This window comes from Triturus cristatus, chromosome 3_2 (assembly GCF_964204655.1).
Source record: "Triturus cristatus chromosome 3_2, aTriCri1.1, whole genome shotgun sequence".
Classification (NCBI taxonomy): Eukaryota; Metazoa; Chordata; class Amphibia; order Caudata; family Salamandridae; genus Triturus; species Triturus cristatus.
In genome coordinates this window covers 1,065,904,404-1,065,976,492 of record NC_140584.1, presented here as the reverse complement: position 1 = coordinate 1,065,976,492, position 72,089 = coordinate 1,065,904,404, and the positions used below count along the sequence as shown (strand labels likewise).

General features: G+C 43.5%; 1 long non-coding RNA gene and 6 other non-coding genes across 8 annotated transcripts; all 7 read left to right on the top strand.

Annotated features, from left to right (window-relative positions):
- The first annotated feature begins 40,769 nt into the window (after positions 1-40,769).
- Positions 40,770-57,451, top strand: LOC146859125 (uncharacterized). Of its 2 annotated transcripts, none has more exons than XR_014980065.1 (12): positions 40,770-41,036; positions 43,178-43,227; positions 43,509-43,553; positions 44,449-44,520; positions 44,877-44,915; positions 45,501-45,545; positions 46,603-46,660; positions 46,892-46,944; positions 53,102-53,183; positions 53,818-53,970; positions 55,340-55,412; positions 57,379-57,451. It is a non-coding gene; the product is annotated as an uncharacterized LOC146859125 (long non-coding RNA). The 2 variants fall into 2 exon arrangements; XR_014980064.1 differs by lacking the exon at positions 40,770-41,036 and adding an exon at positions 41,301-41,346.
- LOC146859131 (small nucleolar RNA SNORA1) lies at positions 42,887-43,017 on the top strand. Its single transcript, XR_014980375.1, has one exon. It is a non-coding gene; the product is annotated as a small nucleolar RNA SNORA1 (small nucleolar RNA).
- LOC146859130 (small nucleolar RNA SNORA40) lies at positions 43,281-43,408 on the top strand. The gene has a single exon (XR_014980401.1). It is a non-coding gene; the product is annotated as a small nucleolar RNA SNORA40 (small nucleolar RNA).
- On the top strand, positions 44,048-44,181 carry LOC146859129 (small nucleolar RNA SNORA18). Its single transcript, XR_014980378.1, has one exon. It is a non-coding gene; the product is annotated as a small nucleolar RNA SNORA18 (small nucleolar RNA).
- Positions 44,565-44,704, top strand: LOC146859128 (small nucleolar RNA SNORA8). The gene has a single exon (XR_014980379.1). It is a non-coding gene; the product is annotated as a small nucleolar RNA SNORA8 (small nucleolar RNA).
- LOC146859127 (small nucleolar RNA Z40) lies at positions 45,351-45,422 on the top strand. Its single transcript, XR_014980368.1, has one exon. It is a non-coding gene; the product is annotated as a small nucleolar RNA Z40 (small nucleolar RNA).
- LOC146859126 (small nucleolar RNA SNORA8) lies at positions 46,691-46,829 on the top strand. The gene has a single exon (XR_014980380.1). It is a non-coding gene; the product is annotated as a small nucleolar RNA SNORA8 (small nucleolar RNA).
- Positions 57,452-72,089: the final 14,638 nt, after the last annotated feature.

Sequence of the window (72,089 nt, the reverse complement as noted above, 5' to 3'; positions counted from 1 at the left end):
TCAAATCCTTCAGCGGGGCAGGTCAGCATTCTGTACCTGAAGAGTTCTTCAAGATGTCAGATAGGTGATGCAGCGCAAGGGGCAAACTTTACATATTCTCCCTATGTCACAGATTCGTAATCACAACAACTCATCCATACACTCATTCATTGGTGGGGCCCATAACACCAACAGGCACTCGTCTCATTCAAATCCGTACACAGGAGAAAAAGCGCTGGACATGTGGGTACCTTATTACCTATCAGGATTAATTTCCTTTACATTATATACATTTTATACACATACACCTATAGAATCCTGACCTTAACATCAAGGCACTTCACCACTCGGTCGATGGACCAATTAGTTGGACTGGTTGATGGTGAATTAGAACCAGCTAAAACACTGTTAAAGTCTAGGAAACATTTGATTATTTTCTGTAATCAATTAAAGAACCACAAACTCATTTCTTATTAATTCAATTTTTGTTTATCTAATAATAATTTTCTCTGCATTAGCATTTATGCACTATAGGTCATAGTATAAATTCAGTTTATTTCAAGGAGAAATTGAACATTTGGTAAATAAGCATAGATTTAGAAAGTGCATTTAATAATTACCAATTAGCAAATGTTGGCGATCCTCTGAGCAAACAGAGAATTATCCGCATTCACTGGTACAATCTCCTGGATAAACTGTCCGACCCACAGAAAAGATGAAACCATCAGACGAAATAACTTCCCAAAATCAAAGAAACCCAAGGCAAACCATGTAAATCTTCACCAGCTCAATGCAGACCCAACGCCATGATAGATCAGCCCGATGACCACCCCCCTTTGGCGGATGAGGGCATTTTATACCCTTTTTCCCTCTTGCTTCATGCTAACGTGCAACAAATTTAGAGGTAGATAAATGTTCTGATTGGACAGTCTGGGGTTATCTACAAGTTTTCTAAAAGTTTCCCAGGGTAAACTGGTTCTCCATGAGACCTGGCATAGGAAGGCGCAAATTGTATAATATCCCTTTTCTTCCCAGGCGAAAGTTGCGAATGTAATGGTGAAAAGAAGAGAAGGCATTTCAGTACAGGTTCTTTATTGTCCCCTTTGCTGTTTCTCACAGCAAAGTCAGTTGGCAGCCAAACACGTTCATCCTTGACAAGGAACACGGTGTCACAGATCTGAGGTAATTTGGAGATCTCCAGAGCCATCCGATTCTGCGCAGAAGTCATCGGGCTCACATGGTGGCGTTCACGGGGGAGACTCCATCTTAGGTACTGCGGCCTAGTAGGCCCGAATGCCAACTTAAGCAAAAACAGACATAACAATAATTAAAATATAGAAATGGAGATTCTAATGTTTAAACCCATACTAACCCCAATATATATTAGTATTTCCCTAGCTGTAGCAACATTTAAAGCGAAAATACTCACCATTTGGTAATCCTGGAAGCACAAACAATTACAAAAGCAACATATATCATGCAATTTCTATTTCACCACAATCTAAAGTTAGTTTGCGTACCATAGTTAATTAACTAATTGTTCTGCCATGCAATTAGCATTTTAGTGCCACGTATATCTCGTGTTTATCAAGGTGTAAATGTTGGTTAGTAAATTTCACTTCAAACCAATTAGTACAAGTTAGATTTAGAATGATTACGTAATTAATTTCATGGAAATTAGAGGAGGTATACAAAAGTTTGTTTTACCTGCTCCATCATAGGCACTAGTCTATGTCGTGCTGAAGCTGTTCGTTTGGGCAGGGAAAATTCCAAATTTGTGCCCAGGGAGGTCCTCTCGCGGATTGGATACTTTTTGACACCTCTGCTCAGTCAAGAATTCTATCTTTAACACTTAGTCTCTTTTTCTGGAGCTCGGTATCCTCCTATGGGGCGAGGCAGCAGACTTGCTCTGACAGTGGGTTTCATGAAGCTAGATACCTTCTCACCGAGGACCCACTGAATTGGACTTGTTCCTGTAGAGAAAGTCTGTTTTGGAGAAACCTGATTTCTTAGCTCAAGGAGGTTGTGCAATGGTTGAATATACTAAGGTGGTTTTTCCTGGTTTTCTGGAGGTCCAAAAAAGTTCTAAGTCACAGGTTTTCAGGGGTGGTAGGAGTACAGTTAGACACAACCAAGGGTCAAGACTCACTCAAGAAGAGGCCATCCTCAGGGTCCATTTAAGGTCCAGTTTTTAATGGTAATTGGGCACGTCAGTGAAAAGGCCTCTTGCAGCTTTTTGTATCCCTAGAGCCAGACAGGTGGTCAACTAACTGACCCTTGGAGTCCACTTCTTTGTCCTCTGTGCAAGAAGGAGCAGGTCCAGTGATACAGGTCACAAACAGCAGGTCCAGTCCTCTTCTGTTAGTACACAGGTCCAGAATGTGTTCTGAGGTGGGTGCCTGAGAGTCCCACATTTATGATTAGTACTACCTGGTTGGAGGGGATGACTACTAGTCCTTCCCTAACCAATGGGATAAACGTTCCCGGGGGATACCTCTACGCACGTTTGCAACACGTCATGTTTGCCCTACTGCAAGCAATCCCACAGTGCGTCTCACTCTCAAAATCCAAGATGGAGAAACCTGTATCTCCTTACTTAAGACCAGAGGGGTGACCAGGGTAATGAGCAGTACTCTCCTTTGTGGTCACTCTTACCCAGGTCTGGGGGTCGTTTTGCCCACATTGGATTTGGTGCCTGCATGTCTGGGAGGAAAAAACTGGGGTATTTTCAGGTGTCATATTACATTTGCATGTGATAGGTAGGGGTGGCCCTTTTGATGTAAATGAAGTTCTTGGGCTCAAATCAACTGCTCTTCATGCCAGAGGAAAAAAATTTATATAAATATCAATACATACATGCATACAAGGGGGCCTGGCGAGACCACCATGAAGAAAAGTACAACAATTGTGGAAGCTGGGTCTAGTGATGTTTCACCACTATTATAAACTTGTCTTTACTAGCAGTTTCAGCAGAGACACAAGAAGAAAGGCAGGACTTGCAAGTTTGAAAGGAAGGAATTTACCTGACTAGGCACAAAGACAGCACTGTTATGCCCTATTATAAAAGCCAGAAAAGGTGCACAATACGATTATAAATTAACCTTGCAGATTAAATAGTTCAAATACATTAAATGAAAGATATATGTGATTGTGAGTAAAATTAAATATGTATACGATTGTGAGTAATAAATATAGTACAACATCTTCCAATAGTCCCATCATTCAACATTTTGATGGATCTGTGCTTTAGGCTGTTATACAAAGCCAGCGTAACAAAGCCCCCCTTTTATGTATTCAGTAAACCTGTGTTTGTTTTGCTTGCTCCCCTATCAATCTTCATGGACCACCCAAGTATTTTCATGGCCCTCCCAGATTAGGAATCCTGGACCCGGGCCTAGTACTGTCTATGTATCATAAAAGTCAAGCGGTACTGCAGCCTGGCCGGGAAGGAAGAGATAGAGCAGGGTTACCAGATTGGTGGAGACCCTGATCTTTCTCTTCTTCCTATTTTAGTCCCGGATGTGTTTTTTTTAGGTCGAGCCTAGTGGCAGCACGCATGTACTGCTCGCTCTGCGAGGCATGCTGTATTAGGGTATGCACTGGAAGCCCCGCCCACTCTCCTCCCATATTTGTCATTGGCTTGTGCCATTGTCCTTTACAAATACTGGCTTCTGATTCGTAAATAGGCTGGTTAGTCCTGCTATGGCACCGCCTTGTCTTCATTTGTAACCTCCCATGGCGACTGGCCCTTTTACTTCGGTTGTTACATGATAGGTCTTATTTTAGTAATTACCCACTTTTTTCTTTAATGCGTTTCTCCTCCACCAGGCACCGTATGCTTTCTAGCAACATTCAGGGTGTCATGCGCTTTACAGACCGTCACGCGCAGTGCCGGACGTTCCAGGGCGGGTGCTTTGAACGTAGCTCTAGTGAGCCGTTTGTGCAATTGAATAGAGTTTGGTGCTCAAAACTAATGAGTTTCAGCGCCTTGTCTGGGAAAGAAGCACTATAAGTGTTGTCACAGTAATGCAGGAGACATCTGCCTGGCACGCACTCCTTCACCCCCTTTGGTAAGAGGTGCACACCCTTGTAACTTCAGGTGATGCCAATTGTCCCTGGAGCAGAACTCTGTCCAAAGTAGGTGGTATGCTCAGGGCCGGCTCTAGGTCGGTGCGACTGGTGCCATCGCACCAGGTGCTGGCTTCCTGGGGGCGCCGTGTTAGCAATTTTATCATGCTTCTAAAGCACCTGCTACCACGTTCCTTTCCTCCTGCAATTACAGGGCCTCACAAAAATGTCAAGATAACTCCTGTGATTAATGTTCTTCCAGGCCAGAGATCAAAGTTTTGTGTAGTTGAGGTTTTTGACTTATGTGAAGGTAGCACATAGGGTTAATATGCCTACTGCAAAGAACGTGTGCAAAGCACATGGACCACGTAGATTATAGAGTGCATTTAATGCGCCTAGATCAGCAGGTTACTGCTTTTAAAAGAGCCACCCTTTTGTTACTTGCAATTTATAACTTTAAAGTCCTAATATAGAATAGTGAGATATTACCTTTCATCATAGAACTGCATACACTCTGCAAAGTATAGAACATTGATTAATGTTGCAAAAAGGGTTAATTTGGGTAGAAATGGATTCTTATTATTAAAGAAAACTCCCAACTATGCTGTTTCTTTTTCGACGCTGAGTTTGTGCTTCTCCACACCAAGCACTCCTAAACTATACTGCCTTACCAGTATGGATGACATCTGATTCCTACACTTTTAGTCCTTTGGCTTATGTAACATTTCCTATACACTGATTTACACAAGTATAATTGATTGTTTGTGTAATGTTTGTGTGATGCATACTTTACTGGTATGAGTGGCGCTATATAACAAATTCAATGCATTTGAGAGAGAGTGGTATGGAGACTTGGTCACTGTTAAAGGGTGCTAGTGAGAGACTCTGTGGTGGAGGTGGTCATTGGGGGCGCCAAGTAACATTGTCGCACTGGGCGCCTTCAGCCCTAAAGCTGGCCCTGTTTATAAGTCACAATCCTAATATAGAACATTGAGCTATTAACTGTCATCAAAGAACTGCTGCAAACTGCAAGGTATATGTTAGAACTATATGGATTTTGACTAGTCTTTCATCATCCTAATCATGTGAAAAGGGTTCATTTGGGTAGAAAACAATTCATATTATTAAAGAGAACCCCCAGCAATGATGTTACGTTTTAAGTTCTGCATGTGCTTTTACAGAATATGGACTCAAACTATGATGCCTACCAGTATCGATGACATGTCACTCCTACACTACACCTTGTAGTCAAGTCTGATGTAACATTTCCTATACACTGATTTACACATGCCTGATTGAGTGTGTCTGTGCAATGTGTGTGTGATGTAAAGTGTTCAGACACCTTACACTGGTATGAATTGTGCTATTAAACTAAATGAATCCGAGACACAGTAGTTATGGAGACTTGAGAGGCACTGGTAAAGGGTGCTAGTGAGGGAATCCGTGGCAGAGGTGGTCATTGGAGGGGGGGCGCCAACAGACATTGTCGCACAGGGCGCCACCAGCGCCCTGGGTATGCTGTTAGAGCTCCCGCATTCTACGTAGACGTGCATCTTGTACATGACGGGGCGTGGATCACCATGTTTTAATATTCACTGAACATCGAAGTGTCAATGAGGATTCAGGAGACAAATGGTTATTTTCCACAATTAAGTAATCACCTTTCAGCAACACAAAAAAAACACACAACTATGATTTTATTCCAATATTTATTTCATTCCTTTCCTTTTCATCGCTATAGCGTGTGTAATTAAGGCATCAAAGACAGAAAATAGCTAATTATAGGCAGTCATCCATTTGATTTCAATTTGTAAGACGCAGACCTCTGAACCAAAGTGCTATTTTAGCAGCAGCACCTGCTTTGGCGCTTCTGCTTCTTATAAATAGATAGAAACACATTCGACAGAGTACATGAAATGGTGTTGAACTTCCTTCTATACTCATTCGAAGCCGAATATTGGGGCACTCTCATAGGAAAACAAAATTGCGGTTTTTAACACAAAAAGCGTCTGAACAGCACTTTGAAGCAGTTATACATTTCACAAGCACAGTAGGGTGTTTGCTGCCAGAGAATGCTTTTCATGCTCCATCGTGTCACCCAGTCCCCCTGGAACAAGCGCTTCATTACACAGGTGCACGTCTCATCCCCGGACCTGACATATGAGCCCTCCAAAACTATTAATCGTGTTGATTCCTACAGATAAATCATCGCCCCTCCCTTGGGAATGTAGTCCACACCCCCAATATGAGAAATTCCAATATATCATTAATTACAACCCTTCCTTGTCACTAAAAGCCAATGCCTGTAGGTAATTCTTGACTCCCGCCGCCTTATGGAATATTATATTGCCCGTACCTTAAAGATTGCCATTTCGTCTGCCGGACGTCCCCTCCACTAAGCAAACCTCCATTTGGAGCAGGGGGTCAGATACACCACACATTATCAGTAAAAACAAACATTGGCAAAGCCAATAAGTCTGACGTTGGTTTCCATCTTTTCAATTTGCCAATGTTTGTGAATGGTCTTTATAAAGCTGTACAAGAGGTCTACTTTTGGTGTGTGAGGCACCTAATGGGCAATAGCAGAGCAACATCATCCACAGAGAGGTAAACCAATGCCTAAAATGACTTACCATGTGCTCTATGGTACAGTAGGCGGGACTTAATGTGCATGACACATTGACAGATCAAAGAATGAAGAGAGCTGAAAGCCACTTAAGATAGAAACATTATATATTTAAAAAAAACAGTGCCTCTGAAGACCGGTAGTGGTGAAGTCGAGTCTGTCACAGACATACAACAGATTTTACAATGGCATCAATCAATTTTGAACCCCTTATCAGGAGCTTCCTTAATGTACATTTTACCCAACACTAACAGTACACATTTGACACAACCCCTGGCAGATTCACAGAAACAACATGGCTCCATGTCATGTAAATAGCTAAACACATCCCATCTCATCAGCACTGTTATATACATTTATATTCATACTCAATTTACACCGACAGTATACGTTAGACACAGCCCCCGCACCATCACAGGCACAAGATGCCTTCTTGCCATGTAGTGGGCAAAACATATGCCATCTCAATAGCACAACCTTATCAACATATATTCATACACCGATCCACAGCAACAGTACAGATTTTATGCAAATACCCACACAATCACATGTATAGCCCAGTCCCAGGAACAATGGCGTACATAACCCGGCTCCAAGCATTAATAAAAGGCATTGTCATTTACAATGCCAATAGGTCAAAGTTTTGAAAATGCGAGACCTATTGCATTGCAAAAGCTCGTTCAAATCTTGTAGTGGATTATGGACACACGCAAACAAACTATGAAACCTTTTCCGAAGTTCCAGCTCTATACGTAATTGTAGCGGTCTAGTTGTTCACGTCACGTTGACGTGACGCAGGCGGCCCCGTTGGCGCCGGGATGCGCGCGCAGATCAGCGCGCCGGGGAGATGAGGAGAGAGTGCCGGCCGACGCTCCTCGGTACATGCTCATTAGAATGCTAAATAAATATAGCGGTAACCCAACAACGTGCCTCGTGTGATTACTGAGCAACATTACAGTGGCGACGAGGTCGGGACAGAGACCTGACCGACGCGGGAGCACAGGAGAGGGCAACACTCCACGTGGCCCCCACGAGGCGAAGGAAGACACGCAAGCAGGTCACCAGGCCCAAAACGGAACACCAGACAGGCCTGCCTGGAGCGGGGGGAGTCACGGAAAACGTCCTAGTCAACCACGTCGGACGATCCGAGGTACGGAGCAACCGAGGAGCGTGGCAGTGCCACAGTACAGCACACGAGCTGCATATAGGCCACAGGGACGACGCTACCCACAAACGGCCAAGAGCACACACGCCACCTTCACACAAATCCACGCACAGGGAGCGCTACGCTGGCTACCAAAGAGGAGGAGGTGGGGTCTAGTAACAAAAGCCCCCAGAGAATCAAGCACACAGGGAACAACAACAACACCCCAGGCAGCCCCCCGAGCAAAGCCACCGACGGAACGAGCGCCAAGGAAGTGAAGATGAGTACCCCGGCAGGGTATGCGATTGCACCCGTGCAATTCCTAACGAAACCCGGAGACCCACTGATGAAATGGGAGGACTGGAAGGAATATATAGACAATTTCATAGGGGTCCTGGAGGACGAAAATGAAGAGCAGTTCACTCCTCAGAGAAAAAAACGCATCCTGCTACTAAATCTGGGCCCAGAAGGTCTGAGAATATACAAGAGTCTAGTACCAACGAAGAGAGAAGACACAGACGACGATGTGTATGCGCATGCAGTGGAGGCCCTAGATGAACGATACCGCCCCACCATCTGTGTTTCAGTGGATAGATATAACTTCCAGCAAAGGAAACAAAAGGTGGGGGAATCCATCGAAGAGTATGTAGCAGCGTTGAGGAAGCTAGCAGCCCCGTGTAAGTACGCACTGTGGGAAGATGAATTCATAAAAGACCAGGTGATCATGCACACCACCAGCGCAAACGTGCAAGACAAGCTGTGGGCGAGTGGGGACACCACACTCAAGGAAGTAATGGTCATAGTGAAGAGGGCAGAACTCTCGAAGAGGTGCGCCGATGCTACCAAAAAAGAGGCGGTCACCCCAACCATGGTGAACAGGATACAGGAGGGAGATCACCGCAAGGACCAGAAACACAAACAACCCATGGCCAAAGGGACCAGCAGATGGCAAGGGAAACAAGCGGACAGTGAGAACAAGAAAACGTGCTACAGGTGCGGAAGTTGGTCCCACGAAGCCCACGACAGACGTTGCCCGGCATTCCGAGCCAAATGCCTGCACTGCGGTATCATGGGTCACTACGAGAAGGTGTGTCGGAAGAAACAACAGAAAGGAGTGGTGAAATATGTTGACCAAAGCGCAGAAGACCTGGAGGAAGCCACAGAGGAAGAAGTGATCACCGTCTTATGTATATACGATCAGGTATTGAGCGTAGACGCCAAGAGATCAACCAAACCAGTCCTAGAGATGTCCATGGGCGGCATCACCATTTCAGTAGTGGCAGACACCGGATCCCCATTTACCATTATACAGAGAGCAGTGTGGGAAGAACAGTTCCAATCCAAGTTGGGCCCTGAACTGGAGAAACTAGACATACGACCGGTTACCTATAATGGGGATCGCATTCCCATGCTGGGCTTCCGACGTCTACTGTTCGAGTTCAGAGGCCGATCAGCGCGGTGCAAACTTTATGTGGCCGAGAAAGGACCCTCCGTCCTAGGATGGTTAGACCAAGGCGACCTAGGCATAAAACTCGACCCAGGAGGGAAGGAACAAATTCTACTCACAGAACAGGAGGAATGGCCGGACATGAACAGATGGAAGAAGAACTACCCTAAAGTGTTTGGGGGCACTGTAGGGAAAATGGAGAAATTTCAACATAAAATAGTGCTCAAGGACGGAGCCACACCAGTGGCACATAAAGTGAGGAATGTGCCCATTGCAGTAAGGGAAGCCGTCCAGACAGAACTCCAAGATCTGGAGAAGAAGGGCATCATAGAACCCATTACCTGCGCCGAATGGCTGGCGCCCTTGGTGGTCGTGATGAAACCCAACGGGAAGGTCAGGCTCTGTGTGGACCTGAGAGAACTCAATAAAAACATAGTGGTGGAGAAATTTCCCCTTCCCAAGATAGAGGAGATGTTGGCAAGAACCAGAGGAGTTCAGTGGTACTCCACCATTGACCTTACATCAGCTTACCACCAGGTAGCTCTACACCCGGACAGCAAAAGCCTGACATCGTTCATCACCCCGTTTGGGTGCTACAGATTTTGTCGCATGCCGTTCGGGCTAGCCTCGGCGGCAGCCGTCTTTCAGAAGATGATGCACCAATTGTTCAGAGACTGCAAAGACGTACAGTACTTCCAGGACGATATCCTAGTGATGGGGAGAGATAGGAGAGATCATGACCGGAAACTAGAAAAAGTACTACAAACACTGGAAGCCAAAGGCCTCACGGCAGAATGGTCGAAATGTCGGTTGGGACTGCAATCGGTAACCTATTTAGGCCATGAAATTGGGCGACAGGGGATCACACCCAAGACGGGGAACGTGAAAGCCATCACGGAAGCACCGCCCCCCAAGAACAAGGAGGAAGTCAGATCGTTCCTGGGGATGGCGGAGTACTATAGCAAATTCGTGGTACATTTCGCATCCAAGACCTACAACATGAGGAGGCTGACAAGAGAGAGCACGGTGTTCCAGTGGACACCGGAAGCCCAAGCGGAATTTGAAGTCATCAAAAAGGGAATCCTAGAAGCCATACCGCTCAAGGGGTACGACCCACAAGGCGCCACCATACTCATCACCGACGCCAGCGACAAGGGGTTAGGCGCTGTACTCATGCAAGACCGAGGAAGAGGGGACATGGAGACAATAAGCTTCGCCTCCAGAGCACTGACGGAGACGGAAGGCAAGTACAGCGTCATCGAGAAGGAGATGTTGGCGGTTGTGTGGGCCATGACGAGGTTCCGGCAGTTCCTATGGGGTACCCGATTCCTGCTCAAGACGGACCACAAGCCGTTAGTGAAGGTACTAACTTCGAGCGGGCACGCCAGCGCCACACCCCGGATATCGAAGATGTCCTTAAAACTGTTGGAATTCAGATATGATGTGGAGTACATCCCTGGAAACAAGAACCGAGTGGCGGACTACTTGAGTCGAGCGGCGGCCATGGAGCCGGGAGAAGAAGACCCAGCGGACAAAGGAGAGATGGTAGCTCTCATAGAGGACCAAGAGAAGATAATCAGCATACAAGAGTGGACGGAAGCCTATGAAGAAGACTCTGACCTTATGGAAGTAAAGGCGCACATCACACAAGGGTGGCCTGATAAGAAAAAGGTGAAAACCAACCTCAAACCATTTTATGAAGTGAAAGAAGAACTGACAGTAGGAGACAAGGGCATATTCATCTACCGGGGAGACAGAGTAATTCCCCCCACGAATCTCATCAACAAGCTGCTGGACTTATTACACGAAGGCCACCTTGGCATAGGGAAACTCAAGGCCAGATCGAAACAGAACTACTGGTGGCCAGGTATGGACGTAAGAGCAGAGAGGTATGTCAGAGAGTGTCCCCAATGTCAAGGGGCTGACAAAACATTGAGACCACTACGTCCAGCCCTTGGGAAATTCGACACTCCCTCAAACCCGTGGGAAGAGTTGTCAATAGACATTCTGGGACCGGTGCTGGATGACCAGAGCATACAGAAGTACGTGTGTGTCCTCATCGACCGTTATTCCAAATGGCCAGAAATAAAGGTGAGCGAATCCATGGACACGGAGAACATCCTGGAGTTTCTATCGGAAACATTCACCCGAGAAGGTATTCCCAAGTCCATCTTAAGTGACAATGGACCACAGTTCACGTCGGAAAGATGGAAACAATTCATGGGAAGAAATGGCATCTCCGTAAAGCACACGGCCATATACCATCCGGCAGGCAACGGTCTGGTGGAACGATTTAACAGAGTGGTGATGGGGGCCATACAAGCGGCCATCACCTGTAATAAAGACTGGAAGAAAGCGTTGGAGAACATGGTATGGGCCTACAGAATAACGCCCACAAGCACGGGGTATAGCCCGTTTCAAATATTGAGAGGACGTGAACCCTTCACGCACGACAACAGAATCTGGAAGGAGAAGGTGGTGACCAGCGAATGGTCTCCGGCGGTAGTAAGAGCAAATCTGGAGAGAGCACAAGCCACCTACACCGACAACTACAACAAGAGGAGGAATGTGAAGGACACTCACTTAGAGAGAGGAGAATGGGTGAGAGTAAAGCTGGCGACCCTACAAAGAAAGGGAGACAGCAAGTACAGCAAGCCGATGCAGGTTAAGGAAGTTTATGATCGAGCGGCCCTGCTCAGTGATGGGAACGTGTGGTCGCAGGACCGCATGGCCCGGTGCAACAAGATATTGAGATGGGAACAGTGGGATCCGGAAGGTGAAGTCACGGAAGACGGGGAGGAAGAGAACAAGGAAGGCGGAAGTGAACTAATGGAAGAAGCAGGTGCAGGAGAGGAGCAAGAAGGTGTGTTAAGGGGTGAGGCCCCAGTGGCAGAGATGGACAGGCCGAGAGGCAATATGAACAGCGAAGGAGCGATGAGTGGAGGAACAGAAATCGAGGAAACGCAGAGCCAAGGGGCTCGAGGGAACATTGGTAAGGTGACCAGGAGTGGAAGACAAGTTGTAAGGCCTTCCAGGTTCCAAGACTTCGAACTAACCTGCGAACTGTAAGTGACTGATTTTTGGTTTGGTAAAAGGGGGAGATATGTAGCGGTCTAGTTGTTCACGTCACGTTGACGTGACGCAGGCGGCCCCGTTGGCGCCGGGATGCGCGCGCAGATTAGCGCGCCGGGGAGATGAGGAGAGAGTGCCGGCCGACGCTCCTCGGTACATGCTCATTAGAATGCTAAATAAATATAGCGGTAACCCAACAACGTGCCTCGTGTGATTACTGAGCAACATTACAGTAATCGAGATAACTTTCATTAAGTAATCAAAGCAGTGAATGCTGAAATCATTTAATTGTGCTAACAATATTGTGTCAGGATCATAAAACTGCACAGCGAGACTTTATGTACATTATTTAAAAAAAAAAAAAAAAGTACATTTCGAACTCATTGCTAAGTGTTTTGATATTTGGGGGGGGGGGGGGGGGGGAGAGAGAGAGAGAGAGAGAGAGAGAGAGAGAGAGAGAGAGAGAGAGAGAGAGAGAGAGAGAGAGAGAGAGAGAGAGAGAGAGAGAGAGAGAGAGAGAGAGAGAGAGAGTGTGTGTGTGTGTGTGTGTGTGTGTGTGTGTGTGTGTGTGTGTGTGTGTGTGTGTGTGTGTGTGTGTGTGTGTGTGTGTGTGTGTGTGTGTGTGTGTGTGTGTGTGTGTGTGTGTGTGTGTGTGTGTGTGTGTGTGTGTGTGTGTGTGTGTGTGTGTGTGTGTGTGTGTGTGTGTGTGTGTGTGTGTGTGTGTGTGTGTGTGTGTGTGTGTGTGTGTGTGTGTGTGTGTGTGTGTGTGTGTGTGTGTGTGTGTGTGTGTGTGTGTGTGTGTGTGGGTTTGTGTTACTATCCTTGTGGGGACTTGGGTGTGATAACACACTCACGCTGTGGGGACTTGATTGCACTGTGGGGACCTGAACCCAAGTCCCCACAAGGCAATGTCCTCTAAATGATAAAAAAATGGCTTCAGGAACATCTGTGTCAATTTTTACAACTTTTTAAAAAATTGCCTTGTGGGGACCTGTGTTTCATAAAGTGTGTTTATATTTTTGCTCAGCTCTGCCCCTGTAGACAGGAGGCGGTACTGCAGTCTTAAACACACTTTGCATTTAAACACACTTTGTTCACCAGGAACACAAGTTAGCAGCAGAAAGCACAGATATTTCAAAGGAAAAGCTGCAAAACCCTGTGTTAAAAAATATTTTAACTGCAAAGTAACATTTTCCCCATTTAATAAAGAGAAACTTTATTTACATGAAAATTTTAAATTCAGAATATTTGAGTTTAAAAATTGTTAGTGGTTTTATAAACATTGCTAAAAGCAATTTGGGGATGCTTTGAATCCCAGATTACATCACTATTGCCGTTTGATCCTTATCTGCAATTAAAGAATGATGGTGCATTAAAACATGATACAATATAAACTGATCTGATAGTTTTTTACAAATTTGATTACATATTAATATGCACTTTGGAATACGTTCTTAAGATGATAGCACAATGCAACTCTAGGCACTCACTCATCTAGCTAACAGCTATGCTCTCTTAAACGCCGAACTGCAGTAATGTCATGCCCACAGCATGGGTAAGTTTAATTTTAACAGAAAAAGCATGTTCTTAGAATATTGACATTCGTAGATAATATTTTCAAATATTGCCGTAAGATGACATCACATGTAAATCCTTTGTATTGCTTAATTTCCAAACTGTTCCCAATGCTTTACAAATTAAAGCAGCTTCATTCCCATAGATGGGTGAAGAACAGTCATATAACAAGCATTGGCAAAGCCAACTGGTGTCACCTATGAGACAGCTACTGGCTTTGACAGAGTTTTTTTGCCCTGTTGTACAGCAGCGTTCCTGCTCTGCCGCATGGATGAAATTGAAATTAAAGTTTTAAAAAGCAATATGATGCAGCCAAAACAGACCACATCATGACACTTATTTTTATTGCTGGCAGGAGGGTGAGGGCGTGTGAGGGATCAACACTATCAATGGAGGGGGTGGGTAAAAGAAAAATCACTGACGCTGCCACTGCCACTACTGATCACAGTATATGAAGAAGTTGTCAGAGCCTCCTTGGACTTATTCAATTATAAAATGCAGACTTTGATATATATCAACCTTAGTGAAGTAGGTGCAGAGGCACAGGGTCCTGGTTCACCTTAATTAGTGGCTATGTTTTAAAAGACGAAAAAGGGGAGGTGAATGGGCGACCAAATCCCTATATTGCATTAGGGCTCACAGTGCCCTTACTACTGCATTGGCACCCACACGTATTACAGTTTGGACTTAGTGCTTCAGCTAAGGTGCAAAGTTCTGCTGTAAAAATTGGCCACCTCATGTTGGTGTCCACTTCAATTTGCCCATCCTGTGTATTTAAATATAGTTTGCCTTCCAAGATCCTACCAGTTTAACTACAACATACTGCAGTAGCATAGGCTGTGCTCAACCACCTGCCTTATGAGTAAGAAGGTCTTCCAGCCGGAAGTGTGGAAAGGATGTGGCGTTATGCTAGAGCTACAAACTTGGAACTCAATTCTTGATGTTGGCTTGACATTGTGTGATTCTGGTCAAATTACTTAATCTCCCCGTGCCTAAAGAAATTGTACGCAACTTAACTGGTGCACATGTAAAGTGCTTCAAAGTGGAGTGACCCAAGCACATCACTAGTAGGAATGAGGCATTTACAGAAGTATGTGAGAAGTGGCTTCTGTTGCTTCACCATGAGAACTTTTGTGTGGGTCAAGTCTACTAATGCTACCACAGCCATAGGCAGGGATGAGATAGACTACTGCTCAGGTCTCGAGATCTGCCATGAGGTAGCTGCAGCCTGTCCAACATCAGTACTAGACCTCCTTCAATTGGGAAAGTTAATATCTGCCTTGAGGAGAAACTCAGTCAGGGCTTCAGGGCAATGACCCTCGCACATAACAAATTTCCCATTAACAAGCGAATAGGCCGGTACACCTGAACATCCTCAAGTTGATTCCACTCCCATAGTGGGAGATGGGCCCTGCTGGTAAGAGCACACCTTTGAAAGAGAAGCAGAAAGGGCTGTGCCTGACCTAAGACCTTGAAAGCAACTAGGCAGAGAATGAAGCATCTAAAAGGCCTCACCGATCAAAAACATTTACTCACGGCATAACAAACATCAATATCAAAATGTCCAGAGCACATATTTGCTGTACACAGCTGAAATATTTTAGCTACTACTCAAAGCCCCTACTATGACTATACACTTATTCTGTATAAAAACGACTCAATCCTGGAGAGCCTCATACTCCACCCAAGAGAAGAAGGGCTTTCACCTCAGACAGAGTGCATAAAGAATGGACCAGTATATCACACTTAGGGGTTGAAAAATGTCTTGTTTAGAAGTGAAATATTCCTTTGGACTAATATGTTGTTTATGATCATATTGGTCAGCAGTTGGGAGCAGAGATTGTGGGATTCGCTTAAGTGCAGACTATTAAGAGTGTTTATAAGTTTTGAAGGCCTACCTTTAGCAAGGAATCTACGATACGTGTATTGGAATTGAAGCATGAATGTTGCTGTAATTAGACTGTCATTTAAGGAGGGCAGTACTTTTTAAAATAAGGCACTACACTTAATATTTTGGGTAAGCTTAGAAAATTATTGGTATACATCTAAGAAGAAAGAGCCATAGCATAAAACAGTAGATGTGTGTCTGTTTTGGAATGTAATTGCACTGCATTACCTACAGCTCATACCCTAGCATGGAAATAGTCTAAGTTAGTGGCTAAGCTGTAGACAGTATATTATATAAATACAGCCATGATTTACTCACATTTTGATCATGTACTCGTGTGGCAATGAAGGGAATTCAACTTTGCCACACAAAATGCTTTTTGTGTCAAACGTTGATGTGAGTGCAGCACCAAATTCTCTGCTCTGTGGTGCACAACCCACTATCAGGGTGGCAACAGTTCAAAGACAACTATAATCCACACAAAGCCAGATCTACTTAACTAATGTGTCCTGCCTTTGCATGAAGCTATACCACCAAATGAAACCAGGAGCAAACAATGGGTATATGGAAAAGCCTAGGATATTTCCTGATGTAATTTCTTCAAAAATATCCACTGGACACAGCTTACCCTTAGCCTCTTGACATTGTCTTGAAGTTTGTACTGGAGAGCTTCATCGTATATACATTTCACAAAAGACACTACTAGCTTGGCTTAGCACTGCCGTGCAATGCTTAGAATCACACAAAAAGGCATCATTGGCATGCAACTCTTTGAAAATATGGTGCTGTACTATTTTTACTATTTGTCCAAGGGAGTGCAATGGAATATTCCAAATGTTTATATAGCACTGCCCCATGTTTAGTTTATTTAGATCACAGGGTGGCACCACAGCTCCATGTTTCTGAACAAGAGAGTAGCCAGAAAATGAACATACTCCCCGATTTTGAACTCAAGCTCTGACGGCACCAAGTAAGCGAGCCCAACCCGCCCTAGAAGAGCTCCCTTGTCTCTTCCATCCAGGCATCATTTCACCCTATCGGTTGATATCCACTTTTTCACCTTTACATTGTATCAGTCATTTATTCTTTCATCCGTCATTCATTCTTCACCATTACATCCATAAAGCCATACATCTATCCAGCCTGCCATCCATCCATCCATCCACTTTGTCATTCATCCACTCTGCCATGCATCCATCCATCCTTCCACCCACTCTGTCATCCCTCTCTCCATTCTGCCATTCATCCGTCATCCACATTGCCATCCATCTGTTATCCAATCTAGCATCCATCCATTCACTCTTCCATTTATCCTCTCTGACACCCACCCATCCACTCTACCATCTATCTACTCACTCAGCCATCCATCATCATCCATCCATCCACTGTGTCATTTATCTACCCACTCAGCCTTCCATCTAGCCATCCATCCATCCACTCTGCCATCCATCCACTTTGCCATCCATTCAGCAATCCATCTACTCTGTCATCCATTTACTCATTCATCCAGTCTGCCATACATTAACTCATTTCATCCACTCATCCATCACTTTAATCTGCCATCCTTCCACCCGCCCATCCACATAGCCATTCATTCATTTATACATACATACAGCAATACCTTTACTCTTCCATCATTTCACCTGTCCATTCACCTATCTATCCAGCTTTACTCTGCCTTCTATCCATGTCTTACCTCTGCCACCCTTTCACATGTTCATCCACCTATTCATTCCCTCTGTCATCCATCTAGCCATTTACTATCCATTCATTTCATGCATCCTTTCACCCACTCATCCATCCACCCACCCACCTACTCATACACCCATCTTTCTTTCTTTCACCCATCCTTCCTTTAAATATTCCTTCTTTCTTTCCTTTTTCTCTTTACCCATCTTTTGTTCTTCCTTTCTCCTGTTTGCTTTTCTATTGAGGCAGTATTCCTTTATTGCATTAATTACGACATTTTGTCCGCCCAGGTGAAGACAGAATAGGAACACAAAGAACTATAGCCCCCCTGTAGCTGCTGAAGCAACACGACACCCCTGTTTCTGAGCTGTGCTAGCTCCAGTTTATTCACTAACTTGTACTTCAAGTTATTTCATGCCCACATAGGCATTCTGGGTTAATTCAAAACAGGTACACTGCTCCCTTCAGCATGGCATGCCTTCCAGACTCTTTAAGCATGTAACTTGAGTAAGAAGAGTCTTAGTCTGCCCACTGAACTGTGATCATCCACAACAGGTGTTTTTGTAGATTTGCAGCCAGCCAGGGAAGACTTCTCAAGAGTGGCTGAACATCCCAATAACTACACAGTATCTCTGTTGGGACTTGAACATGTTAGTAACAACACATTATTTATGAGGAGATTTTAACATTAAATTCACACACTATCTTTGTGGGGACTTGAATAAGATTAATTTCACACACATTCTGTGTGAGCTCTTGAACAGTCCTATCATCACACACTATTTGTGTGGGCACTTGAACATCATAATCTTCACACACAATTGTTGAGGAGACTCGAACATGACTGCCTTCACACTCAATCTCTTTGAGATCTTAAACATTCCTATAATCACACTATCTCGGTGGGTACCTGAACATCATTTACTTCACAAACAATCTTTTTAAGACTTGAACATTCCTATAATCTTCATTATGAGGTAGTTCGGAAAGCATCTGACCGGCAGTCGGATTCCCCTAGACCGTGTTGGAACCCATCCGCCCGACTCAGTAAGAAACAATTCCGACTGACCGATTATGATGCTCACGGTCGGAAGGTGAATTCCGAATCGGAACTGATTCGTACAGCTCAACAGCCAGCATTTCTGCCTGACTGATTACGATGTCTGATTCCAACATCCTTTCTGACTTGGTCTGTCTGACACGAAAATGCTGTTGGAAACTGACTATGGGGCCCCTAGAAGGCCCCCCTTCATCCTGAGTCTTCTGGTTTGGGCTCAGGGGAATATCCAGGGGACCCCCCCTATGTAACCATGCACAGTGTGGCAGGCACCATGGGGAGCCAACAACAGGGAGCAAGGTTTTCCGCAGCCACCCATTTTTTTCCAATAGGAGCCTGTGTTGTCGGTCGGAACAGAGGCTCCTATTGAAGTCAATGGGAGTCCTTCCGAACGGTGTTTGGAAGCATCGTTATTGGTCGGGCAAGAACCACCGGCCACAAGTCAGTCAGAACCGAATCCGACAAGGAGTCGGGCGGTGTAGTTTCTGACCAACATCGTAATGAGGCCCTAAGTATGTGCAGGGTTGAACATGCCTATAATGCATGTTTGAACGTGAACAATTGTACGTTCACATGCTATCTGTGTATGGACATGATGATTATCTTTAAACACTTTCACTGTAGGGACTTGAAGACTACAATAGTTGCACACTATCTCTGTGGGGACTTGAACATAATAATTAACACACACTATCTTTGTGGCTGCTTGAACACCCCAGCAACCACCTACTATGTCTGTGGGGAGATTTGACTATTATATTCACACACTATCTTTGTGGGGACTTGAACATGATTAACTTCACACACAATCTGTGGGAGGTCTTGAACATTCCCATAATCACAAATTTCCTGATTCACAGGTAAACTTACACTTCTGTGTATGTGGAGTCTCTGCCACGGGTTTAGAGGCTCTGCAGCCATAAAGATACTACTCGTAAAATGCCTTTGTGAATTGCAAAAATTTGTAAGCTTAAACAAAAGTTTAATTTTACCTTTATGAATCAGGACCACAGTATCTCCGTGACACTAGAACAGCATTTTTGTGAAGACTTTAGCATGATCATCAACCACTATATTTGTGGTGACTTGATTACCTTCACACACAATGGCTGTGAGGTCTTGAACTTTCCTGTAATCGTTTCATTTCTTTGGGGACTTAAACATCATTATCTACACACAGTGTCTTTGTGGAGCCTTGAACATCATCTTCATGCTCTATCTTTGTGGGAACATGATCAATCATTATCTTCTCACACCATCTAATTGAGGTCTTGATCATACCTAAAAACCCACACAATCTTTGGAAAACTTGAACATCCCTATAATCACACACTATTTATATGCAGATTTAAACATACCTATAATCAGATAGTATTCCTTTTTAAATGTGAACATCATTACCTTCTCAGACTATCTGTGAGGAGACTTAAAGATCATTTTTAAACTCTACCACTATACGGACTTAGGGTCTGATTTAGATTTCGGCAGACGGGTTACTCCATCACCAACAGTGATGGATATCCCATCCACTAAAATATAAATCTCATAATATCCTATGGGATTTATATTTTGGCGGACGCGATACCTGTCACTGTTGTGACAGAGTAACCCTTCCACCGAAATCTAAATCAGGCCCTTAAACACTTTTATCTTTGCACACTATCTTTGTGGGGACTTGAACATCCTAATAAACACACACACTATCTTTGTGGTAGCTTGAACATCCCATTAACCATACACTATCACTGCTGTGACTTGAACATCCCTGTAACCACACGCTATCTTTGTGGGGACTTGAAAATCCTAATAAACACACACTATCTTTGAGGCAGCTTGAACATCTCAGTAACCACACACTATCACTGTGGGGACTTGAGCATCCCTGTAACTACACACTATCTTTGTGGGGACTTGAAAATCCTAATAAACATACACTCTCTTTGTGGGAGCTTAAACATCCCAGTAACCACACACTATCACCGTTGGGACTTGAGCATCCCTGTAACTACACACTATCTTTGTGGGGACTTGAAAATCCTAATAAACATACACTCTCTTTGTGGGAGCTTAAACATCCCAGTAACCACACACTATCACCGTTGGGACTTGAGCATCCCTGTAACTACACACTATCTTTGTGGGGACTTGAACAAGATTAATTTCACACACAATCTGTGTGAGTTCTAGAACAGTCCTACAATCATGCACTGTGTGGGGACCTGAACATCATTTACTACACACGCAATCTTTTTGAAACTTGAACATCACTATAATAACGCTATGTATGTGCAGGGTTGACCATGCCTATAATCCCTGATTGAATGTGAACAATCTTACTTTTATATACTATCTGTGTAAGGACATGAATATTATTTAAACACTATCACTGTTGGGACTTGAACACTACTATAGTTGCACACTATCTCTAGGGGTACTTGAACATCATAATAAACACACACTATCTTTGTGGCAGCTTGAACATCCTAATAACCACATGCTGTCTCTGTGGGGACTCAAACTCATCACTAACCACACACTATTTGTAGGGATATTTGACCAATATATTCACACACTATGTTTGTGGGGACTTGAATATGATCAACTTCACACACTATCTGTGAAAGGTCTTGAAAATTACCATTATCACACGGGGCCTGATTCACAAAGGTGAACTTAAATATTTGTGTATGTTTATGACATTTTGCAATTCACAAATCAATTTTACGAGCGATATTTTTACGACTCTATATCTTTTTATGTGTGGAGTCTTTGCCCCGATTGCAGAGACGCATCAGTCATAAAGATACTACTCATAAAATGCCTTTGCGAATTGCAAAAAATTCATTTTACCTTTGTGAATCAGGACCACAGTATCTCTGTGATATTAGAACAGCATTTTAATCACACACTAGCTTTGTGGAGACTTGAACATGATCATCAACCACCATCTTTGTGGTGACTTGAACATGATCACCTTCACATACAATCGTTGTGAGGTCTTGAACTTTCCTGAAATCGCTTAATTTCTTTGGGGACTTAAACATCATTATCTACACACACTATACTTGTGAAGAGTTGAACATCATCTTTATGCTCTATCTTTGTGGAAACTTGATCATCATTACCTTCTCACACCATCTCTGCAAGGCCTTTATTGCACCTAAAAACATACACAATCTTGGGAAAACTTGAACATACCTATAATCACACACTATGTATATGCAGATTGGAACATGTCTATAATCATATACTATCTCTGTTTAAATGTGAACATCATTATCTTCACACACTATCTGTGTGGGGACTTAAAGATTATCTTTAAACACTACAATTGCAGGGACTTAGGGCCTGATCTAGATTTCGGTAGATGGGTTATTCTGTCAAAACAGTGACAAGTATCCTGTCCACCAAAATATAAATCCCATACTATCCTATGGGATTTATATTTAGGCAGGTGGGATCTTTGTCACTGATGTTGACAGAGTAATTCTTCTGCCAAAATCTAGATCGGGCCCTTGAACATTATTATCTTTGCACACTATCTTTGTGGGGACTTGAACAGCCTGATAAACACACTCTATCTTTGTGGCAGCTTGAACGTCTCAGTAACCACACACTATCACTGCGGGGACTTGAGCATCCCTGTAACTACACACTATGTTTGTGAGGACTTGAAAATCCTAATAAACATACACTCTATTTGTGGCAGCTTAAACATCCCAGTAACCACACACTATCACTGTTGGGACTTGAGCATCCCTATAACCACACACTATCTTTGTGGGGACTTGAACATGTTGATAGTCACACAATTTTTATGGGGAGATTTCAAAATCATATTCACACACTATCTTTGTGGGGACTTGAACAAGATTAATTTCACACACAATCTGTGTGAATTCTAGAACAGTCCTATAATCATGCACTATCTGTGTGGGGACCTGAACATCATTTTCTTCACACGCAATCTTTTTGAAACTTGAACATCACTATAATAACGCTATGTATGTGCAGGGTTAAACATGTCTGTAATGCCTGTTTGGATGTGAACAATCCTACCTTTACATGCTATCTGTGTAAGAACATGAAGATTATTTAAACACTGTCACTGTTGGGACTTGAACACTACTACATCTTAAAACCTGGCTTTTAAAAAAACGAATCCTTCTCTGCAGTATGTGGTCCGCAATCTGCCATAGACACCTACGGGTAGTAGTTAGCAATATAAATGGTTATAACATAACATAGTTGCATACTATCTCTGGGGGTATTTGAACATCATAATAAACACACACTATCTTTGTGGCAGCTTGAACATCCTAATGACCACATGCTGTCTCAGTTGCGACTCAAACTGATCACTAACCACACACTATCTGTGGGGAGATTTGACTATTATATCCACACACTGTCTTTGTGGGGAATTGAATATGATTAACTTCACACATATTCTGTGGAAGGTCTTGAACATTCCCATAATCACACAGGGCCTGATTCACAAAGGTAAACTTAAACATTTGTGTAAGTTTATGACATTTTGCAATTAACAAAGCAATTTTATGAGCGTTATTTGTAAGACTCCCTACCTTTTTATGAGTGGAGTCTCTGCCCCAAGTGCAGAGACTCCCCAGTCATAAAGATACTACTCTTAAAATTCCACGGGAAATTCGAAAAATCGTAAACAAGTGTAAGTTTACCTTTGTGAATCAGGACCACAGTATGTCTCTGATACTAAAACAGCATTACAGTCACACACTCTTTAAGGAGACTTGTACATTATTATCAACCACTATCTTGAAATGGAAAGGCACTATTCTACTGCAGCTTTGAAAGCTGATCATGCTGTAAAACAATTGTGTAGCCACACTCCAGTCGCACCCTACATGAGATTACACCTGTTCTGACCATTGCACTTGCTTTCAGAAGCTCAGACAAATTATATCATTTGAAATTTGCCAGACCATGTTTGGCTATGGAAACCCTTATTGCAACTTAGATTTGCAAACCATCTCTTTTTTTATTTTAAACAGTACCATATTATGTGATCTCTCTGTAAACACAAAAATCACTGAACTCTGTAGTGCCTGCCCCGCCTGTAACAGGCAACACTGCTGGAAAAATGCTGCCTTGGGCTGACGCTGTTCTAGTAGTTTGTTAGCTGGGCTGTGGTGTTATAAGTATACAATTTCAGTGATGGAATCATCCACGCCTTCCCTTTACAACAATATTTTAACTCTGCACCTATATACTTATTTCTTCAAAATTACCATTTTACTTGAAGCTGTTTATTTAATGTTAATTGGCGAGAAAGCAACGTCTGATGCGAACCTGTTCACTACCTCGACTGCACAGTGCGAGCACCACATAAATGCAAGAAGCCATGCAGCGCCTCGAAGTCCACCTTTTAATTTCATTAGTAGAATAGAAGCAGTGATTAATCCAGTGGACTACAGAGTGGGCAATAATCGGCACACTGAAGCCCAACAAGAGCCCAGAGTACAGAGAGTGATTGCACTTACTCACTACTTCCTGTCCTATGTTTTCCATCACACTCCAAGTGCACGCACACAGGGACATCTTAAAGATTTCGGAGGCCCGGAGCAAAATGTAATTTGGGGGCCCCTGTTAGGAACAGCTTTGGGATCATGATCTAATTTCAGCTCTTTTCTGCTCTCGTTGACCAGGTCACTCAACGTGCACAGGCTCACTGGTCCATATTCCATGTGTGTTTACATTTGATACTCAAGGATGCTGACCTGTTTTCAATATTAGAATGTACAGCGCCAGCTCACTAATATTATTGCAAATAGTCTTTGTAACTCCCAGTTTTGGCTACCTTGATGTTTTTGCATATGAAATATCAGATATCACTTAAAAATAACCTACGATGACACGAATGGTTAACTGTGTGCATGCTGGAAATCCTGCCATTCCCTTAGAAAGAACTTTAGTAAGAAACAAACATTATTTGAGAGTTATGACTAAACAAAGTAAATAACATCACTCTTGTAACCCCAGTACAAAGTGTTTTTAAATCGGTTTTTTATCTTGATATACTTTTATTCTGTTTTACTAAGTGTTGTGCACAACCATTGGTCCTCACCCATCTCAGAGCTGACATTTGCAATCATGTATTTTTGAGATATTATCCTGACAAATACATTCATGCATTGTAATACTTTGCAAACATATATTCATTTGACAGCAACAATTTGATAACTAACCATCTCCCTAAAAGTTAATAGCATAAATAGCTAACAAAACAAAAATCCTTTTGGCAGTCCTTTATAGTTTGGCGGAGCAAGAGTGCAGCTATAAATTAGCAACACTTCTCCACTGCCAAACAAGTAGTGCGATCGCTGGGTTTCTGTCAGTTGAGCTTCAACCAACTCCAGTGGAAACCATTGCCCCAGTGGTCTCTCCACCAGACAACCACCAGCTAAAACTGGCACTTGCCCTAGGTTGTAGTTACCATAACTGAAATTGTCTTTCTGGAGCTGCCATGTGAAGCATGCCAGTCCTAGGAAGGAACATTTTTAAACAGCCCTGATGCACAAGAAGAAAACATCCTGTGACCTTTGTTTGTTGCTTGAAGTGTTTTATATTGCTGCAAGGAAAAGAGAATAATGCCATTAGGGCCACTACAACATAGAGGCCTGATCAGCATTAAGGGTAATGAAAGTTTAACCGTGGCCACATTTTCATTACAGTGATCAACACTGAATAGTAAATCATAGCAGCCAATTAATGTAAACTGTGCAGACTATTTCTCTCCTCTCACTGATAAGCTCTACTGTCCAGGACAGGATAAGAACACTTCTGGTCACTCATGCACAGCACCAAAATGCTTTCCACATAGCTCTCACTGCAAAACACCATCATTTAAGCTAAGCCTGTAGCATGCTAACCTTCTGATAATGCACTTCTGTACTCCTCAATGGGGTTTGAAGCATTATATGAAAACTATTACAATCATCCAGTTTAATGGTACTACATTCACCCACCCCAGAACGATGGAAGGCTGAAACATATTTAACTCAGATTCAAACTTGTGAGCATGCAGCTCACACAGACATCATACCACCTGGCAATCCACTAGACAGAAACTAGATGTACTTTGGATGAATATCTGTACAAAAAGTGATATTATTCACTAAGTGTTAAAGGTGTATTTTAAAATGCAATTATTACTTATCAACATTGCCTGCTCTTGTGTTCAATGCAAACTGAGCAGTTGTCCTTCTAGCATTAACATCCAATCCCATATTGAACACTCACTTTCAACATAAGAAAACACATTGATATATCCAAAAGTAAAATGTACTTTCTATAAGGGATTTGTTGTGGTTTATTGAAACTAATGGACTGTTGCTTAGCGTTAATACTGAGGCTTGCCCTTTTTAGTTATTAATTTCTCTAGCCCTGTCAAACGTTTCTAACCACATTTGAGAAATGGCTTGTCACCCGAACCTCTGACAAGAAGCTCATTTCTGATCTTTACAAGCACCTCCTGGCTACTACTACACTCGCATATAATGCAGGTCGGGCACACAGGGAACGGGAGCTAGGCCGGTCCCTCACCCATAAGGAATGGGACAATATCTACTACAGGGCTCGACACTCAGCATACCACACAGGCCTCACTGAGACATTGACTAAGGTAGTTACCTACTGGTATTACACGCTGGAGCGCCTCCATCACTTTGACTCCCGTCAGAGCGCTCTGTGTTGGAGGGGTTGTGGGGAGGTGGGTACCCTAGAACACCTTTTGTGGAGCTGTGGCCGCATTCAGCCATATTGGTCCCCAATCCTTGACGAAATAGACACTCACTTGGATACACAGCTCCCACGCTTCCTAGCCTACATCCTCTTGGGCCTTCCTAATCCGTTGATGTATCCCGTAAAATCCCAAGAGGTTGCCTGATCGCAGTCGCCCTCGGAGCGGCCATTCAGAATATACTGGCGCTCCCCCCTGCCTCCACCTCACTCTGGATGGCTGCAGAGACTCTGGCTGGTACTGGGGATGGAGAAGCTCACTCTCACTCTGGCAGGCAGAGGGTCCAAGTTCCCGGAGTTGTGGGGTCCCTTTCTCACTCTGCTCATAACTGAATTCAGGGAACTGACTTGCCCCCGCTACTTAAGACTTCTACGCCTTGCTGACACACAAATCCCACAGAAGGGCTCCTCACGTAGAGTTACCAGGCTAAGATGATTCTCTGCACGTTTCATAATCCCTTCCCTTCCTTTCCCGTGGGGCTTTAGTTGGTGGACGAGAGTCGGGGGAGGAGGGTGGATATGTTGGGGGTTTTCTTTGGTGCGCTGCCTTTTGTTGTTCTTTTTATATGTTCCCTTTTGTAGACCCGCTCCATGCCTTTTACCTGGGTAATGCTACTAGTCGCGACACTTGTGTCTGTAATACATTGTATCTGGGAGCTGGGGGTCTGGTTCCTTCTTCCTTTATTTGTCTTGAAAATCAATAAAAGATTTAAACCATAAAAGCTGCGGGGACCAAGAGACGAAGGCAAAACCCGCAGTCCACTAGTGCCTGAACAGCCATGTTAGGTACCCTGGAGAGCATCGGGCCATTGAAAAGAGGCAAAAGAGGCTGTGCTTTGAGGCGGCACAGCTTGAGCAGCCTTAAGCCCTAGAAAGCAAAGTATGGAAGAAAAGCAAGGTGAGTCTAATTGGCCCATTAAAACACATACCCAGGCCGCCACTTAACTTAAGGGTTGTGATCAGAAGTTTTGTAAGCAGGCTGATGGGAAGAGCAAATCCTATCTGGTCACATGACTACCTTCTCCTGCCACTAAATGTTTGGGCCTTGGAGGTCTGCAACCAGCACCCTTCTACAGTGCCATAGACATATAGCGTCCATTGATTACTTATATGTACAACTACCATATCTGAATACAGTATCTTTGTTTATCAAATACTCTCCAGAACACCTGCACAATCTGATGAATTACGACTTCACCAGCCCTGAAATTCCTATACTCTTCCTAAAAAATCAAGGGATCCAAAACTCTCATCATTTCTCTACCAATTGTCAGTGTAACACAAAATGTGCGCAAAACGTATATAATGTAAGGTATTGCCTTATTAATGCTAGGCATGCCACCAGACATTCCGAGAACTTCACAGACCTGAGTATCAGCCTGGCTTCAGACTATCCCATTGTCACTCAAACCTTAGTCACAGCCTTCTCTCTCCTGACATTTTACCACATTAGCCCACAGATTACTCCCTCAAACTCACCAACAGACCTAAAGGTAGAGTGCATGTCTCACTCATTATCCATAAGAGTAATGTTCACATTCTGAAGCTTACCATCTGTGACAGAAACTCTTTTGAATCCTTGGAAAGACTCTCCTAACCTTTCCATCAAAATCTGTACTTGCTCTCACCCACCTAGTCCTGCACAAATCTTCTTTGAAGACTTCTCTTTTCTCTTAATCAACTTATTCCTCATATCCAATCACCTCCTATTCATAGGGGATTTAACTTCAGGCCAAGGACCAAACTATCCCACCCTTCAAAGAGTTACTTGGCAAATGCCATAGCAGCAGCCTAGAAATAGCAATCACTGTATTCCTTTAAATCAAAAGCCATTGTTTGACACTATAGTTCACCATGCACATTATATCACCCCTGCCATTTGGTATGACCATCACACCATCTTTGATAACCACATTCTTCAATATAGTTCTCTCTGTAACCAGTGCAATCATTAATAAACACTACACCTCCTACTTCTGCTCCAAGAAAAAAATCAAGTCCTATTCATTCAAATACTTTCTGGGGATACATTTCTTGCTAGTGATCACCGCTAATTCCCCTCAATGTATCATGAACCGGATACACTCCACAATTTCCCTTACTGCTGATTCATGTTACCACACCTAAAATTATCTAAAAGAAATATACACAATATGTGGTACTCAAAAGTGCTGAAACTGCTTAAAAAGAAAATCCATCAACTGGAATCTGTCTGTTTTCCTGCACTTCCGTCAAACATGCCAGAACCACTTATCTTCAAAACCAAACAAGGCTTTTATTCAGAGCAAATTTAAAATGCATTGAACTGCCCCTGAGATTTCTTCAAGATGTTTAAGAACGTTTCCTTACCTTCAAATCCAAAAATGGTTCATCTGCCTCTAACAGTTCAGAATGCAAAAGTATGCCCCAGCCAGACCATTGCATTTCATCAACTTCAACTTCCTCCAAACTCCCAAATCCAATTGCAGTTCACATGAGACAGATACTTCTCAGTTGTAAGGCCCCTCCTGTGGAATAGCCTTCTCATTCATGCATGGCAATCAGCCAATGACACTCAATGGACCTGCCTGACAAGTCAGTATGTGAGCCTGTTTTATGGCAAGGTGGGCTGGTTTTATTGTTAATTTCCCTGATATTACTGCAAGATTGGCTGCAGCGAACACAAATGCATGCAGTCTCCCATATCTTGCAAAGTATCCATATAGCGTGATTTTGCAAGTTCAACACTGGTCTGATTTGCAAGAGTGGGGGTCACTTTTCAGCTGACTGGTTTGGTAGTAGGGGACACTTATTTTGGTGCACAGACCAATTTTTCGTTCCCGTCGAAACCTGGCTCAGGACCACAACTACTACAAACCCTGCATTGTGTAAACCATTTCCCACCAATCAAACTCTAACAAAGCCACAGCCCTCCATTCGACTTAGAACCACCATTCCCAGCAAACGCCATCTTTTGACCTGCTTCTAGTAAATTGGACAAAGCCAAGCATTGCTTTAAATCACTCCCTGGGTTGCCCTCTACCTCGGATCATGGTGGACCCTAGTTCCAAATCCTCTTCTTCCATCTGAACAGCACCATGCACCTGCAGGGTAATGCTGCCTCTTGTCAATCTACAGTTTGAACATATCTCTGGGCATCAAAACCTAACCCCCCAGCTTCCAACATTAATACCCTTCTTTCAAACTTCACTACATTCCGAGAAAACTATGCAGTCTTTCATGGACACATGAATGCACATAAGTATATAACTAAATTATAAGCAGCCTTGTACTCCACGTAACTCGACGTCAACCAACATTAATTGACTAGAAAAAAATGGAAGAAAAGCTTACCTACCAATTAACTCGCTCTACTAAAATCTACACATTCGCATCAATACCATCAAAGATGCAGCAAACAAAAGTGGAATGCCCTTCAAGACAATTAATCATTTCACCAAACCCTTACCAGACAGATAAATACCATGTTCAACAGAGAAGTGCAATGCTATCATCCTCTTCTTCATGGAAAAAGGTATAAAGAATTGCCAGCACGTGGACTATACTTCAAATTAATGGCTTGGAAAGGGGGAACAACCTTTACAACGCAACTTTTACAACGCACCACACTTACAACGCATTTTTTACAACGCAAAATCCATTACAACGCATTCCATTACAACGCATGACACTACAACGCATTTTAAAAAACTACCTTTACAACGCATTCCATTACAACGCATACTACCTTTACAACGCATACCATTACAACGCATAATATTACACTACACTATCCAACACTTACTCTACTGTTGTACCCCCTGGAGTTAGAATAGTAATTTTTACCCCTATACTATCCAACACTTACCCTACTGTTGCACCCCCTGGAGTTAGAATAGTAATTTTTACCCCTATACTATCCAACACTTACCCTACTGTTGCACCCCCTGGAGTTAGAATAGTAATTTTTACCCCTATACTATCCAACACTTACCCTACTGTTGCACCCCCTGGAGTTAGAATAGTAATTTTTACCCCTATACTATCCAACACTTGCCCTACTGTTGCACCCCCTGGAGTTAGAATAGTAATCTTTACCCCTATACTATCCAACACTTACTCTACTGTTGCACCCCCTGGAGTTAGAATAGTAATTTTTACCCCTATACTATCCAACACTTACCCTACTGTTGCACCCTCTGGAGTTAGAATAGTAATTTTTACCCCTATACTATCCAACACTTACCCTACTGTTGCACCCCCTGGAGTTAGAATAGTAATTTTTACCCCTATACTATCCAACACTTTCCCTACTGTTGCACCCCCTGGAGTTAGAATAGTAATTTTTACCCCTATACTATCCAACACTTACCCTACTGTTGCACCCCCTGGAGTTAGAATAGTAATTTTTACCCCTATACTATCCAACACTTACCCTACTGTTGCACCCCCTGGAGTTAGAATAGTAATTTTTACCCCTATACTATCCAACACTTACCCTACTGTTGCACCCCCTGGAGTTAGAATAGTAATTGTTACCCCTATACTATCCAACACTTACCCTACTGTTGCACCCCCTGGAGTTAGAAAAGTAATTTTTACCCCTATACTATCTAATACTTACCTTAAATGCAATTTAATATTATGCGTTGTAATGGTATGCGTTGTAAAGGTAGTATGCGTTGTAATGGAATGCGTTGTAAAGGTAGTTTTTAAAAATGCGTTGTAGTGTCATGCGTTGTAATGCAATGCGTTGTAATGGATTTTGCGTTGTAAAAAATGCGTTGTAAGTGCATGCGTTGTAAAAGTGTGCGTTGTAACGACATACATCCCTTGGAAAGTCCCCTTCCCCTCTCTATGCACTGCAGCGCACCCTAAAACCATAGAAATAATCTCTGCCTATACTCTGTTTTTGGCCTTTCATATTTTGCCGTTACCTCTGGCTAGGTTTGGGCTACATACATACATACATACATATATATGTATATATATATATATATATATATATATATATATATATATATATTCACTGAAAAAACCATAGCTTTCACACACGTTATAGTTAGGAATTAGCATTAAAAAACCTTGCAAATTCACTTAAAAAACCATAGGTTTCACACATGTTATAGTTAGCTGGACATTTCACTCGTGAAAAACCATTGAAATTCCCCCGTTATAGTTAGTGCAGGCAACTATAACTCACGCGACCGCAATACTCTGCTGATGACGTCAGATATTACATCACTGTATTTAGACACTTATTTACCCATGTCTTCTTCCATTAATCTTTAGCTATACATAGATTACAAATATTTATTTTTCAGAAAGGCACATATGTCTTCGCGCACCGTGCGCGCGCTGTGGGCGCGCAGTGCGCTTCGCGCACTGCGCTCCGACGTTACGCAGTTCGCGGAATTTTTCCGTTTCTACCGTACACGCATGCTACGTGTACTCCGTGATTTTTCCCCAAAAATTTAAGGAAATTTTGGCCCTTGGGGGTCCTTCTGGGACCCCCTGACAAAGGCTAGGGGGTCAGGAACTATCCACCATGCCCCCTTTTCACGTTCTCCACCTTTGTTTTTCACCCCCTCAGACTGCGAGAGACAAAATGGCGGCCGACACTTCCTGGTTTCGACCGATTCGAATGTTTACTAAGATCTAACAACCAATCAGAATCGCGCTCGCACACGGCAGCGTGCGTGTACGGTAAGTTTTACCGTACGCGCGCGGTGCGCGCTTATAGATATATATATTGATTTAAATGCTATTTTCTCAGGAAATACTGAACATATTTACAACAGACCTGCAAAAGGCACATCCCTGACCCGAGGACTACCTCTCTGCCAAATTTCAAGTAATTCTGTTCAGCCGTTCGGGCTGTAGCTTGGACTAAAGGTCCTATGGAAAAATGCATGGGGAAAACGCGTTTTGGGACCCCCCCTTTTTCTCAGCCCCCGCTTGACGAATCCACCTGAGACTTTCAGGGAAGGAGCGGAGCGCCCCACCTATTTTGAAAATTTCGCAAGGATTCGTCAATCGGCGCCAAAGTTATTCCAAATAGAATGTTGCGGATTTCCTATGGAAACACGGTCCTAACTATAACTATCTACTGGCGACCGCCAGTAGATGATATATATATACACAAACATACATACATACAAGGCTTTCAGTGTGATGGAAAAACTGGGGTCTCTCTCAAAGGGGCGTGGTTAATGCAATTAAAGGCGTGGCTTAAAAACACGCAAGCTAAAAATCTGTGTTTAGCACAGTGTGCTGCCCGACTTGTATTTTACTGTTCCTGTCATTGCATCCAGATATATGATACAAGTCACATCATACCTAAAAGTCAGGACTATTGGCTTTGTCAGTGGTTGCTAATTGCACAAGATAAATTAGCAGCAACTATGGTGTGTATATAATATTGAAAACATTTCCACTTTAAGCCCTGGTGACACCACGACAATGTTGCTGCTCCTGAGTTTCAAAAAGAGAAGGGAAATCCAGAGAGAAAATGACTCTCTTTAAAGGATTTCCCTTCCTCTACAACACTGAACACAAGCACATCGATGTGCCTGCTGTCACTGCAGTCAGGGAAAGGGAAAAAATTGGACCGCATGTGCCAGGGCACAATACAGAGCCCGATAGGGCCGGTGCTCAGACCCGTTGAGACCCGGGCCACTTAAAGCCCTGCATACATACATACATGTATACACACATAGACACATACATACAAATACATACATGCATAGATACATACAAACATACATACAGTTATCAAGTTATTCTTCATTCAGCACTTGACCCATCTGCTTTTCTCATTGTGGTGCTGGTAGTACTATATCTCAGGGTAAAAAGAAAACTACAAGTATCAGAATGCAAAAAATAAAACAATGAATACAATGCTGAGAACCAATGCCAACACCACATAATAAAAAAATATTTATAGACATTGGACCTATAAAATTGATAATACGGAAAAAGCACACACTAGTTCACGTTTCAAAAATTCCCTCTCGCTAATACCTATAGACAATGTATTATTCTAAATGAGATTTGAAATTAAATGTATTACATTTACTAGGAGTGTGAATATAGTTTAGCGATTTGAATTTCATAGTATTCTTAAAAGCACCTTAGAGTTACTACTGGATTTTCACAATCGATTCCCTAGTCAAAATATCAAGGCTCCAATGCACGCTTTTAAGAACCAGGAAATGAAAGTTCCCGTGCCCCTGTCCCTGCCCTTTCTGCTGACTAGAGAACACACAATGTGTATGAATCATGACTGAGGAGGACAGGCGCGTTAATCTGATGTACTCTGTTGCTAAACTCGCCCTCCTTCCGAAGTGCCCATCCTTTGTGGAACCCTCCCCCACAGTCAGGTTGATGCAGGGGAGAGAGCCTCTTCAGTCTGCCTGCGTTGTCATGACTATGGCCGTGAATCAGGTGTGAATGGGCGCTCTCCCAGGTTCAGCATAACAAAGGGCTGGAAACTTGACGCTCTCAGCTTCATTATGACCTGGCCATTTCACACCCTGAGCCAGGGCGTGCACAGCAGCAAGACATCCCGGGGCACCTTGCATCCCAGATTGTAGTCGTGTGGGAGGGGATTCAATGGGCTCAACATAAACACCCAAGCTGAAAAATGAACTTTACATGCATCTCTGCCTTTTCAACCTTTCATTGTGGGAACGGAAGGCAGCTGTCCAACAAAAGGTTATCAAGTGCATCTTCTTACATATGCTAAGACTATTTTCTCTCTCATGACAAAAAAGATATTTCTCAGGCTAGGACCTTTTTCGCTACATGTGAAATGCTGCCATGCTGCTAGCTAGCATCATTTTTATTTTACACTAATTAATTTTAAATTGTAAAATACTTGAGGACCCTAATCAATTGTGACAGGAATGTTGAGATTGCTATTTTGTTTTGCTTCTGGAAACATGGGTTCTATTCCGGAGTTCTGCACAAGGCAAAACGATTTTTAGGTCTCGCCTGACCCAGCGCATGCGCTGGTCTGGCGAGACTTATTGAGAGGGCTCCAAAAAGTGCTACCAGGCCAGCCTAGAGCTACAGTGCATGTGCGCGGGCGCGCGCGCCGCGTTTTACCGCGATTACTTTCACTTTCGGCCGCGCGGCCGCTTTGATGTTTGATCGTGATCGCGATTGCGATCACTTTAACTTTCGCGGCCACACGGCTACTTTGCATAGCCAATAGGTCTCGCTTTTGGGACCTTATAAGTATTTAGTTATATAACTGTTGCATGGCTAAACACTTGAAAGGTCCCAAAGGCGAGACCTATTGGCTATGCCAATGCTTGTTCAGTTTTGCGCAGTTCCTTTATCTCCCTTCTTAACTGTTCTGCTACTCTCAGTCAGTATCACATCATGCTTTCTATAATAAAACGTTACTGATAATGCAGACATATTTTCTGCAAACAGCATCTCATTTTAAAATAAACTAATACAATAAAATCATTCTTTATACACCTTAAAACTATTCGTTGAATTATATGTCAGAGGTTCAGCAAATGCAAAACATTACATGGCAACAGGATAAGGGGAGAGGAAAGTATACGGAGATTGGACTTAGAGATCTCGGCATCGGCTCAACATCTTTTGATTCTGGGCAAATAACCTAATCTTCCCGTGCCTGAAAAGTGAACGTGACCTTGTGTAATGTAATTGGGGCTCAAATAAACCACTTTAATACCTTTGAGTATAGATTGTGCTCTATGCAACTACAAATTTAAATAAAAGCAACAGAACTTCATTTTGCTGATTAGTTCAATTCAAACCCTGGAAAAAAAAAACATGAGGAGTCATGGCAAGGAGATGATGGAAGGTTGAAATGGAGAGACATATGTGGGAAGACAAAGACAATACAAACCAAGCATTGGCAAAGTCAATGGATCTCGCCTATGCAAGAGTCATTGGTTTTGCCAATGTGTTTTAACCATGTTGTACACCAGCGTGGCTACTGTTCAGCATGGCTAAAAGTTAGTGATGTAGAGGAGAGCAGAGTGAAGTGTCAGAGTCGAATGGTGAAGAGTGGAGAAGAGTTTTGTGACATAGAGTGTCCTGAATTGGAGCGGCGGAGTGGAGTCACATAGAGTCTCGTTCACTGGAGGATTGTAGCGTAGAGTGAGCTGGTGTGGAATGCATTGGCATAGAGTGTTGCAGAGTACAGCGGCATAGAGTGCAGTGGCATAGAGTACAGAGGCATGGAATTCAGCAGCATTCAAAACAGTGTTGTATAATGAAGTGGCATAGATTAGAGTGTTGAACAGTAGAGTGCAGTAGTGCAGGGTGAAGTGGTGCAGAGTAGAGTGGTGTAGAGTGCAGTGGTGCAGGTTAGAATAGAGTCGCAGAGCGTAGTGGCATAGAGTGGTGCAGAATAGAGTGGCATAGAGTGGCGCACAGTAGAAGACAGGGCTGTAGTGTGCAGTGGCATAGAGTGCAGTGGCATAGAGTGAAGTGCTGCAGAGTGCAGTAGCGTAGAGTGGAGTAGAATGGAGTGGCCGGGTCTGGTGACTTAGTGGACTGATGTGTCTACTGTAGGGGCCTGTGTTTGACAACATGGTCACAGGTTCAAATAATGGTTTAGAGTGCAGTGGCATAGAGTGCAGTGGCATAGAGCGGAAAGGCGCAGAGTGGAATAAAATTACATAGATTGCAGTGGCATAGAGTGCAGTGGCATAGAGTAGATTGTTTCAGAGTAGAGTGAAGTGACAGAGTGGAGTGGTGCAGGGTAGAGTGTCAGAGTGCAGTGGTGTAGAGTGGCATAGAGTAGAATGGCAACGGGTACAATCGGGCAGAGTAGAGTGCATTGGCATAGAGTGCAGTTGTTTCGAGTAGAGTGACAGAGTGCAGTGGCGCCAAGTGGATAGAGTGATATAGAGTGCAGTGGCATAGAGTAAAGTGACATAAACTAGATTGTTTCAGAGTAAAGTGAAGTGCCATATAGTGTAGTGGCACAGAGTGACGTTGAGTGGCATAGAGTGCAGTTGAATATAGTGCAGTGGCATGGAGTAAAGTGTTTCAGAGCAGAGTGAAGTGTAGAGTGGAGTTGTTTAGGTAGAGTGCAGTGGCATAGAGTGCGACAGCATAGAATTCAGCGGCGTGCAATGCAGTGTCATAGGATGCAGTGGCGTAGATTAGAGTGGTGCATAGTAGAGCAGTGGTGCGGAGTGGAGTGTGCTGAGTAGAGTGGCATAGAGTGCAGTGGCATAGAATGCAGTGGTGAAGAGTAGAGTGGCAGAGAGTGCAGTCGCATAGAGTGGTGCAGAGTGGAATGGTGCAGAGTGCAGTGGAATAGAGTGGAGTGATGAAGATTGCTGTCATGCAAAGTAAAGTGTCATAGAGTTCATTGGTATAGAGTGCAGTAGTGCAGAGCAGAGTGTCGTAGGGCCCGATTCACAGAACTAACTTAAGACAAAATCCTAAGCTTACTACCATTTTCGTATTCACAGAAGGTACTTACTCATTTTGGTATTCACAGTTAGGACTCCTAACTTTACTACTACTAAACTGAGAAAAATCCTAATTTTAAGGCTTTCGGTATTCACAGAAGGCATTTAGGAGTCCTAAAGTTAGGAGTCCTAACTTCTGTGAATACCAAAATGAGTAAGTGCCTTCTGTGAATACCGAAATGGTAGTAAGTTTAGGATTTTGTCTTAAGTTAGTTCGGTGAATCGGGCCCGTAGAGGGCAGTGGTGTAGTGTGGTGTAGAGTGCATTGGTGTAAAGTACAGTGGCATGGAGTACAGTGGTGCAGAGTGGAGTGCATTGGCATAGAGTGCATTGGCATATAGTGCAGTGGTGTAGAGTGCAATGGGTTTGGGTAGAGTGGCATGGAGTGGAGTAGCATAATAGAGTGCAGTGGCATAGAATAGATTGTTTCCGAGTAAAGAGAAGTTGCGTAGAGTGGAGTGGTGCAGGGTTAAGTGCAGCAGCGTAGAGTGGAGTGGATTGGTGTAGAATGAATAGGGCAAAGAGTTGAGTGTTACATAGTAAAATGCATTGGCATGAAGTCTATTAGCATTATGTGCAGTTGTGCAGAGTGGTGTAGAGTGGAGTGGCATAGAGTGGAGTTGTTCAGAGTAGACTGGCGTGAGCTAGATTGGAGTGATGTAGAGGGCAGTGGTGAAGAGTGCAGTGGTGTAGAGTAGAGTGGCATACAGTTCATTTGTACAGAGTGGAGTGCTGCAGAATAGAGTAGAGAAGCGTAGAGTGAAGTGGCATAGAGTGTAGTTGGGTGGAGTGCAGTGGCATACATTGATGGGGTGCAGAGTGAAGTAGAGTGCAGTGGCATGGAGTGGTGTAAAGTGGAGTGGTGCAGAGTAGAGTGCATTGAAATGGAATGGTGAAGAGCAGAGTGGAGTATGCATGGTATGGTAGGACACTGCCATTACAGACAACACATTTTTAATTGAAATGTCCATTACATTTGCACAGACATTCCATTTTACAAATAAAGCTATACAGTACACAAACAATATTGTGTGAAAATTCCATCACCTAGTGCATTGATTTGTTTTGATCATATTAAAGAATTTGTTTCCAAAACACTTCAGAGTTAACAAAAAATGTGTTTCTCCTGTATGTTGCTATTTTACAATATTCAGAAATACTTGCACAGTTATTTTAAATGTTGTATGCTAGAAAAAAACCTTTCTTACATCTAGTATCCAGCAAGAGTGTCACATAATTCCTCTCACTTTTATGTCGGAAAAAGAAATGTAAACACCAAGCTCCCTCAGAAGACAAAGCCTGACATTTGACCTCTGTCTTTGAACACAGAGCAAATGTGACAAGATACGACAAGATGTGCTGTAAGTTTCCCTAGACATTCTCTGATGACATTTTATTCAGGAGATGTTCATTCGCAATTGTTTGATTTGCCTTTTGATGAGCAAAGATTGTTCAGCAAGTTTAGACTCTCATCTCCTATCTTTTTGGTACCTGGACATCACTATAATTAGACAGCTTTCTTTGTGGGGGCCTAGCATCTCTATAATCACACACTATCTCTGGAGGGATCTGGGCATCCCTATAATCCCATACTATCTCTGTGAGACCTGGGCATCAATATAATCACACACTATCTTTGTGGGGACTTGAACATGGCTATTATCATGCACTAATTCTATAATCGCACACATTCTCTTTGGCAACCGTGGTAATACTATAGTCACACACCATCTCTGTGGGGACTTGAGCATTCCTGTAACTACACACAAGCTCTGTTTTGGCTTGAGCATCATCAGCTTCTCATTCTCTGTATGGGGCTTTGTGAATAGTGATAAGTATTAAAGTTAGACTTTTGGTCTAAGTTTACATTGTTGAAACTGAAAAGTAGAAAAGTTAGATTTTTTGTCTAAGTTTACCATTGTGAATCGGGCCCTATTTTAATGAGGACTTAAACACAATCATCTTCATGCACTATATCTGTGGGGAATTAAACATCGCTTTAATAGCACTCTATCTTTGTGGTGGCTTGAAAAAAACTATAATAAAGCACTATCTTTGTGGGGACTTGAACATCACTATAAAAACATATCATCTCTGTGGGGACTTGAGCATTCCTGTAATTAAACGCAAGCTCTGTTTTGACTTGAAGCACCAGGGGGTGCCATGAGGCACAGGGTTAAGACTGATATGCATATAACTGGTCTGAAATGGGGTGGCAAAGGGAGCTAAAGAAATATGATGGATTCAACTCAGATCTGTGACTGGGGGTGAGTGACTGAAAAGTTTCAGCACTCGGTCCATAATTTCTTGTTTTTGCTTTGTTCGCCCTAATTTGGCAGGGTATGCCCAGACGTGGGTCCCTTGCTCACTGTGCCACAGGATTCGAGCTAGCCTGGCTGATGAGGAGGTGTTACCCGAAATTGGTCCCAGGATGCTTGTTTCCGGTCCAGGGAAGACCTGGCCTGGAAGTTCTGGCTGGAATGTTCCCATGAGGCACAGTGTCAAGACTGATTTGCGTATAGTGGGTCTGAACTGGGGTGGCGAAGTGAGCTAAAGAACAATGATGGATTCAACCCAGATCTGTGACTGGGGGTGAGTGACTGAAAAGTTTCAGCACTCCGTCCATCATCTCCTTGTGTTTGCTTCGACTTGAACATCATCAGCTTTACATTCACTGAATGGGGCTTTGTGAATATTGAAAAGTAGTAAAGTTAGACTTTTGGTCTAAATTTACCTTTGTGAATACTGAAAAAAGTAGTAAAGTTAGACTTTTTGTCGAAGTTTACCTTTGTGAATCAGGCCCTATTATAATGAGGACTTAAACACAACCACCTTCATGCACTATCTCTGTGGGGACTTAAACATCGCTATAATAACACAACATCTTTGTAGGGACTTGAGCAACACTGTAATAACACACTATCTTTGCGGGGACTTCAACATCACTATAATAACACACCATCTCTGTGGGGACTTGATCATCACTATGATAACACACTATCTCTGAGGGGACTTGAACACCGCTATGATAACACACTATCTTTGTGGGGACATCATTGTTTTCACACTCTTTATAATGGGATTTAACCTTTGAATGTACACTATTTCTATGGAGACTTAAACAAAATCTTCACCCACTATCTCTGTAGGGACCTGAACATCTATTTTGGCAAAAATTTAAGCAGTTAATCAAGCTTTGGATTCCACTTGACCATATTCCTTGGTTCCATATGTTAATTTCTTTATGTGTTAGTTCCCTTATCTCCTCAGAATTAAAGAACTAATAAATAGGTTAACTACAGCTTAAGTCTCTTTCTTTAACCATGATATGATATTTTCTGGCACATTAACATAATCTGTCTTTAATGTATACCCCTAGTACAGCAATTCACTTATGAAGAGATTATGATGTTGTTTGTGTACATTGTTGATAAAATAAACATTTAGCCATGTGCCCTCGACTGAATTCAATCACAAATAGTGTTACGGACTAGGTCCCCACAAGGATGGTAGCACTTGTTCAAGTCCCCACAAGGATGGTGCTGTGCGTATGATTAAATAACAATATATTTGCAAATTTGAAGCAGGATCCTGTATCATGAATTTTTTCTTAACATTTTTCTGTTATTTGTCTGTTGTAAAAACATTCAGAAAGGTTAGTCCCCACAAGGCAGGTGTTCACACATAGTCCCCACAAGGATGGTAACACGTGTGTGTGTGTGTGTGTGTGTGTGTGTGTGTGTGTGTGTGTGTGTGTGTGTGTGTGTGTGTGTGTGTGTGTGTGTGTGTGTGTGTGTGTGTGTGTGTGTGTGTGTGTGTGTGTGTGTGTGTGTGTGTGTGTGTGTGTGTGTGTGTGTGTGTGTGTGTGTGTGTGTGTGTGTGTGTGTGTGTGTGTGTGTGTGTGTGTGTGTGTGTGTGTGTGTGTGTGTGTGTGTGTGTGTGTGTGTGTGTGTGTGTGTGTGTGTGTGTGTGTGTGTGTGTGTGTGTGTGTGTGTGTGTGTGTGTGTGTGTGTGTGTGTGTGTGTGTGTGTGTGTGTGTGTGTGTGTGTGTGTGTGTGTGTGTGTGTGTGTGTGCGCCAATTTTTTGACTAAGAAAATATTTACTAGACAAAGATGGCGTCCAGATTTACCTAAGTGAAGCCATCGTTCCAGCTTTACACTGCGGGACGTGGAAACAACAATACGTGCAAAGTTTACGTTATATTTTGGGACAGGACTCCTCTCTGTTTCCTCACCCAACATGATAGACCTTAAGAGGCACGAGGTAGGACATGAGTGGTTTGGCAGTAGTTTGTGAGTTACACTGACTCGAGACTGTTCACGCAATATAATTAAATATATAATTAAATGCATGTGTTCACATATTTTCATTTTACAAAACGTCGAAGACTAGAACGTTGGGGGAAAAAAAGCCTCGCTGTGCTGCAGAATAATCCTGTGCGTGTGTCGTCAGACAATTCTTTCAAAACGTAATGACGTTCGACGTGCGCGCAAGACCTGCCCTCTTTCTGCTGTATAAATATCCGCCACGATTTCCTTTCAGGCCTGTTTCATTTTCTCTCGTCGGAGAAATGGTAAGGTTTTGGAAGCAGCGTAGTGTGGTTGGAGCGGTTTAGCTTCGAGGCCTAGCAGGTGTCTGCTGAACATAGTTAGACAAGCATAGTCTGTAGGTTACCTCGTCTTCATCGACTGTCTTCGTTTCTTTAAGTGTGGGGGTGGTGCGTGTTACTGCGTTGACTCGTGGAAGGAAGTATCCTGGCTAGTCTTGTGTACTCTCTTGACCGTGAGGGTCTTAATTTACTGAGCACTGTTTTGTTGTACTACTGGAAAGGTTCTCCGGTAAAATAGTTATTAAAATCCTTATTGCACGAATTTAGTCAGTCGTAGCGAAACATTTATCAAATGTATTAATTTTTAGCGTTATGGGTAATGTGATCGAAGTATAAAGTCAAACATATCGCCAGTTAGCGTACGAGCTGCTATATTTGCGAACAGTCGCGGTCGTTTGCATACGAACGCTGTCGAGCTACCAATAACTGGAGCTCCAAACTTGCCTACTAAAATCTCGTGGCCAGTTTTAAAGTATATAAGATGTGCTACCGCTTCAACTTCCTAATCGGGGTTATTTGCCTTCTCGGTGGTATTGGTGTCTAGGTTAGGTTCTTCCCTTGGTGACCTTTAAAGTCGGCAAATGGCTTCCAACTGGGTACAATAAACGCAGCACCATGATGAAATTGGCACTACGTTATTGTTGACTTGACGTCTTTGGTCTTTAGAAACTATGTATTGCAGCACGTATCGATATGTTTGTTTTGATCTTCTGTGGAAAGTGTTTAGATGCTGTGACTGATGGGCCACAGAGGTGCGGTCATCCTGTTATGCGACGCAGCACTTCGCAATGTGATGGTAGTGTGAGACAGGCGCGCAGCGTATGGTTTGCAGTAAACGTACAGCTTTAAGCAAAACTGCATAACTCTAAACTATGCCGAAGTAATAGCGACGTACAGTTTAGCCTATACAACGTGTTAGGGTACCTATCTAGCAAGTTGCATGTTAGTCTTGTTAAAGCCTACTCGGCATCTAATCCTTTCTAAGGTCGAAACCTTAGACGCAGTTCGAGTCTATAATCGGTTCAGCACTTACAAAACTAAAATGAGTAGATGTGGGAGTTGATAAAACACTGGCTAGAGTCCATTAACTCTTTCGAGCTGTTTTGCAACCCGGGTAGTGAAATTCAAATGGGTATAAAGGTCGCTTGGTAGATTTCATTTCGCTCACCACGCATAAAGGATACCCATTAAATTGTACGCTAATTTATAATACTTTATGCTAGCCCAACATAGTTGGCAACTGGGTGTGCCGGTCATTTCAGATCCACTAGAAATTATGCGACATTTACTGCTACAGAAAGAAAACCAGTTAGTTAGTGTTTGCATAATGTGACAATGCAGTACCGCATTTGACACTTGTTGCTTGATCCGGTTTAGTTGTGCGCGCAGTTATGCAGATGGATATGTGGCAAGTGCGTTACATATATAATCGTGTGTAACGCTGCTGGTGTCACAAAGTTCTGTGAACGTTCTGAAAAAAGTACCCCATTTGGCATGTTTGAAATGCCACTTTTTGTTTAACACGCCATAGTCTTTCTATGGTGTAAGAACTCATTGTGGCTAGATCAATTTACAGGTTTTGCTTCCATCTCTGTATGCACCATGACAGTGATGACAATGAGACCTGGCACATGACAACTCAACATCTCAAGTCATTTTTATTTAGACACTCTGCCTTACTCTTAAGTATTAAAATGATTTAGCATTCTCACTTTGTGTGAATTTTGTTTTTAGAGCGCAAATTGTAGGAAATTAAACTTAAACTATATACTGAACAAGTGTCTTTTCTTTGTAGTCCCATGATGTCTGTCCAAGATGTGTCGCAGTTTAATTGGCTGTTAAACAGTAAGTAAACTAAAGCAAAGGCTTTTTAGCTGCGTTTTTTTTTGTTGCTTAGAAGCACTTGATAGGTTTTGCTTACACATGGGCAAAAGCCAATCTTCATAAGTGCTTAGAGGAAATTCTTCTTTTGCAACCCACAGCTGTTTACTCTGTAGAAGTTGTGTTACTTGTAAGAAGGGACAAATTGCTTGGTAACCTCCTCTTGCTGAAGTTGTTTGTGTCGTCGGATATCTTACTTTAGGAGTTTTGTGGATGTAAAGTGATAAGACTCTTTTGTGTTTTAGGACCAGTAACATTTTTTGTTGACCCTGGATGACCATTACTTGCTGGTAAGTTTCCTTGAAGCCATTTATTTCTTGGTACTATGCTATCTGTATAATGTTCCGTACAACTTTTTAAACATCACTTTCACCTACCTTTGTAGTTAGATCGATTCTTCCCAATTTGAAGTGGGAATGAATATCCACTGTAACCTATCAAAGTTAATGTCAGTGTCGCTAGTGTTAACCTACTTATTCGCATACCTTGGTGCGTTTCAAGGTTCCCCAGTTTCAGTGCGATTGGCCAGATTTTATTTTGGTACTCCGAATTGGGGGTGCACCGTTGCGTCAATGCGGACTATGACGAGTGGTTTATGTGACACGCACTGATCTGCCTAGCCTGAGTGATGGAATGGTATGACGAAGTTAACATTAGATATGCCCATCTGTTCCATAGTCGCTGACTGTGCCCTAGTTTGTGGGAAAACTCGCATTCGTTTTCCGTGTCCTTTTCTCGGGCTCTGTCAAGGAGGGCTGAAACAAACTTGTTATAGAAATGTAGCGTTGAGGTCTATCCCGATGGAACTTCCACTGTAGGTTCATGTCGTTGGAAATGCCTCATAGAGAAACTTGTGGTTCGCTTTACCCACTGGTCTAACTTAGGCTTGGTGGGCTGAAAAAAATCCACAAAACATTTTTCCTTGCAGATTAGTTTTATTTTAACTTGCCCGTGTGCAGCCACATGTCCAACTGCATGTAATCCACACAAGGTTCGGCGTCATCTCTTTTGAAGAGATCTGGTGAACCACAGTAAATCCATTCTTTACGTCACTAGGTTTTACTTCCCTGTGTAACTGGTGTATGTCTCGCATTGTAAAACCGGGTCACTAGCCTCTTTTTGGCTAGTTTAGCGCTGTAAAAGCATGGCTGTGTGAAGTTACAAACCACCTTTTCTTTTGTGCAGGTTTCTTGCAGTACCGCTGAAGATCTAACCATGCTCTGAACAGTCTCCGCCGTGGGCTAGCACCCCCTGGAGGTGAGCTGCTGTTGCTACATTCACTATACTATAGACTGAAATGCTGCACCGAATGGTATCTGCACACACCAGCCTCTTCCTGGTGCGGTGTTCATTGATCGGTGCTACAGTACCCCAGCATCTGGCATCGTTGGTTTGCAGGCCTCTCGTGTTTGTCGAACCTGGTATTTCTGCTGGTACACGCTGTATTGTTTCACCGTATCACTCATGTAGCCTTTAACTGATCGCTTCAATAATGGAGCATGCGGCTGCAGGCCGTGCTTGAAGTGTTGAGCATACTGGTATGATCTGTTGCTGACGAGACCTTATTTTGCGCAGTTTGCATTAATTCAAATTTTGTATTTTTTTTTTTAAAGATGCAGCTGGCGAAAGCTACTTCCAGGCATGTTGAAAGGGTACGTGAACATTGGAACTGAGCGCTCATATTTGAGTTTTATTTCAATGCCCCCTTATGTTATGCCGTATTACAGTTAAGGCAGATTGGGCACTCCATGAGATGTAAGTAGCCGCAGCGAGCGTAGTCCAATCTATATGGACTCCTAGGGCACGTCTGCCACGTAAGGCCACTGAAGGGTCGGATTCGAGCAAGAGTGTTCAAACCCCTGGGGGAACCTCTCGCACTTAAATGTGAATCTAGCCCCTAAAAAAGGGCACTGAACAAGACTTGCTTTTATGTCGCGGATTTGAATGACCATACCCAGCTTGGTCCAGCCTTAGTTAACGATTTAAATACGTGGGTGCAGTTCCGACTTTGCTAGTATTAAAGCCGTGATAAAGCGCTCTCGGTACGGATTTCCATTTCTGCCAAGGCCAGCAGTCCGGGCTTTGCTACATGTCATGATGAATGGCAAATGTTCAACTGCTCTGAAGAAGTGAGTGATAAAAGCCTTTCTGAACGATGATCTGTAATCCCGGTTAATTTGTGGCGTGGCTGATTCTTGGGCTCTGCTTGCTAAACTGTCTCCTGTCTGTTTCAACAGGTGTCTTGAAGCGTGCAGACGGTACTCCAGCCTGCATCCCATAAGGTAACTTTCAATAACCCGCATTACAAGTCTTGACTGTCTCTGTACTACTCACCTGGGCCTTAGTGTGGTTGGTGAACGCTAAACTGACTACTATCTTGTTTCGGAATACTTGTTGGAGCCACCTCCTTCGTCCCCAAAATGAACCCAGCCTCGGTCACTTGCACATCAGTGCAGGTTACAGCTAAGCATAGTACGTGGCCTCCCTAAATCACGTCCACATGAAGTTAGTTCCCCTTAGTACCCCTCCTGTATTAACCTATTAAGGAAAGGATGATTGTTTCGTAGACTGCTTTGGAAGGAGTGGGGATGGGTCCCCTGCAGCTCTAGCACCGTTGGCACTGGTTTCTACCTGCTCTTTAGGGGTGGGTAGAGGGGACCAGCCCGGATCTGCACACGGCTGCTCGGGTCATGGAGAGGGATTTCACCCCAAAAATGTGTTGCGCTCATTTCAAATTTATCCTAGTCGCCTATGTACATAATCGTGCTCTACAGAAACCCCCTCAACCTGCATGAGTAAATAAGACTTCACCGATCAGTGGAGATACTTTGTTCTGATTTATTACCGTTGACAGCCCTATGACAAAAGCCTTGCCGCTCGTCTTAATTTAGCGCAAGCACGTTTATTTGTGGACTTTCGCAGGCATCCCCCTTGCTTCGTTAAACTGGAGGAATAAACATTGAAGTAAACTAAACTGGGGTTTATCTTGAGGTGTAGGCCTTTCCCTCTAACATGCCTCTTTATGTCGCAATGACCAGAGCAGCATGTTAAGTTCTGTGACAAAGTAATGCTGTGAATCATGCCAGCCACTAAGTGCTGCCTGCTTGATAGAAACTGAAGTCTTGGGTTCCAGAGCCTCGCACCCAAGTTACATATGTACTGCATGACTTGCGCAAAACTATTTCCAACTGCGGTTCCGATGATGAAACTGTTCAACTGCTGTGTGACTTGTAAGATGAACTGAAATGGTGTTCTGAGCGGAACTGCTAGCTGGCGTGGCACTTAGTAATGCGTCCTGATTGGTGGAACATGAGGATTTTTCTCTTCTCCCCCTTGTAGGAGACCAGGGAGCCTACTGGAGTCTTACCTTCCATGGAGTTGACTCTCCTGACTGGAGGTAAGTGTCCACCCGACCTCTTGACCTTTATGCACTGCATGGTATCTGCACACACCAGCTGTTTCCTGGTGCGGTGTTCATAAGTCGGTGCTAGATTAACTCGGCATGTGGCATCGTTGGTTTACAGGCCGCCTCTGCTTGTAATCCTGGTATTTCTGCTGATACAAATACTTAATGTGTTAATCTAACATCTTATGTTGCGTCCGTTCACTTTGTTTTATTTCTTTTCAGGGAGCAGTGGAGGCGTGGCCGATGTGACTAACAGATCATATTTGACAGTTCAGGTAAACGTTTTGATTAGCTTGCTTGATAACTTTATTTCGGTCGATGACCATAAAAGCACAGATAAAATATTTACGTACAGAATAAAATACATAAATAGCTAAAGAAATAGTTATTAAACAAAGGTTATCATGCAGAATATAATCAGCTATTTAATTCATCTGGGTTAAAAACAGTCAGTGAATTAATTAGTCAGTGCGGACCTCCTTCGCCACATACTATATAAAAAGCGAGAGACAGAACACGATGGGAGGTGAGGTATCATAACGTAGTATCCTACAGGCTTGGGCACATTTTTTTTTTAGTCCCAGATTTCTGCAGTGGCACAAGCCAAGATCTGCGTATTCCCTTGTAGGCAGGACAGAAGAATAGAACATGTGGTAAATCTTCTTTAGTTTCATTGCACACTGGGCAAATCCCCACATCTCTTCCCGCCCATTTACAGGTCAGTTCCCCGATTGGAAGGCAACCGTGCCTGAATTTGATATACAGCTTTTTTGCCATAGGGGGTTGGATCAAATCTAGAAACTCCTCCCTACTCGGCACCAATTTTATTTGTAAAAACTCTATGGTCAACCTGCCCTTGGGTGGTAAGCAGTGTAACAGAGCTAAATTATGCTGTCTAAATAGAGCCAACAGCTCTGTTCTCTGTACCACTACACAGATTTCCTCGGGGGTCTCCCATAATTGGGGGAGGCCTATCTGATATAATACAGTTTTAATATGGGATAGCCAGGGTATGTTTCTACTCTTCAGCTGAACCCAAATTGCAGCAAACTCGGCTCTAAAGTCTTCGAGCTCGGGTGCCGTCCACAGCCTTCTCCAATACAGGAGAGGTCGACTCGATAAGAGTTCAGAAATGGGCTCTAGACCTAAATCGAATCTCAGGGGTATAAGCGGGGTGCTCTGGGGGAGCCCTAGCAAGTTTCTAATGTATGTTCTACCTTGGAAAGGGTCGTTGCACAGGTATGACCCCAGAGTTCTGCGCCGTATATTGCAGCGGATCTGGCTTGGGCACCATACATTTCAAGGCCTGGGGAGACTGGTTTAAATTGTGTTTTCCTCTGAAATTTGTTAATACCACCCGGGGGGGCGCCAGCCTTTGAAATTCCTTGTCCGCATAGGAACTTCCTAGTTTTATATTTGAGTTTTGTATAGCACTGTAATGTGTTATGTATATTCTGTGTATGTATTGCGTACATATGTGGTTGTGAATTGCAAATACGAACTATGTGTATAGAAATCTCAACCTCAAAATAGCAAAAAGAAAAATAAGAAATTAAAACGGTGAATAACCAAGAATAAAATATAATTTTGTACCAGAATGAACTGCATTGAGACATATGTACATATTTATCCAATATGCACGGATTGAAATCAGCAGTTTTCTCGCAGACCTGGCAGCATTTTCAACTTTATCAACTAGTTTCTGGTCCCACCCATGCTGCCGGCCACTTACTAGAACCCATCTCTTCTAACCTTCCATAATATAATTGCGAGTCCTCCTAGCCCAGTCTGTTCTGGTTATTTTTTGATCTGTCCCTCCTTGCTCCGGTACCCCCTACTAAGGGTACCCAACATCTCTTAATTTAAACGTCCATGGCGTAAAGTGACTCTTGAGCAATTCCACGCTCTTCTCGCTTTAAATTGCCCAAGCTGCCTCGATCCAGTTGCAGCTTATAAAATCTTTTGCAACTGGATCCTCCATGTACTGTATTCTTTTATCCCAGCCAACTGGTCTCAAGTGCCGTACTTCTCATGCCAATCCTGTTTTCCGACAGCCTGGCTGCTATGCATAAAGCCTGTAAAGTTGGAACGGGCATGGAGAAGGGAGTATGATCTGCCTGCTAAGATATCAGACGGCAATAAAAGGTACCATCGGGCTATACAGGTACTTTGCTAAAGAGATCCAGTCTATCAGTAATCCTACTAAATGCATTTTTAAAATACTTAATGATTTCAAACATAGGAAATATCCAGCAGTTTCTGTGATTACGTCTAAACTTTCCAGGTGTCTGCTCCGCCTTTTCTCTCCTGTATTTAGTCTGTCGGCCAGGGTGTGCCACAGGGCTCTGTCCTGAGCCCCGTACTCTTTTAACCTGTACGTTCAACCTCTGGCAGTGATGGCTAGGGACAGGGGTCTCTACATTCTTATGCCGACGACATGCAGTTGGTGGTGGTTCTCTGATTCTACGCAGAATGCCGCTAATTTTAGGTGCAGGCTGGCAGCGGTCTGAGTGGGTAACTGCCAGTTGCCTCTAGCTTAATGCTAATAAATCAGGTGTTGGTGGGGAAACATCAAACTCTGGAGCGAGAGCTGGTGGCCCAACACCCTTGGGAGAGCTCCTTTCCCCAAGGCGGCAGTGAAAAACCTAGGGAATAAATGGATTCAACCCTCAGTTTTCAGGACCGCACAAAGAAATTGGCAGGCACTTGCTTTAGTCTACAAAGACTGACCCCCCCCTTCTTGGCTATTTTGATCCATCTACTAGATAACTGATTGTCCAGGTGGCCATACTGTCTAGGCTTGATTATGCTAACTCTTTTCTTGGGCGAATAAAGCTTAGGTTATGCACCTACAAAAGGTCCCAAATGTAGCAGCCAGAGGTCTTTTGGGACTTGTGAGAAGACTCCCCATCTCGGGTGCAATCAGGCATCTACATGGCTGCCTGTGGCCAAGCACATAGAATTTAAAGCTCTTTGCCTGGTTTTTAGGTCGAGTACTACCGGTCTGCCAAAAGGCAGAACCGGAAGTCGGAGATTTAATGACTTGGAGAAGAGGGGCTTGAACCCGCCCCTCTTCTCCCCTGTTCTCCATTGGCTGGCCTCGTAAATGCTGGCCAGCCACTGGAGAAGAGGTCAGTCACTCCGATATTAGGCCCCGTCCTTTTCGGATCGGGGGGGCGTGTTTTTTGCGAGAAGTCTCAAGGAGGAGACAACAGCAAAACACGCCCCCGAATCCGAATTCAGCGAGGCCAGTGGTCCTATGAAGAATTCAACGAAATAAACATTCCGGCAACCCTTGAAGAAATTGTGCGAATGAAACTTGGGGACGTTCTGCTATTTATGGGGAGTTTAAGTATTAACTCTTTTTTTAGGGAATTTTAAATTAGCAATGTACGTCTCGGGACACAGGCCGATAAATGCGCTCCGAGGCTACCGCGATATGCAGCGTTTAACCTCTTCCTCTATCTCAATGTAAATAAATGCCATCTGCCTGTGCGATTGTTAACCAGTCAGGGAGTAAAGTGGGAGTCTAACTGTAGACAGTGACACTTACCCAGTAGTACTCGTCCCTGGAGACCCTTGATTTTCCTGCAGGGGAAGCCCAGCTTACAGCAGCTGTAAATCCGCTTGATGTACTGGAAGAGATGCTGGTGGGGAAAGACGGGCCTGGGGGGTCCCAAGGGGGCGCTGTCCTCCAGCGCGGCCAACTTGTGGTGCCTGCTGCTCCAGGGCTGGCGCATGTGCAGGCACTGAAGCCGGGGGTCCGCCCTGCCGAGGTCATTGTAGTCCACGCCGAAACCCCCATCCTCGGACATTCCCGCGGCCCAGTGCCGGGCGGACACCCTGTGCCTGGGGTAGAGTGGCAGGGTCCGGCCCTCCTGGAGGAGAGAGAGCAGACAGCAAAGGGCGAGCGTCCCACATGGCGCGGCACAGAGGGGTGAAATGGCCGCGGCGCGCCGGGCTGTCCCTTAAATAGGCCTCCCTGGGCCCTGCACAGACTCTCTGGCTGCTCGGACGACATTCACTGGAGGAATCCTTTCTGCGGCTGATGGTCTGAACTCCCCGAACAATGCGCTGCCCATGCTGCGATAATCACTTATATTTACACACCCATCGCCTATTTAAATGGCCGGCAGCGCCTCTGAGGGGTGAAAGAAATAGAATTTAGGAGCAGCGGTGAATAAGAGGAGCAGCGGTGAAAGCACTGCTTAGGCCAGTCTATTCTTGGGAACTGTGCTGAATGTAAACAGTCTATAAAAAGCAAACTTTTTTTTAAAGTAAAGAAGGGCGTGATGTCCGTTAGATGTCTCCTGGATTTAATGCGGTTGATGCCAGCCAGCATTACAGTGGTCGGTGCACACAGCGCCTGCAAGGCTGCCCCAGTTCATACACACTGGTCACCAATTGTGTAGCAAGGATGCCATGGAAACCTGGTGCAAGCAAGGAGAATGTCCCCCTTGGCTGCACTTGGGCTATTAAAATACAGCAGCGTTCAGTGAGCCCCCAGGACTCTGGGCCCCTGTGCTACTGCACCTGCTGCATTACTGGTAACTACTCCCCTGTATTTCACCCAACTGTCACTGCTCCGAATTGACATTTGGTGTCCATGTTGACTCAAGGACGAGGTCTTTTCCAGCCCGTTCAAAGCTGCCCCACGTTTTAATGCCTTCGATGGCCTTTCCAGCAACGTTTAAGTCGCAGGGGCTACAGAGACTCCTATCTCGTCAACGCTTTTTAGACCATCCTTGGAGACTAACAGGGGGCAAAAGTCCGGGCACTGCAAAAAGTTAAGTTAGAGCGCGTGTGCGACAGAAGATGCAAAGTTCGGAATAGAAGGGGCACTGCTCGGGTCAGGTGTTTGTAAATCACTAGTGAGTACTGGGTGGGGAGGGGGCACTCCCGAGGGGAGATTAGAGTGAGCACAGCAGGGTAATCTGCGCCCACTGACTAATGAGCCCCTCATTGTCTTTTGTGTGTGCAGAGCCCCTGGAACAAACGCATCGCATTGCTGAGCTAACAGCCCCATGCACGTTTAGCATGCAGCGGGAGGGGGACGGTGGAGGGTCAGAAAGGAGACTCCCTGGCTGGGCCTGTGGGGTACACGCGGTTTAACCCCCATACCCAATGACAATACAATTACCCTTATCTTCAGGGTTAGGAAAAAATGTGCAGTGAATTCCAACTCAACCCAGAGACAATTACTTTTAACAAGCATTTACAATGCAATGGTCTCGGCATTGGTAAAGTTAGAGCTATTGCCATTGCTCATGACATTATTTTTGTTTATGTTTTTGTTTTTAAAACATTTAAAGAAACGGCATTGTCATGAGCAATGCCAATAGCTCTAACTTTAACAATGCCGAGACCGTTGCATTGTAAATGCTTGTTAAAATCCTGAAACTTTCCTCCCAGTGTATCCTAACCAATGTATTGGTGCCATATACACCTACGTGCAATCTGCGCTCTATGGGGTCATGCCTTGCTCTTGTTCCACAGGTAAAACGCTTGCGTGTTGGGACGTTCTTTCCACTGTCTAGCGGCAAAGCTTTGCAACGCTCTCCCCTACACATCCGCAGCCTGGAGAATTACCTGACGTTTAGGAAGGCAATAAACATCTCTTCCCTGTGGCCTAGGCTCTAGTGTTTAGTCTAGTAAGCGCCGGGACGCCTCTTTGCTGAGGCAGCTGTTGCGCTATACAAATTGGACGAACATAATACACAATTGGGCTTGTTTTTGTTATGATTAAATATAGATCTTGTATTTAGCATGTTTCTTTACCCCAATTGCTCATGGTCCCTGTGACAGGGCAATGACGCCGACCATGTTCTTCATCGCTGCCTACCACCTGTGATGCTTCTTGTTAATGTCCACCTCCCTAGTCTTTGCCTTCCTATGGCTGCCCGTCTCTTACCAGTGACATCCTCTGCTTTTATATTGCCCTTGTCTGCCGTAATGTCCTGTCTGAGCTCACCTCCAGTTACTCACTGTAGGCCACCCACTTTGCCGACTCCTCTGCACTGCCAAGGCCTTACCCACCCCTTCCTGAAACACCCTTCAATCCGATATTGCTCCATAGCAGCTGGGACATGGTGCCCCTCTTCACATAGCATTTCACTACCCTACAGTTTGGAGACCACGGGCCTACTCCGACCTAGGACTGGGGTTTGCCTTTGTGGTAGTATCTGAACGATTTCCAGCAAAAAGATAGATTATGACATCTTCGGTCATTACCAAGGCTGTTTGAATGTGCTGTTTCAGATCTGCCGTGGACATGACCATATAGCAAAGGATACAGCAGACTTCTCTTGGCTACGCAAGTAGCATTAGTTTGCTGTTGCACACTTTGGAACCGAGTAACAGCCTGCGTTAAGGTGCTGATTTCAAACTGATCTGTTGCATGCTTTAGCTAATCCACTTTTTTTTTTTCTTAAGGACTGAAATAAGCTGGTGTGCCCTCCTTAGATGAATGGCGTTCATGATACAATGCAAAGTGGACCACACCACTCTGACGAAGGTGAGTCTCTATTCCCACCCCACCCTCCTTAGTTCTGTTAAACTTGGTCATTTCAAAGAGTGCTTATGTGGCTGTACAACCCGTAGCGCTTCACGCTATGACCAAAGATAAAAATCCTCTGCAGGATACCGTGGGCACCCGTGTGCACTGTGGTCTATTCCAGAGGAGACATCTTGGCTCTGGGGAAATGGCATATTGGCGACAATTGCTTTAGATTGATACCTAATTGCATAGAGCTATTACTTTTAGTATGCCCTTGCAAGATCATACAAATGCTTGTGCTTTCTTAGATGTGGGGTGTAATGATTGTATTTGCACTTGTGAAGTGTTGGTGCCACTATATTTGGCATGCAGCATTTTTTAGGTCCAGCCTGAGCCAGTCCGCATGCGCTGCTCTAGCGATCTATTGTAGTTCAGTACGGGAGAGAAGCCCTGCCTGCTCCCCTCCCATATTGTCATTGGCTTCTGTTTGTCCTTCCTCATTGCAGGCTTCCGATTCAGTAATTGACTTGTTTGTCCCTCCTTACTACCGCCTTGTGTTAATTTGTAGCCTCCCTTTGGCAACTGGCCCCTCTATTTCTGTTACATGGTACGTTTATTAGTTTCCAAACACTTTTCTTTCTTCCTACTGCAGGCAGTACGTGCGCCGCGGGACAATGGCGGCCTCTTGCTCATTTGGAAACAAAACAAACATTAGGCTGGACGTGGGTCCTCGTGGCGTATCCGGAATCTGTATGTGGCAGCATCCGATAGCATCCTTCTGGTCCAGGTTCAGCCTCACACACGAGTAAGTGTACGAAACCCAGTGGTATGGCAGCTTTTCGTATCAAACTGTTGGACGCGCTCAGTTCGCGTGGGGGAGACCGGCCTTACGGGTTGGACCCTCTGACGCTGGCCAACGTTTAATAGCAGTGAGAAGTTGGTACTTTGATTATACCGTTGGCTTGAACTGAATTCAGTGCAGTGTTTACAGATCATTCTACTGCCCCCTACTTCTGTCGGAAGTGTTAGAAGGCTGTAGCGTGACCTCTCCTCACCCTATTGAGTTGAGGCTTTTAGGGGGTGGTGGGGGGGGGGGGGGTGGGGAGGGAACGTGTAAAGTAGATTTGATGATTCCAGTTATGTTTTTTTTTAATTTATAAACTGGCAAGGTTCCCTTGCTGTACAGCTGGGGAATGTCACAATTGACACTGATCTACACACTGTCATATTGCTCAGGAATTAATATTTTTAGCCATGCTTAAGGGTCTTGCAGTTTTTCTAACAGCTTTGCAAAAAAAACTTTCCAGGCAAACTATGGCAAGTGAAAAGGTTTACAGGTAACCGCAGATTTGCACACTTTGCCATTCTTTGTGTTTTTAACAAGTCTGTAGGGTCGATAGTGGTGTAGTTTGCTAGCTATCTGGTCTAAAGACATTCTAGCACGCACTTAAGAGAATCAATCTATTTAATTTACAGTCTACATTTTGACTGTCTATATGGGTAAAAAAAAATCCTTAAGCGCCACGGTAACGCATATAAATTCAAAGTAGTCTGTTCTACCGACAAGGAGTTTGATTTCAGGCCATCTGAAAAGGCAGATTGTGCTGGGGCATGTAAGTACATCCTCCTTGTTCACCTGCTCCGAATCGTGGAGCAAGGTACATGGTGGTCCCCTTTGATGGCACCCAGCCTTTTCCTGGTCTTGACAAACTGTTGGTTTTTCTAATTGAGGCTCGCACATTATCGTACTCCGTGTTCTACCTGAACAGATAATGGTTGTGAGACGTTTAGTGCACTCTGGTCAACTAAGTGAAATGTACATTCTAATTCTTAGTCATATAGTCGGGTGTTATTTGATTTAACAAGTTCTGGGGAATTCCTGAAAGGTAGCAGTCCCAGCGTTTTAAGGATAATCAACTTGTAGATTGCCATGTTAGTAGTTTAAAAAAAAATAGATGGGCGCCCCACAATAACCAGTGCACTGTTAAGTACCTGATAGTCCTTTCTCACCCTTGTTTTTAAGAAAGCAGTCTATGATGATTTGTTATCCCTGTCTGAGTCAAAGATCAATGTGGAAAATAAATTACTGAGACTTGCTTTGTGAAACCTAATCTGCGTGGCTTCGCCCCTAAATTAGTTGGTTTGCCACTAACTCTTTTCCCCTTCAATTTCAGGCTCTAGACTACTTGTGTTGGTGGTCATGTGACGGAGGTTTCATGGGAGAGGATCAGAGGCGTTTTTCAGCAGGTAGTTAACACCTTTGCTGACCTGTTTGCAAGGAGCCTTGTTAAATATTGCAATCAGTTGTTGAAGTGAGGCCACCACTGTAATTTAAATTCGTGTCACTCATGGTGCCTGCGTGTAACTGAGCCAGTGATGATTTGTTATCCCTGTCTGAAATAAATCAATGAACGGGACAACCTTTTTCTGAGGCTAAATTTGTCAATTGCTTATATTAAGGTTTCTGTATGTTTCATGTAATTTGCAAATCTGTTGATTTCGTGTTTGCCTATGCATAAATTACACCAACGTCGAAAAATAGATGTAACTTCGATCAAGCACTTTGTGCTATTTAGCATGAAATACATGTTGGCTTTCGTTTTTAATGCCGAGACTTATTGTGCTGAATCACAAACTCAAATTGCAAGAATGTGGCAGCTTTGGCATAGAGTATAGCCAGTTTATGTAATTCAATTAGAAGCATTTCAAGGCTTGTAATAATGCATAATATCAGACAGGTTCTCCAAGCTTAGCTAAAAGCTGATCAAAGTAACGAGGACTGTATACTTCACAACATTCAGATTTTGTGCGCTGAAGACCAGGAATTGGGAGGTTAATATCCTACAGACCCTGGTCAACGCCTTGAGCAGTGATAGCATAGATTCTGGCAATACTAGCGTGTTCCTTTCTGTGGGAGTAACATGGATACCAGTGTTGATATAATTTAAAGTGACTTTATGAGAGAGTAGTTCACCTTGGGCAATATCATTTTTAGGTCTTTCTCAGTGCATGTACGACTGGTTTTAGATCTAGCCTGAACCCGCGTGCATGCACTGACTTTGGCGATCTGCTGTAGTGGAGTATGGAAGAGAGCCCTGCCAGTCTCAGCCCATATGTCATTGGCTTCTGAGTTTGTCCAACGTAATTGCTGGTTTCTGATTCGGTAATTGGTTTTAGTCCCTCCTTAGTACTACTTTCTTCATTTGTAGCCTCCTGTGACTACTGGATGCTTTACACTGGACGGGTTAGTCTTGTAAGCACTGCTCTAGTTTTCTTTCTTACTGCAGGCACGACGTGCTTTTCAAGCATTCAGGAACATTTTTAACATGGTTCTGGATATCCAGGAGAAAGTGAACAAATGTTTGTGAATGAGGTAGTCTGTCCTCATTAAGAGTATCAGAACATCATAGTTTCCTCAGCCCGAAGTTTGTGCCAGGTTGTTGTTTTTGATTGCCAGATTCTTTGCCTCGCCATGGATGCGGAGTCAAAGCATGGTCCATTGCCTGGATACCTGACGAGCGCTATCCACATTTGGAGCAGCCTTGTCTTAAGATTTAAATTTGGCAGAGCAAGGGTACCATGATGAGCCAGAAGTGTTAATTTGCTGTTAATGTATGCAGTGGCATTTCCATTGGCACGTTAAACAAGTGAGAAGTTGTCTTTAGTAATCGCCAGAGATTCTCCAGAGTGGGGGATTTGGGCCCTGTAATTTCACAAATGTTCACCATTCGTACCGTTTTTAGGTTGAGCCTGGGAGCGCATGCTCTGAGGCATGGTGATTTTAAGTCCAGCCTACTGTCCGCCTATGTTTTTCATTGAAGCCAGCATTTACGAAGGACTATGGTGCAGGCCAGATTAGTTAATAGGCTTGTTAGTCTCGCCTTAGTACCGCTTTGTCCTCATTTGTAACCTCCTGAGGACTCGTTTACTTCAGTTACAAGGTATGTCATTTAGCGCGCCATGTGCACTTTCCAAGCAGCCCAGAATAATAGCGTCTCACATTTACAAGAGAATGAGCTATTTGCTTTGTAAATGACCTGTCTTAAGGGTTAGCAGGCATTGTTGGGTACAATGCCAATAGCTTAAATTCTTAAATGCGAGACCTATTGCATTGCAAATGCTTGTTTAGTGCATGAATTCTCCCTTGACTTAACTGTTCATGTTGAGCTAAAAGTAGTGTGACTATAGTAATCCCTGGCAATTTGTCTTTCAGGTACGTCGGTCCCAGAGGCGCTTCTTTCCTTGGCTACACTTTTTTTTTTTTTTGCAATAAAAAGTTAAATTCATGTCTGGCTATTGTCGTCTTTAAATTGGGTGTGCAGGCCTACAGTCCATGACTGTTACAGGTGCCATTATTGGTGGTTCGCACCTTCTCAGCACGTCTGGTTAGACTTTATTGATCTTGGTGGGAAAATTGTCAAACACCACTTGAAAGATTCAACCTCAAGCAGATACATTTTCAGTAAAGTTTCTATCCTCATTGGGGATTAGTTGCTGGATATAGCCGGTGACCCTATACTGTCTCCAATCTGACCTGCATGGGACCTTCGGACCGATTACTGACCTGCAGACGTCAGCCTGACCTGCCACTGACTGCTTTTTTTTTTTTGGGTGGTTTAAATCTGTAGTATATTAGTACAATCCAGTTATACAAGCAACAACGAGTTAGAAGTGTCCTTGTAATATTGCACGTTAGAGTACCATATGCTTTTCCAGGATTTAGGATGCATGATATAGTATGTGTTGCAAGAGCTAGAATAGGAAGGCCCATTCAGTTGTCAGGAAAGCTATGAAGGCATTATACACAATGCTGTTGAAGGTGGGCACTGGGCACAGTTGATTGCCACATAAAATAATACATCACAATGCAGAATCAAACTGCAGTTACGTATAGCAATTTTAATAACATGAATGTTCAGGCATGCCACTGACTGCGTGTTGGATTTTCCATGACTCGCCCTAGGTATAGAGCCTATGTTGAACTTGAACCAAAGAATTAAGACTGAAAAGTGTCATAGACTTGGTCAGACTGAACCAGTGTAAACTAGGATTGATAATGCTATTGGCTTAACTGCACAGGCACATTCTTTCCCTGGACTCGCTAATCCTGTACCAAAGTTTTATTTTCTTTAAACTAGAAGCTAATATTGCACATGACTTCATAAACCTTGCAATACACCTGAGGGAGAACTACTTTAATACCTTGTGTAGGAAAGTAGGATCTGCTTCCATGGTTACCCCTGCTTTTACCTAGTCATTCTGCTTTCTGACTGGAATCCTGCTAATCAGTACTCCAGTCACTGTGCTGTCCCTAAATTGGACTATGGCAAGTACATTGGTGCCTTCCTAATTGGCTACTGATGTACCCTTACCAGTCCCTAGTATAGGTTCCGTGATACCCAGGGCTTAGGTACACCAGGGACTCCCATGGGCTGCAGCATGTATTATGATATCCATAACACTCCAACTGACTACAGGCCTGCCACTGCAGCCTGTGTGAGGTTATGCATGCACCATTAATGAAATCGGAGGTCACTGCACAACTTATAAGTCTCACCCCTAAAAGGCAGGGCTTTCAATTCTGATGGCAAGGTGCTTTGTTATAATGTGAGGGTGCTCAGCATGAGCAGGGCATCACTTCAAACCCAGGAGTCTTTTCTTCCGGCTTTCCGTCAGACACTTTCCACATCTAGTGGACATAGTCATTTACGAGATGTCTAACTATATATTCGCTGCACCGAAACAAGTCTTGTTTGGTATGAAACATTTTGGAATCCTACCCCAACACTGATTCCAATGTAGTAGTAGGATCCCATGTACTGGCGGGCTCTCCAATGGAGCCCCCTTAATTACCGGTATCAGCCTTCAGGGTATATCTAACAGCAAGCTAGTCCTGCTGCATATCACAGCCTATTCATCCCTCCTCCTGCTGAGCCAGGCTCGAGCAGGGCGAAGGTAGAACAGGTTTCCTATCACAGGGAGGTGTAACTTCCTCAGACAGGTCTTGGCTTATTGGGCTTGGGGGGGTGGTTGGGGGGGAGGGGGTGTGCTTGCCAACACCACCAGACTGCTTTGAAGGGCACATTTTGTGCCCTCCTTCCATACTGCAGTTGAAACCAATTCAGGGAGCCATTGGCTGCCGTCCTGGTGTGAAAATGGGCAAAACACTAGTATCCTCTTATCTAGCCCAGAGGTCTTCAATCTGTGGGGCATGACCCCCAGTGGGGCTGCAAGGTCCTGGGAAGTGGGTCTTGCTTTCCTTTTGGAAAGACAGCAGCCCTGGGACTGCTAATTTAGATCGTGATCAGCTGCTTGTCTGAAACGAATGCAAGTGTGCCCATCTTTAGCAAGTGTAGATGCTTGGGAGAGGTCCTGGCTTTAACTGATCAAATCACTGCAAGGGTTGTGATGACGTTTGTATTTAGTGGGGGGGGGCAGTTAACAGCTGGGCTGGGAAGTGCTTTCATTTAATTAACAAACATCAATTGAGGGGTTTGTGCAAATTATACTCAACCAAAGAACTGATAAACCCCCAAAATATCCTATTCAGGCATCAAAGTCCATATAATTTATTAATAAATTGGATTTATTATGCCTATCAAAATTTTGATCACTATTGTATTCAAGGAACATTACACAATACATCCTAACTTCCGATTATATACAAGACAGACTTTTATTTGTAATATCAATCTTTGTACAGTGAATCAATTAAAGTCTTGAATAATAGAATTCAAAACATGACAATAATAAAACATAATAGGTTAAAAACAGTTAACTGTGTCCTCTTGTCGACGCGTCTCAGTGTACTCTGTATTTAATAACACCTTCAGGACCACAACATAAAAACATGGACTGCTCACTATATCAAATTTAAAAATGGAAATACATATAATTAGGCATAAACGTGTGCTGAGAAGGGACACTTTCTTTAGTTCAGAATAATTTACATAACTAATGAGTATGCAAGGAATTCAATAAATTAAACTCTCAAACAAAACGTGATGGTGCAATAATTAGGACACACCAACATGCCTATCACAGATAGGCCCAAATTAAGGTAAGTGCAAAATTATAGTATACAATTATTACATCAGACACCTAATCTATAAGTCAACCTATTTTTTATATATTATTGCATGTACTTTCATAAGTATATTCGACTCCCTTTTATTTCCTTTCTTCCTTTTATATTCAAAACTTTTTGCAACTGAATAATATTACTTTCCTTTATCCTACTTGATTAAATAATATAGACTGGAATTGATAGACCAGAGTCAATGATGTATTACAACGTTTTGTTCAATTGACTTATTAATGGACTCGCCCGTGATAAAGCGTAATGTATTACTAGAATCTCCCTACTGTTGTAGGATTCAGTATTTAAATAGACGTAAGGGTATTGCCTTCATTTGCCCTATTAATTCAAAGAAAATATATGCATTATACTTAATGAGCACAACTCCACCCATTCATTGATTCTTTGTCTTAATCAGAAATAACTCACCGAAAACTTTTCAGTTGACTGCGATATTTTTTCCTTTTTCTTTACGGTATTTGCGACCTTTTCTTAATTAAAAGGTGAGTTCTGGCATTTTTTATCAATCGTTGGAGATTTCAGATTTTCAATATTTATTCTGAGGTTAGCTCCTACAATACAAACCGAAGGACACAATTATAAAAATATATATGCCCAGAGCATGTATCTATATAGAAATTAGAATGTTAATCTTGAGGTTATTAGTCTAACTGGAAAGGACCTAGTTAGCCCAGGTACCACCACAGACCCAAGTAACGGCCCATTGGTTGGTACTAAACCTCGACTGGCTTTCATATAAATGTACCAGTTGTTCATACTCAACTATTTCACTTAATACATTTCTAAAGGGGCTCTAAACTTTAACCCGAAGCCCAATTTATTTAAACAGTATAGCCTCAAAATGTTACTGAAACTACGTGCGTTGGAGAAGAACGTGCCATCTTCATACCAGATTAAATTATAACGCATTAGTTTACATATCGGCATTTAACGCAACCTTTTTAATAGAAGCCGCCGAAATGTATATAAGACAACCCCAGCTCTAATGTCAAAACAACCGTTTACAAAGGTTTGGTCCAATGTTTCTCCTCTAATCTCAAAAGATATATGTACGAGGCAACACCAGTTTTAAAACTCCACCAAAACCAGTCGGACAGTACCAATGCCTACTGCAATAAGTATAAACCTACAACATTCTATCAATTGTCCTTACCGTTTAGAGTATGTTGTCTCAAATGCTGGGGTTCGGTGCATCAAGGGCTGTCGCCATATTTCCCGCAGTTAATATTGTAATCTTAACTTAAACTAACGTGATGTCCCGAGCGGCCATTTTAGTAGTTCTGAGTGTAAAACACTCCAAACGTTGCTGAGAACTTATAATGCACACAGCATAGTCCACATCAATCATATTTGGAACAAATCCGAAATCTAATCCACACCATTGATGCTATTAATTGTATATCGTCGCACTCATTTAAATTAACGTGGCACCGTATCATACGGCCATTTCAGTCATTCGAGACATTCAATTCTACAAGAGTTGCTATAGATTTCCAATGCGAACAGCATGAACACCGTGGGTATTCAAGGTCACGCTCTATTACAATTCTTACGGGGATGTTAAATAGAATGGATATCAATTATGACCGCTCTTGTGTCTTAAATTTTATAAGATTTTTTTTCCAACAATAACCCAAAGATCATTAAATTCTTACAACATTCCCTCTACATTTAACACAAGGGCAAACTACCCTCATTCTAATGTTTTAAAACATTTTTACCCAGGTGAAGAAAAAGCGGAAGAAGATAATCCACTAGAATTCTAATTTATAACCCTCAAATTTCTTAATACAAGAGGGGAATCTTTATTTGTGATATTATATATACCCGGTCCCTTTTGGTGTAGTCTGGGTGACTCCTTTTTAAATTTCATTTAACTGCATTTACATAATGCCCCATAAGAGGTGTTGGAAGGACAGTTCTGTAAAATTAGTTGTATTACATGCGCTCTGGTATTACTTAGAGAAACTATTTGCACATTTTGCAGCCTTCTAGCTTGCACTGTATGTAAACAAAGTATAAAAATGACTTGCCTATTCACATTGCTTCCTGTCCAGGCTGTGACCTTGTAGCACCAAAAATACACATACGATTCTCAACTGTACCAATCAAGACGGAGTTCTGTGGCTCTATGGTTACACACAGACCTGCAGTTCATTAACTAATAGTGGAAATGCACTGTAACACTATGAAACCTAAGTAACCCCTTCCATTTTCACTTACACTGCCCATTATTTTGTATGTAGATATCTGATGGTGAAAGACCAGAAAAACCTACAGAATATTTTGGGGCTTTTTGAGGCTTGCATCGCCAGAGCACCCCCCCTTTTTTTTTTGATGCTCAGGTGGCGCAAGCGTCTCAACCATACCTATGAGCCAGTGCAAAGTCTCTCTGCATGGCTTTGCTTGGCCTCACAGATATGGAATAAGACATAGCAGCGCAAGCCACTGCATGATAAACGCTTGAATATTATTCCTGCCATAATTATTTGCTGTGGGAATTGGGAGCGTTTATGGATGCCAATAGTTGTCTGACGAGTAAGTACCTGGTTCTAAATGTTTTATCTGAAGGGGGTCCTTAGGCCTAAAAATGTATGAGGGGAGGCTTATCCAAGTTTGAAGACCTCTGGTCTAGCCCCTCCACCTAATGTACTTGAGGACTTATCTGTGGTTGTTCCAGATTCCTTGTGGGACTAGATTCCAATCCCACTTCAACTGTCTGGGCACTTAGGACTGAGACTGCATCAAGTAAGTCTGCTGCTCATGGTCTTGTCTGTGCTCCATCCAGGTTCTTCTCCAGGCCTGTGCATCAAAGACCTCTGAAGGAGTCTCCCTGAGTGAAGGAGTCACTCCCCTGCACCTGTAGGCATCAAGGAAGTGGACTAGTCTGCTGCTCCCGATATCCTCCAGACGTCAAAAGGCCTAGCAACACAGGTGGTGGTTCTGCAACTCCCTTGAGGGCTGCATTGTCTTCTCAGCAAGTTTAAAGCCAGTATCCCTTTCCTGACCTGCTGGAACAGCACCCTTGTCAACCACTGACTTGCAGTTTCCAAGGGTTGTTGACGCATGAGATTTTCATGCTCCTGCATCTCTTCCTGCCAAGTTCTTTGTCCTTACCACTTTCTCTGCACCATGGGGCTGCATCTTTGACCTGCTCGAGGTACTCTTGCGACTTCTGTGCCTTCGGCCTGTGGTTCATGCTTTGACTCCTCCACTTGGTGTGTCCCATGGACCTTGCTAGTCTGGACACCACCACCACCTTGGTGCTCCCACAGGATACTGAGCTCCCTCCCACCCGCTTGGTTGTCGACTTCCAACATGGGACAGTTCGTGAAGGGATCCAGGTCTTGCACAGCTTCGCCTAGTCCTCAGCTGCAGCAACAAGGTCACAGTCTCCTCTCCTCCATTGGTTGTCCATGCTTCCTGGTCACTCCTGAGTAGTAGTGACGGTCCCCTGTGCTTGCAGGTACTCATCAAGAATTCACCCTTTGATTCCACTGTACTCTTTTTGCCTTCGCCAGCAACATCTTCACTGAAGTCTTCCATTGTGGGCTAAGGTGATTTCCAATGTCACTTCACACCTATGCACCAGTCTTCTGTGGTACTGTAAATTTCGGAACCATGTCGGCATGGTCCCACCATGCCGATTTTGGTATCAGCGAACCGCAAATGAGAAACAAGGTATGCATGAGTGGTGTTCGTCATGTTTCACCGTATATACAATACTATATATCGTACCCTCGGGTTCCATTTTAGAGCGGTAGCCATTTTGTGGTTGCCCTCACATAGGCTGTGCACTAAGGCCATGCCTAGGCCTAAAGGACACGTACACCTTCTGATGACTTCTTTGTGACCTATGCAAACTGACTCCAATACCCGAGGTCATTCATGTCCGGCCGGTTCCTTTTACTGCGGCCAAATGGGATTAGCATCAGGGCTTCACACATCAAAGTCATTCTTCCCACACGAACCCTGACTAATCTTTCACACCTGACTCTTTTTCCTACTTTATGGCTTACTTTACGAGGAGGAGGTGCCCGTTTATTGGGGTCTGCTGAAATCGGATGAGGGTTCTGAGCCTCGCTGGGTAAATAATTGTGGGCTGGCCGAACTGAAATGTGGGATCGTCCTCATGACTGTCTTTTCGTTTGTAGTAAAATATGTGAATAACCACTTGTAAAAGAGGGGCAGTGTTGCCCCGAGCGTAATATTTTGTATATAAGAGAAGACTGGTTTTTGGTTCGGGAGCAGTCTCCTGAGAACATACATTGTGGTGTACTTCTCGGATACCTGTGATTGGTCTGCAGCCAATAAACGATCTTTGACTTCACCTAGAATACTCTGTGTTTCTGTAGTCTGAAACAGGAAGAACTCGAAGTCTTCGGGTGTGTCCTCTGGCACCGCTGGGTTGGTTCTGAAAAACCCAGTACTTCAGTTGGCGCCCAACGTGGGGCGATTTCAGCGGTACCGGTCCAAGCCAGAGGTTCGTGAGGAGCCTCGTGTGAAAATTCTGGAGGAAGGCTGCCACTTCATCGACCCCTGCATGTCGACGTGGTCCAAAAGTCTTTACTGCGAGGTTCTCCGCGTCCCGACGTCTACGAAGGACTGCTGCCCTGACTATTGCCCTGTTTTGGACCCTTGATAATTTGGTAAAGCGAAACGATTTAACGAGTCTTCTGGTGACGTCATCGATACCTCAGTATAAGTGGAGCGTCTCCCAGTTCTTGGTTTGGTTCTTAGTTTGGTATCCCTTTGGGATCGCTTTGATTTGGAACTTGCAAGTGCCAAAGCCGAAGGACTCTTGTATTCACGACACTATCGTATTCAATAATCCTTTGGAGTTTGAAACTAGACTAGTGAGCGACGATGCCTGGTTCTAGTATATTTGGAAATTTGTTTTGTTTGGGTTGTAATAGGGACTCCCAAATGGAGGATTCGTGTCCGGTTCCTCCAATTGGAACTCCAACTTATGAGCTTTATATGAAACATGGCGTGGGCCCCATTGCGTATAATGAAGTATGGATCCGGTACACCAGGAAGGATGGTGTTTTAAAATGGCCCCAAAATGGTAGTTTCGACACAAATTCTAGATAACTTAGAAGTTAAATTATTTAAAAAGAAAGCCCGGCCGGTGATGTTTGACTCTTTCCGCTTATGGCGAAAGGAAGCCAAACAGAAGGAAATTAAATTAGCAAAGAAAAATAAAAGAGAAAGGTATGTCGATAATGCAAGCAGCTTTGCAGTTTAAAGATGAGGACGAGCAAACTAATGAGCAGTTGCGCAGGCAACATGAATTAGTGATTGATAAATGTTACCCAGTTTTGCCGCCCCTTCAGCAAGATGCGTCAAAAGAAAAGGAGAAAGATCCCCTAATGTCACATTTGCTGAGTTCACCACCCCCGTATGTGCAGAGTGCTACAGCACCTCCGCAACCCTTAAATGTACAGCCTCCAGTTAATTTCCTGCAGCCGCCAGCTCCTCCTCAGCCGGCTCCTATGCCTACGGCGCACCCCTCTCAAGGTCTGCCGGTTTCGCTACCTATCTCTTCTGCGCTTCCCGCGACTTTACCTAGTACATCAGCTGCCTCCCTCGGCGCTCTTCCTGATACGACCCCTGTATCTGCACCCGTTTTTCTTCACTCCATCTTTCCCCCCTGTTCTTGCCTCAACTTCTACTTCTACACGACAACGAATAGCTAGTGCGGTCACTAGTTTTATATCGCCTCTTTAGGTCATCTAGTACGACCCCTGATTCCCATACGTAAGCAGTTGCGTAGTCAGCTGCCTGATTCTGGAGAAAAAGAAGTCTTCGACCGCATGGCACGTAGATGGATTGTTTTTCCTTCAAGATATGATGTGGAATCGGTTGTAAGTCTTTTTCATCAATGGGAAGCACCGAAACAGAGGTACGTTTTTGAGAGAATGTGTGAATTCCTCTGTGAGGAATTGGAAGATCATGGTCTAGATTCAAGCTCACAGGAGTTGTCATGTACGGTTTGAATTTGGAAAAGGCACAATTGTGGGCGCCGATGTCGAGAAAGCAGTCACGACATTGTTGTCCTTCAGGAATGGAGATTGTCATCAGTCGTTCGACCAAGAGCTCCCTGTGGGGAAACAGGTGAGAGCGCGCCAATATCCAATGCGGGAGGTTCCCCCAGTTTGGAGACCTGGTGATTTAAATGCTAACCCACCTGTTCAACCATATTTTCAGTGTGTTTGGGTACATGTTCCTTGGAAACGATCAGAAGTTTTAGCCCTTAAGCAGACATTGCCTGACCCCCGTAAAAACCCTGCAGGATATTATAAGGAGTTATCACAGACTGCAGAATCATGTGTCATGAACCTAGCTGACATAGATATGTTCGGGAATGTTGTTCCACAGCCTTAGTGGGGGTTGATTCGTAATGCAGATCATGTTGCAGAACTAGGTGGCACATGGGCTAATATCATTGCTACAGACACTGCACAAGTTGGTGGTGCAAAACCTGAGCCCTTAGTAGCAGAACTCCCTGGTAGAATTATTACCTACTTGAAGACTTTAATGCCGGCGATGCATGTGAATTGGGATAAATTATCTGCATGCAAACAAAAGGAAGACGAAACAGTGTGATTTCTTCACCAGGTTTGAAGAAACATTCATCGACCACAGTGGTCAAGACATGAGTACGGAAGGTGGCCAACGGTTATTTGTTGATAAATTTGTGCATAATTTGCTTCCCGAGTTGTGTAAGAAATTAAAAGATTCAGAGTTCTTGGGCTGTTTCCTCATCAGCGCAAATACTGGCTACTGCACAGTATTACGAAAATAGGGATAAAGATGAGAAGGATAGAGCAGACAAGAAAACAAGAGTTAAAGACTAAGGTTCTTTTACAGCAGGCTTACCCGCCACGTGGAGGTCAGAATAACTATAAGCAAGGTCAGAGTAACTATCAACAACCCCAACAGTTTCAGAGTAACTCGCAAAGGTTTGGGTATTTCCAACTGCGTGTTCCTGTGTCCCAATCAGTGTTCGTATTGCAAACAAGAAGGTCACTTTTAAGTATAGTTGTCCTATATTGTTGCAGCGCACGAATAATGCTTATGGCGTGAGAGGTGGTCAGCAGGCTCCTAGAGGTAGAGGGCATGGGAATGTTCCCCAGAATGCGCGTCCTCTTCCGCCTCAAAATACGACGAATAGTTTTGATCAGCAGGCCAATGTAACTAGTGGGACAGCCCAGTACTATAATAGTGACTATTATGCAGAAGATGGAAATGCGGAAGGCAATGATTACTAGGACAGCCGTAGACAGTTGTTTCAGTGCCAGTGGACCGTATGTCAAGGTAACTACAGCGGGCGTGTCAGAGCCTTTTTTGTTGGATACTGGTGCTGCAAAAAGTTCAATTATGCATTCAAAACTCCCTGGCGCACCTTTGTCTGGCGAAATGAATGTTTCAGTAGGTTTTTCTGGCGCCCCGGTTAGAAATCCGATCTCTAGTCCTATGTCCCTTTCTGTTGGACCTTGTGAGCTGAAAGCACCCCTTATCCTAACAGGATGTGGTGAAAACCTGTTAGGATTGGATTTGTTAAAGAGATTACATGCGACATTATATTGTTCCCCCTCGGGAGTACAACTTACACTGGGTAGAGAAGTGATTTCTCCCATGTATTTGTCGAAGAATAAACTGCCAGCTGAATTGTCGTCTCTTCCGGATGGCATTTGGGCTACTGGTCCTAACGATGTGTGTCTCTTGGAAATACCGCCATATGTGGTCACTTTGAAAGCCAATGTTAAATTGCCACGCATTCCCCAGTACAAGATCTCTAATGAAGGTGAGAAAGCGTTGTTAGCGATTATTTACGATTTGATTGAAAAGGATGTAATTGAAGAGACAAGAGGCAACGTTTGTAATAGTCCGGTTCTGCCTGTTTTAAAACGTACTGACCCTTCTCAGCCACCTGTTTACAGGTTTTTTTTTAAAAATAATTTTTTTATTTTGCTTTCAACATTGCACATTTATATTCATTAATACATATTTCCCCCGATAGAGGTATCATACACAACAATGAAACTTATCCAACAAGTTTAAATTTAAATAATCCTATCATAATTTGACTTAATCAAGAGAAGAAAGCTAACAAACAAAACCCCCTCGGTCTTCTACTCTCTACCCTATCCCATCCCTCCACCGTGCTAATGGCTTCCATATTCTTAAGCCTAGGGCTCTCCCGGTTCTTCCCTTCCTGGCATATATAGGTTTTTCTAAATTAAATGTGGAGATTAAATTTGCCAACCATGTTTGCAGGGGGGGGGGGGGGGTTTCATCTAACCATGCCCTAGCTAGAGTTAATCTATACACCGCCATAGACACAAATAAATATTCTTTGTCTAACTCGATATTTCCAATTCCCAATAAAATCAACAAGGGGTTTAGTGATGCCTGTAACCCTAATGCCAGGGCAAAAAAACTCTCAATATCCCTTATTAGCGTGTATAGTTGAGGACAGGTAGCAAACATGTGAATAATATCTGCTTCTGACGAGCTACAGCGAGGGCAGGTAGTCCCACTAGTACCACCCCATTTAGCAATTCTATCTGGGGTATGGTATAATGAAAATAATGTTTTATAATGCTGCGATTGCAGGGAGGCCGAGCACAGTATAGTACATCCCAGTTCCAGTGACTCCTGGAAATCATCTATTCCTCCTTGAAGTTTCTCCACCCACTTATGTTTGTTTATCTAGATCATCCACTTTAGTTTTAACTAGAATAGCATACGCTGATCTAATCGTATGTTCCCCGCCAGAAATTAAAATCTCCAGAAAATCATTGGTTTGATACCCTGCTGAGCCGCCCTGCTTTTTACCCAGAAAACTCCTAATCTGTAAATACTTGAAGTCCCTATTACTTAAATCAAATGCGCTTACAAGTGTACTGAACTGCACTATTCCCCTTAAATCTCTTAAATCCCCAAGTTTCTTAATTCCCTTTTGGTCCCATACAGCCATGACTGAGTCCGAAAATATTTCGGAGGGAAAGGATCTATTGTTATACAGTCTGACATATCTATGAAATCTTCCCATCCCCATTTTTTTCAAAAAAGCATTCCAACCTTTAATAGCCGCATCTAAAGTTTTGAATTGTTTTCTTCTGAGACGAGCAAAATCTGTATGTTCTAATAGACGATTTTCTGTCTCCTGACCCAATAAAATTGCATAGACCTCCGTCGATGAAGAGTTAACTTTCTGTAGAATCCCCCCTCCTCCGATTAAACCCTGCATATATTGCAGGGCAGATGCCAAATAATATAATCTAAAATCGGGAGCACCCCATCCTCCTCTTTCTCTAGGTAGAGACATGAATCTATACGCTCTACGTGTTTATCCATGTGCCCATATGAACCTATTAAGTATACCCTCCAACATGTTGAACCATTTAGATTCAAAGAATAAAGGAATTGCTCTGAATAAGTAGAGAAATTTTGGCAAGATTGTCATTTTCACCACATTAGTGACTCCGACTAAGGAGAGATGTAAATTATTCACTCTATCTAAGTCTAGTTTTACTTTAGCCATGACAGGGGTCATATTTGCCTCAACAATAGTATCGATGTTAGCTGCAATTACAATACCCAAATAAGTGGCTGACATAACCACCTTAGGGTCCGTGCAGACGGTGTGTTTATTCTTGACTATCGTGGTCTTTGATTTATTTAAGCTATAACCCGACAAGTGCCCAAACTTGGTGGCTTCTCGTTCCACCTCCATTATAGCCATAGCAGGGTCAGGTGTTAGTATAGCCACGTCATCAGCGTATGCTAGCATTTTAACTGTTTTACCATTCAAGACCATTGGGGGGATTCCACCATTTCTCTCCAGGTGTCGTAATAATGGTTCAAGAAATAAAGCAAAGAGAAGTGGGGACGAGGGACAACCCTGTCTTGTCCCCCTACAGATTTTAACAACATCCGAATACCCTCTATTCACTCTAACTCTGGCTGTGGGTCCTTTATATAAAGCTTGTATAGCTGTTATGTAGCCTTCCCCTATACCACACCATCTCAGGACTGCCCAAAGGTATTCCCAGGCGACCCTATCTTAGGCTTTTTCTGCATCTAAAAACAATGCTGCAATAGGGTTGCCCAGGGTTCCTGCGGCATCAAACATTGTAATAAGTGTCCTCACATGTTGGGTGGTTCCCTTGCCTGGGATAAATCCGTGTTGTGACTGGCTTACAAGCTGCTCTATGTTCCGCGCAAGCCTTGTCGCGAGAATTTTAGAGTAAATTTTAACGTCAGAGTTCATGAGGGTAATCGGTCTATATGAGGCAGGGAAAATAGGGGATTTCCCTTTTTTTTGGAATAACAACAATATCCGCCCCCCCCCCCCCCCCCCCAAGACTCCGGGGGGGGTACCTCCTTGCTGCGTATAGAACATTATATGAATCATCTCGACAAGCAGGATGTCCTGAAATTTTATAAAATTCCACTGGGATTTGATCCGGCCCAGCAGCTTTCCCCGAGGGGAGACTCTCCAGTGCCCCTCTAATCTCGTCTAATTGTAAAGGGGCGTCTAGCATCTCTCTATCCTCTGACAAAAGAGCAGAGGCAGAGATGTCAGTGAGATATCTTTCTATATCGGTTGGGTCCCTTATGTCTTCTAAAGAGTACAAGTCGGTATAGAACTTGTGAAACACTTCTCTAATAAAATCTGAGTCATTACCCAGATTTCCCTGAGAGTCTTGTATCTCCTTAATGTCAGCCTTTGCTGCCCGTTGTCTGGTTCTAACAGCCAAAATATGCCCGACCCTCTCACTTAGCTCGTAAGTATCCCGTTTATGAACAAGATATTTTTCAGTGGCTTGTGCAATAATGCCCTCCGTAGCATCCCCTTTAAGAGTAACCAGGCGGAGTATATAAGGGTCGAGTGGTATTCCTGAATTTTCTTCTGCTACATATAGCTTGAGCCTTATATCTTCCAAACGTCGTCTTTCCCTTTTCCGCCTTGCCATTACAAAACTCATCGTTTCCCCCCGAACTCCGGCCTTAAAGCAATCCCAAACTGAGCCAGGGGACGCCGTATCTCTATTATCTTCCCAATAATTTGTAATCCAGTTCTTCATATGTTTCTGATATGCCTCATCTTTTAATAAGCTACGCTCAAAAGTCCACTGTTTTTATAGTATTTATCTGAGTGGTGTTTAAGGTTAAAACAAGCGGATTATGGTCAGATATAATCCTAGGTTGTTTCTCTATTTTTGAATTACAAATTAAAGAGTTGGAAATCAAGAAATAATCCAATCTGACTAATACTTTATGTGGTGAGGAATAAAATGTACTGCCATCTATAAAGGGATGGTACTTCAGCCATGGATCCCCTAAAGAGTTGTGCTGGGTCATGGCGGCAAGGGCTCTATGTGATTTTTTTCTTTCTCCCTAAGTACCTCCCACTAGGTTCTATAAAGGAACTTCTTGGGTCATGGATATTGAAGTCCCCACAGCATACAATAGGTTCTGGCCACTGTGGCATTTCCATATCCATATACTGCCAAACATCCGGGTCATCTTCAGTAGATCCATATATAGTGACTAATGTGAACCGTGTCCCTTTGAAACATAGATCAACCATGACCCATCTTCCCCATTGATCCTCCTTTTTCCTATGAACCACAAGATCCCTAAGTCTTTCTCATATTGCTACCCCCCTGGTTCTAGTGTTTTGTCTACTTGCTGCAATTACATCAAATCCCAGTTGTTCCAGCAGATATAACTGCGATGCTTCAATATGCGTCTCCTGGAGGCATACTAAATCTAACTGTAAGAATCTCAACAGCCCTGCTACCTTCGCT